This window comes from Macaca thibetana, chromosome 10 (assembly GCF_024542745.1).
Source record: "Macaca thibetana thibetana isolate TM-01 chromosome 10, ASM2454274v1, whole genome shotgun sequence".
NCBI lineage: Eukaryota > Metazoa > Chordata > Mammalia > Primates > Cercopithecidae > Macaca > Macaca thibetana.
The window spans coordinates 90,377,802-90,449,722 of NC_065587.1; the positions used below are offsets into that span (position 1 = coordinate 90,377,802).

General features: G+C 43.7%; 1 protein-coding gene across 2 annotated transcripts; it reads left to right on the forward strand.

Annotated features, from left to right (window-relative positions):
• Positions 1–19,026: 19,026 nt before the first annotated feature.
• Positions 19,027–31,916, forward strand: PAX1 (paired box 1). Of its 2 annotated transcripts, none has more exons than XM_050806955.1 (5): positions 19,027–19,312; positions 19,749–20,378; positions 21,886–22,028; positions 22,550–22,772; positions 27,796–31,916. In XM_050806955.1, the coding sequence occupies exons 1-5, from the start codon at positions 19,027–19,029 to the stop codon at positions 28,110–28,112; spliced, it is 1,599 nt and encodes a 532-aa protein (XP_050662912.1). In that variant the 3' UTR covers positions 28,113–31,916. The 2 variants fall into 2 exon arrangements, with proteins under 2 accessions (XP_050662912.1, XP_050662913.1); XM_050806956.1 differs by having other exon boundaries at positions 27,786–29,268.
• Positions 31,917–71,921: the final 40,005 nt, after the last annotated feature.

Sequence of the window (71,921 nt, forward strand, 5' to 3'; positions counted from 1 at the left end):
ATGTAAAGGACCTCTTCAAGGAGAACGACAAACCACTGCTCAGTGAAATCAAAGAGGACACAAACAAATGGAAGAACATACCATGCTCATGGATAGGAAGAATCAATATCGTAAAAATGGCCATACTGCCCAAGGTAATTTATAGATTCAATGCCATCCCCATCAAGCTACCAATGAGTTTCTTCACAGAATTGGAAAAAACTGCTTTAAAGTTCATATGGAACCCAAAAAGAGCCCACATCTCCAAGACAATCCTAAGTCAAAAGAACAAAGCTGGAGGCATCACGCTACCTGACTTCAAACTATACTACAAAGCTACAGTAACCAAAACAGCATGGTACTGGTACCAAAACAGAGATATAGACCAATGGAACAGAACAGAGTCCTCAGAAATAATACCACACATCTACAGCCATCTGATCTTTGACAAACCTGAGAGAAACAAGAAATGGGGAAAGGATTCCCTATTTAATAAATGGTGCTGGGAAAATTGGCTAGCCATAAGTAGAAAGCTGAAACTGGATCCTTTCCTTACTCCTTATATGAAAATTAATTCAAGATGGATTAGAGACTTAAATGTTAGACCTAATACCATAAAAATCCTAGAGGAAAACCTAGGTAGTACCATTCAGGACATAGGCATGGGCAAAGACTTCATGTCTAAAACACCAAAAGCAACGGCAACAAAAGCCAAAATTGACAAATGGGATCTAATTAAACTAAAGAGCTTCTGCACAGCAAAAGAAACTACCATCAGAGTGAACAGGCAACCTACAGAATGGGAGAAAATTTTTGCAATCTACTCATCTGACAAAGGGCTAATATCCAGAACCTACAAAGAACTCAAACAAATTTACAAGAAAAAAACAAACAACCCCATCAAAAAGTGGGCAAAGGATATGAACAGACATTTCTCAAAAGAAGACTTTCATACAGCCAACAGACACATGAAAAAATGCTCGTCATCACTGGCCATCAGAGAAATGCAAATCAAAACCACAATGAGATACCATCTTACACCAGTTAGAATGGCGATCATTAAAAAGTCAGGAAACAACAGGTGCTGGAGGGGATGTGGAGAAATAGGAACACTTTTACACTGTTGGTGGGATTGTAAACTAGTTCAAACATTATGGAAAACAGTATGGCAATTCCTCAAGGATCTAGAACTAGATGTACCATATGACCCAGCCATCCCATTACTGGGTATATACCCAAAGGATTATAAATTATGCTGCTATAAAGACACATGCACACGTATGTTTATTGCAGCACTATTCACAATAGCAAAGACTTGAAATCAACCCAAATGTCCATCAGTGACAGATTGGATTAAGAAAATGTGGCACATATACACCATGGAATACTATGCAGCCATAAAAAAGCATGAGTTCATGTCCTTTGTAGGGACATGGATGCAGCTGGAAACCATCATTCTGAGCAAACTATCACAAGAACAGAAAACCAAACACCACATGTTCTCACTCATAGGTGGGAACTGAACAATGAGATCACTTGGACTCAGGAAAGGGAACATCACACACCGGGGCCTATCATGGGGAGGGGGGAGGGGGGAGGGATTGCACTGAGAGTTATACCTGATGTAAATGACGAGTTGATGGGTGCTGACGAGTTGATGGGTGCAGCACACCAACATGGCACAAGTATACATATGTTACAAACCTGCACGTTATGCACATGTACCCTAGAACTTAAAGTATAATAATAATAAATTAAAAAAAAAAAGAAAAAGAAGAAGATTGATCATTTGGTTCAGATGTTGACAGCCTTATTGATGAACAGGATTTCATTAGTAAAAGACTTGAAGACAATTTTTTAACTCTAAAGTGTTCCGGGTATAGCTAATAAACTAATATCAAAAATAGAAACCTCATAGAGGGAAGCAAGGCAAGATGAAGCTAGAAATATGCACAACAATACTTTAAAAACACATATAACAGGCCATGTGCTAAGTGCTTTGTATACATATACTTAGAACAGTGTCTGGTGCATTGCAAGACTAAATAATATTATTGCCATTGTTAGTTTGAACCACTTTACTAATTCCCTAAGTCAGCCTGGTAGTCCAGAGGAAGTGAAGATTCCTCCCTAGGCAGAATGACCTGGTTGCTCAAAAGTGAGAAATGGGAATTCCTCTCTTTTCTGTTTTTGGTAACATTGAGCCTGGACTATTTGTGGAATGTTTGACCATAGGTGCTGCAGTGTAGGGATGGAGGAGTACTGAAAGTTGTAGGTTGGAGAATAACATTGTCAAAGGCATTTTAGAATGAAGAACTGGTCAATTACTGAACATAGAAGGAACGGCATAGAATGGCAGGATCAGAGGCCAAGAGAGCAGGTTCAGAGTTTTGGTAATGGTCAAGCTCAGACCTACAATTCTATGGGTTGTTCCTCTACTAGGTGGCCTGAAGAAAGACAGATCCATACCTCACACCACACACTTCGCTTAATCCCAGGCAGTTAAATGTGGAAAATGATGCCATGAAAGTACTAGACAGAAGCAGGGAACACTTTTTTATATCATGGAGGAAGGAAAGCTTTTCTAGTTGTAACACAAAATCCAGAATCCGTTAAAAAGAAGAGACTGCTCTGACTCCTAGGAGTCAAGAACTTGTACATCAAAAAAATCACCATAAGCAAAATCAAAAGACAATTGAAAAACTGGGAAAAATATTTTCATATTATATGACAGATAAGTGCAAATCTTTCTAATATTTGAAGATTTCCAAGAATCTGAGAAAAAGGCCAACAACCCAATATAAAAATAAACAAAAACATTTCACAAAACCACTACAAAAGGCCTTAAACATGTGAAAAGATGTTTAATCTCATTCTTAAGAAGAGAAATGCAGATGTAATAGTAATAACTGTGATGATGTGTAATAATAATTTACCATACATCCCTATTAGATTGGCTGAAAACAGTGACTGTTGGGGGCAGAAGATGGTGCAACCTTTGGAGAGGACCATTTGGGGATAGTTATCAAAATTACAAATGCATATATTATTTGCACAGAAATCCTACTTCTGGAATTTATCCCACAGATGCATACCTGTGTGCCCACAAAATAGCAAAGAACTAGACACAATTCAAAGGCCGAAAACACTTTGGTACCTCAGTCAGTTGAACACCACACAGCTATTAACAGAGACTGTGAGGCTTTCCATGTGCTGTTATGGAAAAATCACTGGAGTCAGTGAATACAGGCAAGTGCAGAAAGAGTACCTGGCATGCTGCCTTTTGGGTAAGAAAGGGAGAGAAAAGACCATGTACTCTTATTTGCATGCATTTGCATAAAAGGAAACAAAAGAAACAGAATAAAAACTGACCTCAGGGAGGACAGGGCAGGGTGTAAGAAGGCTTCTCAAGGTGGACTTTTATGTATCGTGTGGGTCCTCAAATCATGCAAATATTTTACATATTTACAAAAAATAAAATTTAAAAATGGTTGAGCACCATGGCTGTAATCCCAGCACTTTGGGAAGCTGAGGTGGGTGGATCACCTGAAGTCAGGAGTTCAAGACCAGCCTGGCCAAAATGGCGAAATCCCGTTTCTACTAAAAATACAAAAATTAAACGAGAGTGGTGGTAGGTGCCTGTAATCCCAACTACTCAGGAGGCTGAGGCAGGAAAATCGCTTGAACCCGGGAGGCAGAGTTTGCAGTGAACTGAGATCATGCTACTGCACTGCAGCCTGGGCAACAGAGCGAGACTCTGTCTCAACAGAAAAAAAAAATTTTAAACATGAATGGTCCTGGGTCTGAAAGGTATACAGCTTGTTTAGGAAGGAGAAGGCTGTGTACCAATATGTGTAACAGGAAGTCCCAGCAACAAGGTGCACCCTGCAAAAAGCATTCACTGGGGAACAGTGGCCCATGATTTTGAGGGGGCAATTTAAAAAATGTGTCATGGAAGGGGAAGCACTTGAGCTGGATCTTGGTTTCAACAGGTGCTGATTGAGGAGAAACTGACAGGCAGTGAATAGTAGGAGGAAAAGCTCAGAGGAGCAATGTCTGGGTGAGTGTGGGCAGCAGCTGAGAGCACTATGGGCCTGCTGGGAGCAGAGGGCACTGGAGGACAAAAATGGCCCTTGGGGTCAGCACTGGGGGAGGGGGGCACTTGTCCAGATGGGAGCCTGAACTTTATTCTGCAGGTGGTGGAGTGCCATTAAAAGGTTTTGAGCCCCTTTGAATCCATCAGAGCTGCAGTTCTATTTATCTGTTCATGCATTTCCTGTGTGCCTAAGACAGTGGGCACAGCTCCAGGTGCTGGGGCACTGAGATGAACACCACTCAGCACCCAGCCAGGAGCTGGCGATCTCCTGGGGAGACAGGTTTATAAAAAATGACTAGGGGCCACGTGCTGAGGGAGGCACTAGAAATCTGAACCAAGTAACAGGAAACAGGTTCAATTCATTCATTTTAGGGGAAGATGGAGGCCTGGGGGAGCCTCCAGAGAAGTTGGGATGCTTAAATAAAAAGTGAAAAGCCTCATCTGGTGGATGGTTAGTGTTGTAGAGATTCAGGAGGAGAGAATTGTTAGTGTTGTAGAGATTTGGGAGGAGAGAAGATGCTGGAGTCAGGAATCCAATCAGCAAAGCAGGTGAATCAAGGCATGTAGGAGAGGTTGCCTGGAGCTAGAATGAAGGGGGTTCCAACTGTAGGAAAAGTACCAGTGAAATAGGACAAGCAGGGCCCCGAAGGCCTGTGTCATGGGGCAGGAGTGCAGCTGGTGGCTGGAAATGAGAATCAGCGCTCTGGGAAGAGGTGGCAACTGGGGAGGGGGCTGTGATGTTGGAATTCCTGCGAGCATGGCTTGAAGCAGTGGATGCAGCAGAGGTCCTCCAGAGAGGAAAAAGTAAAACTAAAGAGATTGAGAATAGTTACATTTTAGGGTGCAGGGGCTGAAAGGAGTCATGAGTGAAGGAAGAGAAAAAAATCACAAGATTTGGGCGATCTTGGGGGAGATTAGAGCCTCGACAGCAGGAAGGCAGAAGGGATGGAGGGCAAGGCATGATGCAAAGACCACTCCAGAGAAGGCTGGAGCACGTTCTGATACAGCCAGCGGCAACGGAAGACCCCAGCAAGAGACGCTGGCTGAGCCAGCGGTGAGGAGAGTGAGGAAACAGCACTCTGTCGTTTCCATGGAGCTTGAAAGTGAGAGAAGACAGGAGGGTAGGCCAGGGGTCCGTGGGAAGCAGGGTCACGGTCCCACAGCAGGCTGAAGATGGGGTTCCTTGAACTGCAGTGCTGACCCTACAGTCACATAAGAAGCCTGAAGGCTGGGCCCAGCCCTTGGCTTTGGGGAACCCCCAGTTACTAGCAGCTGGGCAGAGACCTAGAAGACAGACAATGGCGGAGAAGTTGGTGTCTGAAAGTCAAAGTTAAAGGAAGCAAACAGAGGTGATTCTGCCCAGAGTCCTCCCCTACTGAAGCCCACGGGGGCCCTTGACTGGGCTCCCTGACTCCTGCCTTTGCTTCCCTCTGCGGTCTGGCCCCTTCAGGCCATCCTCCGAGGGCTGCTTTGATTTCCAGGGGTTGCTTCCAAGACTGAGTGCTTTAGGATGGGAGTACAGAGAGGAAGAACATTGTGAAAGTGCAACTCAACTCAGAAGAGATTTTAAAAATGAGGCTTTGCTGCTTTCCAGGGAGGAATATCTAGGATGCCAGCAGGCTACGGCTTGCAGAAATTCTGCCTTAGTGAATAGCTAAGATCATCTCACCGTTAGCCAAGCAAGGACGCCTGTCCGAGCATCTTTCCTCTCTTGGCATTCTGAACTCACAGCTCATCTGGCTTTCTCTTGATTTCTCAGTACTCTCATGGTTAGTCTTGAAAACCATGATAACAATTATGTATTATATGAAAATTGTCATCTATTATAGCTATATAATATTATTATAATAATCATTTATTGAGCACTTGCTATGTAGCTAACATTGTACGAAACACTGTATCTTTTTTTAAAATTTTTTTTATTACACTTTATGTTCTAGGGTACATGTGCACAACGTGCAGGTTTGTTACATATGTATACATGTGCCATGTTGGTGTACTGCACACATTAACTCGTCATTTACATTAGGTATATCTCCTAATGCTATCCCTCCCCTCTCCCCCCACCCCATGACAGGCCCCGGTGTGTGATGTTCCCCATGCTGTGTCCAAGTGTTCTCACTGTTCAGTTCCCACTTATGAGTGAGAACATGCGACCAAACACCTTATCTTTTTCATCTCATTTAATGGTTGGCCATCCTCACAAAATGGGTTCTGTTGTGACTTCATTTTCCAGATGGAAAAGCTGATGTTCAGAGGTTAGATGACTTGCCTGGGTCACAGGATGCAAGTGGGTAAGTCAGGAAGCCTCTTCAGGCTGAAGTCAATGTTCTACTTGGGCCTCTCCCCTCGGAGGACTCCCCCCTCAATTCAGTAACCGCACTCTAACCTGCCTTTTGGGCTCACGAGTACTCAACCTTAACCCTCTTTCCTGCTCTCTGCGCCACCACATCCCACACTGCCCAGCTCCTTTCCTGAGCCAAACTGTCTCAAGCCTGCTTTCCTGTGACTTTACCTCTGCCACCACTTTTGCTTTCCCAGGGAGATGTTTCCTGTCCTTCCTTTGGCCTCTGGACTTCCGCCTGTCAAAATCCACCCATTTGTCAAGGTCCATCTGAGATGCCAATTCCATCCTGAAATGCCCCGTGTTTTTTGGCGGCCCATGGCCTCCTCAGTCTCAGAACTGTGTGTTTACCTTGGGTTCCCTCTGCTTACAGTGGGGCTTAAACTATTCTGCCACAGCACCCCCTCCTGGTTCCCAGAGGCAAATGCCCTGCAACTCCGGAAAGGGACCTCAATCTGGGTTCTAGATAACCAGGGCAGCATTTTTTAATGTTTTCTATTCTGTCCTTCAAATGGACAAAAATTTCTATCTTGGGCCATGAAGAGTCTACACTTGTTTTGATATCAAAATAATGTTATTTTCCAAAATCATTAGGTGAGGTTGAGATTTCAGGAAGACGTGCTTTCCTGTGGCAGATGCGCTTTCCCGTGGCAGAGGCTCCCTCCATCCCACTGCTAAGTACTAACAGGAGAGGCACATCCACGTTTAAGAAGCAGGTGAGCAGAACACAAAGTCCTCAAAGGCAGAAACTGCTTCTCGCCCTACCTCACCAGCAGATGTCGACTGTAGAAAGAATGAACTTTATATTTGCTCAAATGGATTACATGTTAACACCACCTCCTAAAGGGTCTGAAAATAATTTATTTCTCAGTAGATGTAGGTTTTCCTTGTGATCAAAATGAGTTGATTAATTTGCTCAATGAAGCTATTTTTTAGAGCTGGTATGAGCCCACCAACATAGTTTATGTTCCTAAGTTCTAATTTGTGGGGTCCCTAGAAGGTTCTGTTGCTTTCAGAAATCTATATGTGCTCGAAACAGAGCCAGACCACATTCTTAAATTGCTGCATTTGTCCCAGAGCCCTCCCACCTCCATATTCATTGCCTTTCTCTTGCTGCTGAGATTCTAAGAGACCCGATGTTAATCTAACTCTGATGTGGCCCTGCTGCAGCTCAGCCTGACCCCTCCTTGCTCTTGGGGCACCACAGGCTAAATCATTTCCTTTTGGCAAGAACTCCCACCTTCTCAGAATAATTCCTTCTGCCAGGGCAGGAAGGCTGTGAGCTGGCTGGAGCCACTCTGGCTTCTATCTCTCTGTGATTGGTTATCAATGATTTTATCTCCATGCCCTCATCTTTGCAGCAAGGAAACTGTCATAACAAACCCACATGGTTGGCATGGCATGGGTTGGCTTTCCCGGCAGGCAGCTGGTGTACTGGGAAGAGTTCTCGGGATTGATACCTGTGAGGGATGAGAGGCAGGGCTGACCAGGAGAAAAGTCTGACCGTGACGCAGTAGCAAAACAGTCCCAAGCTGAACTTCCGTGGAGCTCTGGTGCTGGGATGGTCCTCAGACTTGTCCTCCATTGAAGCTTTTGTACCCCACAGTGAATGGTCCCCAGGAAGGGGGTGTTTGCTTGGGTTTTATGGTTCTCTTTAACCTAGGGCAGTGGGAAGGAGGCTCTGCTGTGAGCTACCAGCCTTGAGGGAATGAGTGTCTCAGTGCTGGTGGGGGGATCTGGGCAGCTGGGCAGTGTTTGCTACAATACACAGCTGCCCAGCCTCACGGTGAACAGAGGCCATGAGCTCCCTACAGCACTCCACTGCATTAATAAGGACGAATAACTAGGAGTCTGCTTATCCCAAGAGTACAACATTTTCATAATAGAAGATGTCACTTCACTAAAATCTTAGACATCAGGCACTTCAGGGAATGGGGAAAAGTTATAGATGGGGGGCAACTCAAGAGAGATGTGAATTTTTTGAAAAATGGTAACTTGGGATAAATGGAAGAGTCAAGTCTCACTGTTCCTTAGTCAGGAACCCTTGTCACAAGTAGGGGCCTGCTCAGAGAGCCAGTCCCTGAACCCCAAGCCCAGGCTTGATTTGTGAGGGACTGGGCCCATTCCCTGAGGGAGCTCCTGGTGAAAGAACATGTTCAGAAGGCAAACAAGGAAGGGGAAAAACCACACTCAGGACAAAAAAAGCATAAAAGTAAACACAGAAGTAAAATATCTTCTTTCTGACAAAGGAAGAGCTTGATGTTGCAGTAGATTTAACCAGAACGAGCCGGTGATTCCTGTATAGTGCAAGGCCCAGCATTTCAAGAGGACTGGACCTCAGGAAGAACCATAGTTCTCCCATGTTGCAGGAAAATACTGGGCCAGCTGTGGATTGCCGTCTTCCTCAGCTTTCTGAAACTGGAGAGCGTACAGCTGTCACTCACTACCTCCATCACTCATCTTCTATTGGCAACAGACGCTGCTGACCCTGTCTTCCTAGTGAGTGTCACTTCAGGGTCTTGAAACCAGCCCTGTGAAGTGCTTCTGAACCAGGGAAGAACATGGCAAGCAAATGGAAACTCAGAAAAATAGGGCTGTTTTCTTCTCGAGACTCAATTTAAGATGGCTTGGTTTATACATATTTCTATTGGCAAATCATCCACAGCATGTTTAACAGATGTCCTATAAAAGAGACATAAAGGCTGGGAGCGGTGGCTGACGCCTGTAATCTCAGCACTTTATGAGGCCGAGGTGGGCGGATCACCTGAGGTCGGGAGTTTGAGACCAGCCTGACCAACATAGAGAAACCCCGTCTCTATTAAAAATACAAAATTAGCCGGGCGTGATGGCGCATGTCTGTAATCCCAGCTACTTGGGAGATTGAGGCAGGAGAATCACTTGAACCTGGGAGGTGGAGGTTGTGATGAGCTGAGATCGTGCCATTGCACTCCAGCCTGGGCAACAAGAGAGAAACTTCGTCAGAAAAAAAAAAGACACAAATTAAACTGTATTAGTTTTTTTAAAAGTATAGAAAAATAAGTAGGGCATAGTGGTTTATGCCTGTAATTCCAGCACTTTGAGAGGCTGAGACAGGAGGATTTCTTGAGGCCAGGAGTTCAAGACCAGCCTGGGCAGCATAGTGAGGTAAAAAATTTAAAAAATTAGCCAGATGTGGTAGTGTGCACCAGTAGTCCCAGTTACTCAGGAGGCTGAGGTGGGATGATGGCTTGATCCCAGGAGGTCGAGGCTGTAGTGAGTTGTGTTTGTGCCACTGCACTTCATCCTGCCTGACAGAGCAAGACCTTGTCTCAAAAAAAGTATGGAAAAATAGTATAATGAGAATAATGGCCAGTGATTCAGCACCTCCTGTCATCAAGTGTTTTCTGTGGTTAGATCATTTGGCCCTGGCCATGACCCTATCCTATAGATGAGAACACTGAGGTCCATGAGATCCATGAGATTAAGCCTCAGGAGGTGGAATCCAGAACATGGATTTCAGCCTGAGGACTTTTGAGCTAAAAAATGCCTAGACTTGTCAATATTGTGCTTTTCTGTAACCAGGTGATTTTCTGAGTTTGAGGTACATACGTGTTTTTTGACCTCCAAATACTGAGCCTTAAAGGGAATGTGTAGACCCTCTGTGTGCTTACTCGACAATGAAATACACACACACACACACACACACACACACACACACACACACACACACACGCAGAGGCACTCGCCATGGGTAGTAGCTCTACTCGTGTCTAGTCACAAATTTCTTCAACCTTCCTAGCAGCCTAAATACCAGAGCTGCAAAGAGAAGCTCTGAAGGCACAATGAGAACAGAGGGTCATTAATTAAATCCTCACTCCCTCTGTAATGAAGGGCAGGTGAGTACAGCCTAAAATGGCAGAAGAACCCCAAGCCTGAGTTGTAACAAAATGCCATCAAACCCTGCCTGAAGCTATTCATCCAAATTAAAGTTCTCCTGAATGCCAAGCCCCAGCCAATTCCACAGCTCCTCTTCCACAGTTACCTACACCCCAGTTTAAAGAGAAAGTAAGACGAAAGTGCCTGATTCACTCTGCCCAAATCAGTTGGCTGACATCACAGACATGAACACATGTCCCGCACATGAAATGACAAGCCCCTTGCAAAACGAACTGGGTTATATTTTGGATAACAAAATTGCATAACAGAGATTAAACCACACAGAATTTGGGCTAAGCCAGAGGTGTTATTATGCAAAATGAAATGGACAGTACTGTTATAGGGTACCCATTACAGGGGAGCAAACCTCTTGCCTTGTTGGCCTGTCAAAAAGCGATATTCCAAATGTAGAGCATTTCCCAGTCTGACGGATGTTAATTCAATTATCTACTTTGCCAACGTTGAAATGCCTAGAAACCTTGTCAAAACTTATTTTCTCAGCATACTCGTTCATAAAATCTACAGTCCTGCACCCTCGTTTGGCATCTGTTACTGCATTTCCTGTAACCCTATAACCCTTAAGCTTCTGAGTATTGCTGAGAAATACCAAATATTAAATATTATTTTAATGACATTTTGGTTTCTGTTGTTGTTATTATTAATTTTCATGTACCTTTAAACTATTTTTAACATCATCGTATAACACACAGTTAATTTTATTAAAGTAGATGAATGTAAAGAATATTTTACAAGATACTTTAAAAAAAACTGATGAGGTTTCTAAAATATGCATTTCAAGATCTTCTCAAGAGGTGTCCACGTAAGATTTTAAAAGATAAACAAGACCCAAAGCCCCTCAAGAATTTGTGTGTTTGCTCTTTTAGTCTTAATAGTGACTTAGTAACAACATTTTATAGCGAAAAAGAATCTGAAAAACCATTGCTTACAATGCTGTACTTTTTTGTACATTTTGAGGACATAAAGGTCCTACAGTGATGCAGTTAGTTCCAGATTTTTTTGGAACTTGTTTAAAAAGTGAAATGCAGTTTGTATTTTAGGATAAGCTTACAAAACAATAAAAATCAAATCAACTAAAGCAGTTTAGATTTTAACATTTATTACCAAGTTGAGGCTAGTGAGAATAAAAAGGAGCTTTCTTTTCTTTGATTTCTGAGACTTGGAAGAGGATAAGTGAAGTGTTCTATCAGGACCACAAGTCTGGGTCTGGATAAAAGCAACGCTTAGATCTGCAATACAGTAGTCCCTAGCCAGTGTGCAAAAGTCACATCCGTTCTAAGCTGCGTGGCAATGAAATAATGTTAGCAATCCCACTAGTCATAAAGATACAAACTACACTGGGCCCTTCAGAAGATTCTGTATTTCTCAGATGGCATCAGAAGCTCAAGGGTTATGATTGCCCTGTGACTTTACATATCTAGAGAACTGTGCTATTTAAGTGTTATTTAACAGTGCTAAGAGTCGAGTTCAACTCTCACCTCCTCGGACAATGAAATCATTCTGATTCTCCCATTGGGTAGCATTTACGATTCATTGCCACCTCTCCCAAAGTTGATCTGCCAGCCCGAGTGGCTAGGTCAGTCACTGACTCTCTGCTGCTCCCCACCTCCTCCAGCTTACTGTACAGTGAAGCTGTACAGACGCTTACACCTAAACAGGAGGCTGGGGTCACCTGTGTGAGGGCAGGAAGACAAAGGAATCTTTAAAGATGACAAACCTCAGGCAGCCAACCCAGCCTGGGAAGGCAGTGTTCTCCCTTTTCAGCTGTTTCCAGGAGAAGTCAAAGTGACATAGTGTGAAAATGCCCCGGAAGCCTGTTTTAGACATGGATTTAAATAAGTTTTTGGGAGCCACTGTAAGGTGTTCCCAGAGGTGAGACCAGTGAGCCGCCAGCCTTTCCTCTGGCATCCAGGAAAACACTTGTGAAGCAAGAAGTATCATGTTACACCAGCCCTTCTCTTCCCAGTTTCTCCTAAAGAAAAGATTCTCAAACTTTAATGCGCATTAGAATCATCTGGGCAGCTCTTAAAAATCCCAGTGTCCAGGCCACAGCACAGAAAAATTCAACCGGAATCTCTGGGGATGGGGCCCAGGCATCAGGACCTTCTAAGTCTCCCTCTGGTGAATTAAATATGCAGCACCAGTTGAGATTCAGTGCTTCTTAAAGAACTCTTTGCGAAAGCAGGACTAGTTGAAGTGGTGTCTATTCAACGGCACAGAACAGAACATCAACTCTAGATGGCTGTTCGGTTGGCTTATTGCAGGACTGGGGAGAAGCACTCACCCACGGTGGTGATGCGGGTCTTTTCCTGCATGCAATCTACAGACCCTGTCTAATATTTTCCATGCCAGGCAATGAGATCACAAACTCCAAAACACTAAATCAAAACCGGAGGCATTACGGATCTTCAATAAAACTTCATAGCCCGTATACAAGGGGGAGGGAGAAGAAAATTAAAACCATCACCAAGCTGCGGACATATTATACGTGTGTGTGTGTATTTTTTTGTGTGTGCGTATGCATGTATGTATGTATGTATATATGTATATGTAGCAAGCATTGGGATGTCATAGCAATTAGAGACAAACATATGTAGAACAATAATTAGTTAAAAGTGATTGGCTAGGCAGACAGTAAAAAGTTACTCACAAGTAAAAATTATCCATTTGTGCCTTAAAGAAAGCTCATCATAAAAGACACTTGATTTCTAACAAGGAAAATGATTTATGCCGTGGTGGGTAGAAATAACAGTGACATACATATGAGAAATTAAATGAATGTGAAGGAGAACCTACTTTCATGAGAATATTCAATTATAGAGGACTTCAAGACTTCTGAGTTTACACAACCCTGTAACAAAGCCTGTATTCCAAAATAGCAGTGTTTCTAAATAGTATGCTGGATATAAAACATAAAAGCCTTGGCATCTAATTCTAATCATAATTTTAATAATGGAAGAAGTGGATAACTGAAGATGGGGGCAGTACTTTGGCTTTAACACCTGCAGGTGTTAGTGTTCCTTTGTGCAAACCTTCTACCTATCTCATTTTCAGGGCTTGAATTATGTTTTTGTGTGGGTGTGTGCTGAAGATTGGAGAGGACTGATCTTATTTAATAAGAAACTAGACAAATCCAGGCAAACAAGGACTGGCCTGAAGTTGTCTTTAATCAAGACAAAGGGCTCCACGTGGGTCCTTCAGCTTCCTTGTCCATTATTCAGGTTCTATACCATGTAGGAACAGAATTTCCAAAGCATTACCCTTGCATTCAAGGGCAACACAACTCAAACTGGTTCCAATTAGGCTGGGCCAGTGTGGATGTCTCACACGTGTCAATAATTGCAGCTGAGCTAGTCAGATCTGCAGGGGTATCCTCTAGACAGCAGGAGACCCTCCTTACTGCTGCCTTTGCGAGCAATCCTGCAGGCATTTACACCACCTCCCTCTCAGCTCCCTTCACAAATGCCATTTCTATCCTTTGTACCCCTGTGGCTACTCTTAGATCTCCCCTTTTCCAAATACCCAGGAGATATGACACATGGACATTTCAAGTTTCCCAAATAATTTCCATTTTATTAGTGACATTTAGACTTGATACTGTCACTTAAACATTTTTGAGCGCCCACGGCAAAGGTGGAATTTTGACCCGTGTCTGGAAATTTCTGCAGGCATTCATGTTGATGAAATGAAATTAAATAAGATCTAATTGCATGGTAGAAGTCATTTTATATAAGAGGAAATTGAGGCTTATTTGACATGCTCATTACCAGGGAAAGAGAGAGACATAATAGCAATCTGCAGAACTCGATTTGGGGCTAGTGAGGATATACACACAAGAATGGCAAGAATGCCAGATCCTCCTGAAGGCTCTAGAAACCGTTTCTTCCTACGAAGGGCACCAACTATCTGTAGTTTATTTTTATCAGCCAAATTCCAGGTTTAAAATGTTTCTACTCCAAAATAAATGTTATTAACGTAGTAGTCAGATCCCTGCATTGCAGGGTAGAAAGTATCTTAGATCTTTGTTGCCAATACTCAATTTCCCCCTATTTATTTCTAGTGCAGGTTTCACAGCAAATCAATTTTCTAATTTGCTTTTTTCTTACATCTCTGAACAAAATTGAGGAGCACTCCTCTTTCAGCGTTTTGTTAATCACGTTGAAAATGTCCACCTATTCTTGTTTATTCATTTCATTTTAGGAAAACGAAAAATTTTTCCTGGCTTCTCTCGCCATACATTTCCAAGGACATTACTCGTTCGTAGTGGCCAGTGTCAGCGGAAACGGTGCTCCATACACCACTGCCGACCCGACTCATTTTCGATAATAAACGTTTCCAGGGTAGTGAACATCATGCACACCTAGGCAAAGAACCAACTTTAGGACCGCCTTGGTCAGCTGCAGGCCAAATGAAAATAAGCTGCGGGAATGGGTCTGCGAAGCCAAGGACGTTATTTTTCGCTCTTAGGGGTTCTGTTTCATTGCCAGCTGGTAGGGTCCTCAACACCTTCCATTTGGGGTCTGGAGAGTCTGTGTGTCCCAGTCAGGAGAGGCAGGTTCTGTGCAAAACGCACTCCCCACCTCGTCCTTGAGGATCCACAACGTAGGGAGGACGCGCTGACCTCGCGCTCCGAGGCAGCGCTCACAGGCGCCAATTCAGAATCCAGTCTTCCTCTCCCTTCCTCGCCCCGCTTCTTCCATCGCCGCAGTCACTCCCCGCGGAGTTTCGTTGCTTTGTCGCACAAGCCAACTTTTGGTTTGTTAGCTGTTCGCGTTTCCCGAGGGTTTGCAGCTCCCCGATCTGGCTCAGCTTTTCTTCCCATAGTTTCTTTGCAGCTAGCAGCTCCTCATTTCTCTTTTCGTCAATTTTCTTCTTCTTATTTTTAAGTATGGTGTGGCAGATCTTTTTGCAAAACGGTGAGCATGTGTACGTGTGGAGTTTGGTACATGATGCATAAAGTGTGTTTGTAACCCGAGCTGCTTTTTTTTTTTTTCTCTTCAAAAGTAAATTTAAGAAGAAAATTAAGAGACTCAATTTGACTTTGATTTTGAACCACAGGACTCACGGCTCAGTGCTCTTAAAAACACAGTAAAAGCGCAGGTCCTAAGCAGAGCCAGGACTCATGCAGGAGGGAAAGCAGGCCTATTAAGGCCTGAGGCTAGGGCATCGTGAGGAAGATCCGGGATCCCGGCCCTGCGGCCCCTGCGGGCTGCTGCTGGTGGGTACCAGCGTTCGTTGTTAGGCCCAAGCCTGGCCGGGGCCCTCGGGGAGTGCCACCTGTGTTTTCTGTTCTCTGTTACTTCCCACAAGAACCGAAATGCGCACCCGTATGCCCAAGTTGGACTTAAATCAGCTTTTTAAGGTTTCTCCTGGAGACCTTGAAATGCATGGACCCCGGGAACATCCTGGCCTGTTGCTTGTTTTAACTCCCCGAAACCCACCAAAAATCAAAGCGACATAGGAGACCTGAAGTGGGGGCGACTGTAGCTCCAAGAGCAGCCCTGTCACCGAATCCCTGGGTGGTTAGCAGTCTGAAGTTTCAGGTGCTGAGTTCACGGCTCAGGTGGCCTGCAGCAAGGGAGTACTCACCAGTAACCCCCCTTGCCGCCAACCCCAGTCCCCAGAAGGACAGGCACCCCTTCGCGCCTCCTTTTTGACTCCCGATTTTGGCACAGAATTTACCTCTCTTTCTTTCCCTGCCTTGGGAAAAACTGGGCGAGGGCCCGAGGCCACTGGGGTACCCTCACATCCATCCTCTGACCTGGTAGGAGTCCAGCCCCAGGCGGAAGAGTTTTGCCCCAGGTTTCTGAGTGCGCCCTCAGCTAACAGGCTCCCGCGACCCTGGAAGCGACACTTTGTTGCACTCCGCGCCCAGAGCAAGTTGAAATACGGTGCCAAACCCAGCCAACTAAAAACGCAGAATCCGCGAGCTCTTTACCTCTGTGCGCTCAGCGCTCACTAGTAGCTGTCCCCGGGCCATGGAGAGGGCTAAGCTGCCTCCTTGGGAGGTGGGAGAGACGTTTCTTTTCCTTCTGCAATCTCATCTTAGGGCCACCTCTCCCCAAGCCTAGCCTGCCGCTCGGGAACCCGCGAAGCCCAGCCGGGGGACGACAGGGGGCGACAAACTGTAAGGTTTTCCCTATGCCCGATCGTGCAGAAGGCTGCAGCGAGGACTGTGTGGTCCCAATCGCGCACAGCTGGCTGCGGGAAAGGGGCTGGGATTGAGACGAGGGCCCGCGGACTCCGCTACCCCAGAGAACCACCCCCTCTCATCGTGCGCAATCCCCAGACTCACTCCTCTACAGTCGCCCCCAGCCAAGGGCTGCCTTCACGGGGGCAGGGGCGGAGTTTTGTCCCGGACTGCGACTCCTCGCCAGTTTTCCAAGCTCGGCAGCAGAGGTGGGGTGGACGTTCCCCTGAAAGGGTAGTTGGGCTAACCAGCCCTCACGGTGTCACAACCGGCTTTATTTCCTCCTCTTTGAGTGTGCTTATTGCCTCCTCACCTACTGGGGGGAAGAAGCGGCTTTAGTTGCTTTTCCGGATCACGAGTATGCAAGGGATTGAGGCAGGGATGTGGCGTTCCTTTATCTCAGAGACTCCAAGGTCTGGAAATCAACCTTTCTTGGTATCTCGCGCCCGACGAAGGTCTAGATCAGAGGCTAGCAGATTCCGCAATGGAGAGCACTGGGCAGGGTGCGTCCCCACTACCCGCACCCCCGGAGTCCTGGGCATACTGTGCAAGCTTAGTCCTCTCTTAGCTGCCTTCCCATAACTCCTGGCTTTGGCGTGCCCACTTTAATCCAAACCATTCCCTTTCCCCGTTCCTTACTCCAAACCTACGCTGTCATGGACAGGCCTGATCTTCTACATAGGTTCCTCTGCTCCCACTCTCGCATCCTCCTGCCAGTGCGCTGACCCTCAAACCTCCTCCAGGTCTCCAGGACTTCCCAGAGACAGAGACTGTACTGTGTTCACGCCGCTGGAGAGGAAGAGTTCACTTCTTTTAAACCTGATTTCTCTTTTTCCGGAGGTAATTCTTGCCTGTGGCCCCACCGCGTGCTCTCTCTAGAGAGCCTGAGTCAGTCTCTCTTAACAGATACATTTAGACGGGTGGATTAGGAGCCAGGGATGCTCTCTGGCCCCGCAGTGGAGGGAAAGGGGTCGGGGCCTCCGCAGCCATGGCTCCCCAGGCTGGGCTGATAGGGTCCATGTGCTCCTCAGCCACTGTCACCGCGCTGGCGCCATATTCAACTCTGGGTGGCTAAAGAGAGCTAGACCCTTGGGGTGGGCGGGAGGGAGGGGAAGAGGGTTCTCCCCTCCAGGGGAGAGCTGGGAGTCTCAGAAATCTCTGCTGTTCGTCCTCTCTCCCCTATGCCCTCTTCCTGATCTAGCACATTCGGCCCAATGCCTTTGGTGCTTACTGGGCTCAACCTCAGAACTCTCAGGTCCTGACCCCCTCAAATCAGTTCAGGTTCAAAACCACGAGTTTTCTCCTCCTGGGCCTCACTGCATGGCTACCGGATACGGTTAGCTGCGCAGGTTGGGGAGTTCAGAACTGCTCTGGTGCAGGGTAGAAACAGAGAAATTGTTGATACTCAATTTCAGGGGCAAATAATTCAGGACTGCGCAAAACCTCATTTAAATGAAGGGGAAATGACCATTTTGTGGTTTAACCGAGACTTCCTGAAGCTGCAGATGCTGGGAGAAAGACGAGACCAGGCCACCCGGGATAGAGTGGTGCTGGATTCCACCGCCAAGGAGAAAGGAACTTGTCCTTCAGGCCTAGAGCTGGAGCTATGCATTTGGCCTCCCCTCGGTCGCGCTTGGGGACCGGAGGGCGCCGGATCTATGCGCCTAGTAGCAGCAGGCCGGAATCCTTTTGCCTCCTGCCCCTTCTGTCGCCTCTTGGAGAGGAATGAGTTCTGGTGGCTGGGCCTGGCTGTAGGAGACAGGATTTGGACCGTGCCCCTCTGGCATCACCGAAATCACCCCCACTATTCCTACAGTGGTCGGCTATTAAACGTTGTGAGGATTTCCTGAGAGAAGGATTGAGGACCTGGCCAAGAACAGGACACGCAGGAATCAGTTCCGCCTTGTGTCTTCCTGCCAGGAGCCCTGCACCGCGCTGGACGCTCACCTTGACACTCCCAGCCAGCTGGGGTATTGATCCCACTCTTCCCCGGCCGCTGCCCAGGGAGTGGGGAGGTAGAGACAGCCACACCCTAAACACCTTGCCACGATAAACTTTTATTCTCTATCTTATTATTAATGGTGGCGGAAATAAAAATAAAACCAAAACGAAAACGAGTACTAGTACTAGCACACTAATCAATTTGAGATGACTTCCCCATCATTCCCAAAGCCAGAGGAGGGAAGGGGCTGCAAGGGGCTCAGAGTAGTGCAAGGTCCCAGGCCCAAATGGTGTGTGTGTGTGTGTGTGTGTGTGTGTGTAAGAGGGGTGGGTTGGAAGGGGTGGAGGAGGGCCGAGGCGGGAGGATAGAAGGAGGGGGTAGAGTTTCAGGGCTGGGAGGGGGACGCTGGGGAGCAGTGACGGGAACCAATGAGCTGCCAACTCGCGCGTCTTCGGCGTGACTGCCGAGATTGACGTGGAGGACACGTCAAATTGATTCCCGCACGCTGCAGCCTCCCGGTCAGACGAATTTCTCCCAATCGGATGAAGTTCACCCTGGGCCTGGGGTCGCGGGCGTGGAGAGTGTCCTGGGAGGGGGCAGCAGCGGCGGCGGCAGGCCCTGGAGCGGGCGGCAGCGCGCTCGGCGGCCGCTCACAGCGCGTCTCCAGCCCGCGGCTGGGCCGCCGCGGCTCTCGGCTCTCGCGCGCCCTCCCTCTATGCCTCTCCCGCGGCGGCGGCGGCGCCCAAGCTCTCCCGGACTGCGCCGGGCCCAGCCCCGGCCACCCCGGCCACCCCGGCGCCAGGCAGCTGACCGGCCCGCGCGCTATGGGTAAGGGGCGGGCGACAGGCAGGGCGCGGGCGGGCTGATGAGGTGGGTCGGGTCCGTGTGCCTCCGTTCCCTCTAGTCCGCTTTCCCTGGGCGACCCAGTCCTGGGTCCTGGAGGAGCTACATTCTCCTCTGGTCCCCAGGAGGGGACAGTTCAGCAAGTCTGGGAAGGGCGTGTTCCAAGTAGACGCGCTAAAAGTTGCGAAAGGGCACGGAGGGCTACAATGCGCGACGCTCCACTCCGCGGCTCCTCTGTGCCCTTGCCCACTCCAAGCCGGACCCAGGCGGTTTGCCCTTGGACTCCGAGCTGTCTGGGGACCCACAGGTCACCCTTTGGAAGTGCGCCTGGGTGCAGTCCCTCGCTCCGCGTGGGGACCCTGGGCTAACCCGCCCGGTGTTTTCTTCCCTGCCTGCTCACTGTTGTCTGGCGCATCCGCAGAGCAGACGTATGGCGAGGTGAACCAGCTGGGCGGTGTGTTCGTCAACGGCCGCCCCCTGCCCAACGCCATCCGCTTGCGCATTGTGGAGCTGGCGCAGCTGGGCATCAGACCCTGTGACATCAGTAGGCAGCTCCGCGTATCCCACGGCTGCGTGAGCAAGATCCTGGCGCGCTACAACGAGACCGGCTCCATTCTGCCCGGGGCCATCGGGGGCAGCAAGCCCCGCGTCACCACTCCCAACGTGGTCAAGCACATCCGGGACTACAAGCAGGGAGACCCTGGCATCTTTGCCTGGGAGATCCGCGACCGGCTGCTGGCCGACGGCGTCTGTGACAAGTACAATGTGCCCTCGGTGAGCTCCATCAGCCGCATCCTGCGCAACAAGATCGGCAGCCTGGCGCAGCCCGGACCGTACGAGGCAAGTAAGCAGCCGCCGTCGCAGCCTACGCTGCCCTACAACCACATCTACCAGTACCCCTACCCCAGTCCCGTGTCGCCCACCGGCGCCAAGATGGGCAGCCACCCCGGGGTCCCGGGCACGGCGGGCCACGTCAGCATCCCGCGCTCATGGCCCTCGGCACACTCGGTCAGCAACATCCTGGGCATCCGGACGTTTATGGAGCAAACAGGTCAGTCGTGGCGGCCTTCGTAGCCTTCTATTAAGGGGCAGAACCTGGGGCGGGCAGGCTTGCAGGAGAGGACTCACACTCGCTCTCCTCCCGGGACAGGTTCTGGCTCAGGGGAGAGCTCCACACTGGCCAGGGAGGCTGGGGGTCCTGGGCCTTTCGTCAGAGACCTCGGACATCTTGAACTTTTTATGACAAATATGGAAAATATTTCCCAAATGGAAGAGCAATCGCCAACCACAAATTTGGAGGCCTGAAATTGCGCTTTTTCATTCTTGCAAAAAGTATGCAAACCCCTATTGCCAAATCTAAGGGGGGAAAAACGCTCAGGCAATTTTGAGACGCTTTCTTTAGCTCTCAGAATCCGTCACAATTTCCCAAGGGTTCTGGCCCCCCACTCCCAGGCCCAGTGGCTCTTCTGAGTTAAAGGAAAAGGGATCTTGTGGTCGGTTGAGTGGCCTACCTCTCTAAGGCCCTGTGGCCTTGCAGGTCCTGGAGTTTGGGGTGATGGCTGCTGGGGCTGCAGCCACCTTCACAAGGATTTGTCGTTTATCTGCAATTAAAGCTCAACAAACTGTTGGTCAAATGGGTGACGAGGAAGATGGGGAAGGCAGGGAAGTTTGGGGCAACTTTGATGCCTGAGGGGGAAAGAATCTGGCCAGAATCAGTCTGGATTTCTTTGCCCTGTCCCTGGCTGCCAGCAGCTGGCCAGGGGATGGCACACTCTTAGGAGAGCAGACTCAGGAGGAGGGTAAGAAGCAAAATTCAAGGTAGCCTAGGAGGAAAGAGTGGTGGCTGGAAAGAAACTGTGAGTGCTCAGCTCCAGCAGTAGCAGCGCCTCTGTGGCCCTGCGCTCCCTTTGTGTCTCCCAGTGGCTCTAACCCAGTCTGAGGCTAAAGCTTCCCATGGAATGTCAGTGGGCAGGTGGTCGGGAGGTGACCCCACCAAGCCTGCATGCAGATCTGGAGCTTTCCCTTGGTTCCTGGCACACACAAGGGCCCGGGGAGCAGCTGTCTGCTTCTATCTGACCCGCGGGGACCACAATGTTGATACTTCTTTTGGGAAACCCTGGGTGTTTCTGGAGGCAGTTCTGGTAGAATCATCTCCCTGCCCTCCAGATGATTGTGCAGATGTTGAGAAATCAATACAATTTTCTTGAGGTTGCTGTAGATTTGAACTGGGAAGTTCCTGGGAGCTGTGTCTAGACAATGGAGCAGCCGCTTTGGCTGAGTCTGCCCAGGCTTTGACTCAGCAGCAGCCTGGCGTTCGTGGGAAGCGGGCTAAAGGCTAGGAGGACCGGTCAGCAGGCCTGGCTGCCTTTCCTCTGCCCCACCCGGAGTGGTGAACATCCCAGTCCCTGTCGCCCTCTGTCTACTGGTGGAGTGTCAGGCCACCTACAAATTTTGTGGGAACCCTGGCCCTGCCTTCAGATACAAGCTGGGTGGTTGGCCACACATGTGCCCAGGGCAGATTCAGAGGCACCTTCTAATCTGTCCTCTGTCCCCTGCAGGGGCCCTGGCTGGGAGCGAAGGCACCACTTACTCTCCCAAGATGGAAGACTGGGCCGGTGTGAACCGCACGGCCTTCCCCGCCACCCCCGCAGTGAATGGGCTGGAGAAACCTGCCTTAGAGGCAGACATTAAATACACTCAGGTAACCAGGAGGCCCGTGCGGGAGGTGACCTTAAGTAGGGAAGCAGAAGGTTTGGGGAAGTGGGGAAAAAGAGAGAGAAAGAAAAGACAAAATTTCCAGGCAGAGAGATGGTTGTATCTGGAGGTCAGCCAGCAAGCATCCTTTTTGTCCTTTCCTCAAGCGTACTAGTTTGGGGGAGTCTGACTTTCGAGGGGTTGACTTGCCTTTGCCAAGATACCTTAGCTAAAAAAGCAGGAACTCCAGATCACAGGTCCACAGTCAAGGACCTTCTTTCTCTAAATCCCGATATGAACACTATAACCCCTTCAAATCATTATTTGTAACAGTTTGAGTGAATTCTTAGAAATCACTTTGCCAAGGAGTCCTTACTAGGAAATTTAGAGGCCAGGCCTCTCATGGGGCTGATGGATGGGGACAGGGCGTGGGGGAGGGATAATGGGTGAGAACCCCCGTCTCAGTGATGGCGTGGGCTAGAGAAGGCAGGATTTTCTGCTGCTGACGGTCCCCCTCTATCCCCACAGTCGGCCTCTACCCTCTCTGCCGTGGGCGGCTTCCTCCCCGCCTGCGCCTACCCGGCCTCCAACCAGCACGGCGTGTACAGCGCCCCGGGAGGCGGCTACCTCGCCCCAGGCCCGCCGTGGCCGCCGGCGCAAGGCCCTCCGCTGGCGCCCCCCGGGGCCGGCGTAGCTGTGCACGGCGGGGAACTCGCGGCAGCAATGACCTTCAAGCATCCCAACCGAGAAGGTGAGGAGCGCAGGGAGGGGGTCGGGTGGATACTGGAAGGGTTAGGAAAGGTACTGGGGAGGGGCTGTGAGCCTGGGAAAAGGGAGAGCGGGTGGGGAAGAGGTGGGTCCTGGGCATAAACCCTTCCTCTGGGTTAACCGTTATGCCTGTAGCTTCTTGGAGCAGATTCGTTCTGACAGGTGTCCCTATAAAGGTACTCGAGGTTGAGAGAGACTGGCCCCAAGACTGTCCCCTCCACTTATGAGGGGAGAGGAGAAAGGGGGTCCTTCTGGCACACAGGACACGTGGGTTTGGATCCGGTTCTGGCGCCTTCGACCAAATTCCTGCTTCTTTCTGGGTTTCTGTTTCTCCATCCAGGGACACGTCTAGCAGGCACCCTCCAGGCTCACCTTTCTGTAGACCTGCCCTAGCACCTGAGCCCTTTAGGTGGGGCTGGACTTGCTAGTGGCACCTGACCTCCATCCCAGGACCCTTCCCATCTCTGCCCCACTGCCCATCTGTTGTTCCCAGGTTCCTTAAAGAAAAAAAAAGAGCCTTTGGATTCTTTTTCTTAAATACACACTGTGGGAAAGTAGAGGCCATGTGAATCATTGTCCTTTACTCCAGGTTCAGGAGCTTCCTGTGGTTGTTGTTGTTGGTGGTGGTGGTGGGTGGCGGGTGAGGGGGGGTTTCTCTCTTTCTGTGGAAAATGTGCCTGGTAGTCTTGCCTCCTTTTCTGCTTCCTCCTCCTCTTCCTCGTCCATAAGTCCGCTTCCTGAAAAGTCAAGGAAGAGATTTTAGGTATTTCACTGACAGTCAGCAGTGTGAGGGGCATCTTCTCACACTGCCCGGAAGGGGTCCAGTTTTTCCTTTAACTTGGGAAAAGCTCACCAGCCCTTGAGTCTCATGCTCTTTGTCGTTAAAAGGAATGGCTTGATTTGCTAATTTCAAACTTGCCAGTGCTTAGGTTCTGAGCACCAGAAATTTGCAACTTCAACCAACCTCGGAAAGGAAAGGGTCACCCCAGGGCCTCCCAGCCCCAGCAGAGAAAGGGACAAGGCACAAACCTGGGGGACAGCGTGGTGTTCTCAGATTATAAAAGGATTTTTACTAGCTGCTTTGCCTCCACCTGTCCAGGTCTGGAAGCCAGGTGGATGTAGTGGTAGGTGGCAGTGGGCAGGCAGGGGACAGGAGGGCCATCCTCCTTGGTGCTGTCCAGGCAAAAAGTGCTATTTCCAAGTAGTCTTGATAAGATAGGAGGGCATGCCCTGGGGAGTGGGGGTGGGGGTGGGGGCAGGAAGAAAATAAAGATGCCATCCACAACAGTGAAACGAAGGGAGAAAAATACTTTTCTATTTCCACCTTTCCTAGAGCACAGACATCCTGGGATATTAGGATAATGTTCACTTGCTTAGTTACAGACAGATCCAAGTAAGGAAAATTTATAAAAATTGGGATTTAGAGCTCTTTTAAACTTTAGGTTTAATTTAAATGGAATACTATCACTTGCTCATTTATACAAAAATCCAAGTGAAGGAAATGTTAAAAGTTGAGAGTGAGAATGCCTTTAAGCTTTACATTTAAGGATAGCTAAGGGGTCGCTGATGAGCACTTCACTCATCCTCAGCCTCCAATCAACCTGTTTTCTCAACAACTGAAGTTATCTGCCAAAATCGAAATCAAAATGAAATGTACCACATTACACAAGTTGCTTAAATAAGCAGGTTCTTTTGAATTTAAAAAGTATAACCACAGATTTGAAATGTTTCCCTGGGTTCATCTTACGGAGAAGGAAGACTTAGAAAAAAGACCCACAGTCTTCAGAGGAATGCATTTGTTTTCCAATAGAGCCACTTTGCCCTGGAGGCATTTTAAGCTCCACATTAGACACAAATTATAAAGTGCAGATAATAACCCAAAGGTAGCACACACAGTTCCTAATTCTAAACTACTTCTCATTTAATTTGAGGTGGAAGTCGTGGGGAAGCTGATTTTAACATTTAGCCTCACTGGTGATTGATTTTCTTTAGAAGACACTTTCCTTTTCAGAAATACAGAGCCATTGAATGGTGCTGGCATTTAAGTCCCTTTTACCATTATATTGGCTTGCTATTATGTAATATCCTACCTGTTTTCAAAAACTGCAGCAATAATTTGTTACTCTAGTTATTAAGTTAATTTAATTTTGTGGTCCTCCAAGTTCTTTAAAGGTTCTAATAAAAGATAATCGGATAACTCGGGGACACCATTAGTAATGATTTCTCAAGCTGGCATGCAATTGTTTGTGTTCGAACAGGAATGTAGAAATAATCATTCATTATCTATCTATATTCATAGCCTGAGAATTACATACATACTTGCGTTATGGACTTTTACTCCTTACTGGTAGAACAGCGGACTTCAAAGATCTATTTCCTCAACACAACTAGTCTTTGAAAAGACAGAAAAATAATAAAAATCACTGCCTTTTATTTTCTGACCAGTTCTTAAGAAATTAATATTTTCAAAGAAACCTGTCCCACAGGACAATTTACTATCACCAATTGTTCAATTCATAAGAATAGTGAGAATAGCATTTACTGAATTTCTTTTCAGTAAGATAAAATTCTTCTGTATAATGAAAAGCAATTTAATATAATAAATGCTCAGTAAAAGCAAATACCTTTGATCACCTAACACATACACACAACACACACATACAGTGCAATATATATCAACATGTCCTCCAAATTAGTGCAAATGAACAGCTTAACACTTACCCTAAGTGAAACTTAATCAAATATCAAAATGAAAATTTAGCAATAAATTAGATATTAATTGATTAATTGTGTTATTTAATTAATACTATAATTAATTTTTTTCTTTTTTCTTTTAAGGTAGTGAATCTGGGTTTCCTATTGTGTAGGCAAAAAGTATAATTTACATTCCCCATCCCCTGAAAGGAAACTTTAATTTTTGGGAATTGAGAAGAATAGGAAAAGTTTCGCTTAATCTTCACTTGGAGAGGCTGACATTCTAGGAATCTCCAACCACATCCAAATGCTTTTTCACAGCCAGGGGACGACCATCTCCCCTTCCCCACTCTTAGGTGGCAGACACCACCAGATGTTCCCTCAAGACAGCTGGTATTTACAGGGTGTATCCAGAGACCCTAGAAACCTTAGGGTTTTAAGTCCCTCCCTGTGGGGCTCTGGAATGACTCAAGATTTGGAAATCAAATCTATAAGATATTGCATACTCACAAAGAAAATGTATTGCTTATATTTGTTAAAGATAACTTGCAGCTTTGCTCTAGTTACCTCTGCCTGGGGATGGGTTCTTGGAGGATCCTAGAAGTAAACTTTGTCAGGGAGCACTAGGGCGCTGGCATTGTCGAAGGCACCCGGATGCTCCCAACCGCAGCCTCATTTGACCCAACCCCGGGGGTCCCTTACCCTCAACGGTGGTCCCAGAGTGCCCTGCAATTGCAGTTGAATATTACAAAAATGCCTCTCCCCCTTCTTAGCCCCTGAATTAAATGAGCCTGACCCAGGCCCTGGCCTCCGAGGGCCCAGAAGTACCCACCCATTTGTCCTGTGGAGGGAATGGAGGGCAGGAGGGGCCCTATGAGGAAGGATGGTCTGGACTGGGCTAAAAACACAGCAGGATTCGCCCCTGTAGGGTGGGATGCAGTCGTCCTGGGTGTTTATTTTTCATGAGTTCAGTTTCTTGCTTGTCTCTAAGGTAACCGTCCCTTGGCTGAGAAACCTCCTCCTCCTCAGATGTTTTCTAAACAGGTCCTCACTTTGAAGTGTGTGTCCAGGGTAGAAAGAAAAGGTCTGAATACTTGGCTGGGCGGCCACAACTATGTTTAGAAAAAAGAGCTGAGAGCCAGGGAAAAGCAGAGGGGCCACTGTCCGGGGAAGGTCTTTAGACCTCTTTAAAATCTCAGCCAAACCGTGTGTTTGTGTGTGTTTGTGTGTTGGGTGTGAGTGTCTTGCACAGAGGTGGTTGGCCCAGCTCTGCGCAGCCACAGCAAGTTGCGCCTGAGGCTGAGGCGAGGGAAGTTGCAGGAGAAAAAAAAATCCAGAGTTCCCCTCACGCAAATTGAAGCGCTCCAAGCTCCCCCTTTAAAGGAGGACTTGGGGAAAAAAGAAAATTGAAAATAGGCCCCTGTAGGTATAAACAAACTGTGGATTCTGGTTGTAGGAGAAGCAGAGTGGCCCAAGGGTGGGAAAGGAAAAACAGGCTTGGGCAATCGTGGCGTCACTTTCTGGCTTCCAGTAGCAAAACTTGGGCCCCTTCCCAAACCCCCAAATAATAGAGTAAAGCGCAGAATACCACCCGATCTGGCCATCCCACTGTCACTTAATCCGGAGGCCCACAGGTCCCAGGACGTGCTGTGCCCACAGTGGTGAGCGCATCTCGATCCCCGGACCTCGTGAGCACAACGAAGTCTGCCGCTCACTTAAAGCCCAACTGCCTCCTGCGTCGGAGGAATCCAGGCCGCTCCAGGGGAATCTCTGGTGGCTCATTTCCCGCACGATTTCCCCCTGCCCACAGCGAGTTCCGAGCCACGGGTGTCAGCTGACTCGACGCTTTGGCTGCCCTTCGCACTTGTGCGCGCGCCTGGGGTTTGGAAAGGGTGAGGGTCCGCGCAACGTTAAGAGTACCGCTCCCTTCTGCGGAAGTCTCCATCAGACCTGAAACCCTCCCAGCCCTCTGCGCCCTTCACTTCCTTTACTGAGCAGGTGGTGAGGGGGTTGGAAGGCAACGGGAATTGCACCCCGCCAGCGGTCAGTGTTTGCAAATGGCCTTGCAAGGAGTCCCGCTTGCCAAGGCTGTCCTTGCAAGTGGCTACCCTAGCGGGAGAGGGAGGGCTGGTCGCCCACGGAAGCTTGGGGTCTCTGGAGAGTGCGAGTCTCTGCTTCCCTCTTCCAGAGTCTTCAAGGGTTGAGCGCGCACGACTTCGCTCTGCCGGCGTCGAGTCCCAGTGCCGCTCGCCCTGCAGCGGCGTTAGGCAGTGATCTGACGCCCCTGTGCTTCCTCCCGCAGTGGCTGACAGGAAGCCTCCCAGCCCCGGCAGCAAGGCCCCGGACGCCCTCAGTAGCTTACACGGACTGCCCATCCCGGCCTCGACCTCCTAGGGGCAGCTCTCCCCGGACCCGAGCTTGGAGGGAACGGCAGGCGGACCCGGGCGCACAGGTCTGCGCAGCGGCCCCGGCAAGCTGCGCGGGCAGGACCGGAGGACACGCGGCGGAGGCGGAGGAAGCCAGCGCCGGCCCCCGGGGTGCACGCCCAGCCAGCCCCCAGGCCCAGCCCTGCCTCTGTCCGGACCTACCACACTTCCTTTATTGGCCTGGGTTTTTAGGCTTCTCTTAACTTTGGCTTTAGACTGTTGCACCCTCCTCACAATCCTTGCTCTGACGTGGCCTCCCTCGCTCTGCCAGCCTCAAATTTCTTTTTTGTCACTCTCTTGTCCGTCTCCGTCTAGCCTCTCTCCCTCTTTCCTTCCTTTCTCTTTCTTTCTCACTCTCCCTCCCTTCCCTTTCTCTTTTCTTTCCTCCCTCCCTTCCACCCCCGGCTTTCCCCGACCTTCCATGGCTCCCTCTGCCCTTCCACTCTCTTCTCCTTGCTCCGACCTCTGCTCCAGTCCCGCTCCTTCCCCTTCTCCTCTATCTACTCCTCTATATGCTCTCAGCCCTTTTTCCTGGTCCATGCCCGTCTTTCCCTCTCTCTCTCTTACTCTACTGTCAAGGGCCCCAATTCCCTTTGTTTTACTGCTTCCCCAACCCTCCCTCAGTCCCTGAGAGCCCTACAGCCATCTCGGTGACAGTCCCTTCTTTGGCACCTGGGACTTTGTAGCCTTCACTCCTCTGAGACCCCCAGCCCTAATGGAGGGGAGCTCAAACCTAGGAAGTGGACAGAAAAGCCACAGCCTTTATTTTATATATATTTTTTGTAATAACAAACCCTAAAAAATCCTCCATGAACTGTCCTCTGCCTTCGATCCCCGCAGTATATTGTCTGGAAATCTGTTTTCTCAGAGCCCAGTGGCCGCCGGGCTTCTCTTCCCTTCTGAGATGATGTCACCCCAAAGAAGACTGGGATAGGAGTAGGGAGCACAGGGGTTGTTGGCGTTTTCTGTGCTTAGAAAACTGGATGTCCTGCAGGTGTCTCCTCCCATCCCTCCACTCAAAACACTTGCCAGGGAATCAAACAAATGGTAAACACATCACTTTTTGGTGTTCAGGGGTCAGCACATTTGTTAATTTAAACCACAAACGGCTTCCAGGTACAAAGGTTCATTTGGACTTCTGGTTTGCAAGGGATGAGGGTTAAAAACAAAACAAAACAACCCAGAAAGCGTCTTCTAGAGCCAGCTGCAAGAGCTGTGAACTGCTTCCAAGTTAGGTGAGCTGGTGGTGGGACCCTGGACATAATGCAATTCTGTAGTCACAGCAATATCCCTGGCGAGAGCCTGACATCGCCTGTTAAAGGTGGCTGCCTCTGAATAAAGGAAAGCGTCTGAAAGGTGTGTGGTGAGGTGAGCAAGTCTGTTTCTGAGTGCAGAGTGTTGAATTCTTACTCCGCAGCTACTCTCTCCCCTGAGTTTCCAGGATGAACACTATCAAGGGAAATTATTTTCTTGGTTTCCTCAGGAGCACCTGCATTCCAGGGTGGTCAAGAAGTGGAAGAGAAAGCGAAATGGAAATGGGGAAGGCATTTGCCAATGGGGTGGGGAGCCTCTTCTTCCCTCGCAAGGGATGGGCCCTGAGAAGCTGAGCTAGAGAGGAAATAGGCAGAAATCATCTTAAAATGCAGTTAATTCTGAAAAGAGTAAAATGGGCAAAAGGCAATAAGCCAGAATGGAGGATTTCTTCAGAACATTTCTAGTATTCTAAAAGCTAAAGAAGACAATCCCAGGCTACCAAGTAATCTAGGGGGTTTGCACTACAAAGGGGCTTCTGGCTAATTTTTTTTTTCCCTCTCTCTGTTTGACTTTCTAAAACTGTTGGAAAAGATTTTTGAATGGAAGTTGCTGTTTGTGAGTGGAGCTGCCTGCTTGTTGTGTGCACTGGACCCACCTAGGGGACCAGTGGTAAACTGTTTTTATTGCATCTCTTTGCGATAGTACCTAGTGAAGGTATCAATTATAAAACAGTACTTACTTTTTTCCTAGAGAGACTCTTCTTCTCAGATTCAAAGTCTCTAGTCTTTTTTAAAGTTTCATTTTGTAGACAGTGTTAGTGATGGCTAGAGATTTGATTTATTTTCTCTAGACCACATAGCAAGGTATGAATTAGTGGGCTTGTCCTTGGAAACTGGGTGACACTATCTCATCAGAGAGGCAGGATTGAGACTTGGACTTTGAGACTGAGGTCCTCAGCCTTCCATGGCAGCATATCCTCTAGAAGAGCTAGTCATACTGATAATAGGAAAAAAGTATGACAAAGAAGTATGTTCCCAAGTCCCCCATCCTCTCAGCGTGTCTCCTTGTGCTTATATGAGCATTGCATGCTCAGTTGTGACATCCTGGACAGAATTTTCATGCACCCATTTGTGATGCCTGGAGAAGGACTGGTTTTCTCAGGCCAGGAGGAAGACATCACATCCTTTTCTGAAGGAATGAGAAGAATCTATATGACAACTTCTACCTTTGAGTTGTCACCATCCTCATTTCCCTGCTATGGCCCACTTCTGTGTTTGAGCTGATCAGGGTTCTGGGGGAGAAGAGCTGGGAAATGCGCCCCAGGATGGATGCAAAGCACCGGTGTTTTAAGTGCCACCTGCAAAGGAAGGCATTTTTCAAATCTGCCTCTTGTTCCCTGTATCCTGTGGCTGGAGGCGGGTCTTTGAGTTCCCTGGCTCTGGGGCGAGCATTCACAGAGGATAGGCAGCCTTCGTCCCAGAGCCAGCAGGCTCTGGCATTTCATGTGGGGTGTGGAGGGACATACCCCCTCTCTCGTGGCTGGGGGTCACAGAATGTCTCAGTGAACTTGGCTTAAATCTCTGCTCCACTGTATGTGTCAGGGGACTGGCACCTCTCTGAGCCTGTCTGTGAAATGTAGCCTTCAATGCAGTAATGCACACGGTGACCTGCCCTGTAGGAAGACTGGCACTGGTGTGGCTTCACCTCTTTGGAGACAATTTTGCTTATCTTTTAACAAAAGTTAGAGGAATCACTTGTAAGGTTGGTGGGAGACCCAGAATTTAAATATTTTCCAAAAGATCCCATTGGAATATTGCACTTTTGCTCTTTGTTCATATGGATCTGTGGAGGCATTGAGAGCTCATAATAAAATTATGCAGCACCACGTCAGGTAGAATAATTTGAGAAGCAATCACTCCCTAAACACAGTTTGTCTTTGCCTTTTATTTTTTTAATTTGAGAATAAGTTTGTTTTTGAAGAAAAATATAGAGATGTAACCCCCCAAAATAAAGACATAATCACTCAATAGCCCTCTGATTTTTTGAAAGAATAGAAATAATATATGTGTATCACTAAAAAACTCAAGCAGTACAGAAACATTAAAATGAAAAGTGGAAGTTCTTCCTACTCTTATCTTTTTTCTTAAAGGTGAATGCTGTTACAGTGTTTTGTGAATCTTTCCAGGAAAAACATGCATGCGGGAAAGTATCTGTTTCTGTCCATGTGTTATTTAAAGGCGCACCCTAATGAGTTGTGCTGTGCACACACACAGACATGAGCTGAAGATTTGCTCTGTGTACCACCAGCTTCAGCTCCAATGTATCCACTTTATTCTCGTAAATGGATGTCTATTACCAAGGATTTATTAAAAACAGGGTATTTGTAAAGAGGGCCAGCTTCGTGCTTTAAATGAATAAAGACAGGATTTTGTTGTGTTCATTATTGGAGGAAGTACTTGCAATGGATTGTAGTAACTTCCCTGCCAAGGTAGCTGCTTTTTGGCAAGAAGTAAGGAAAACAAACCAAAGGAAAGGAGGATTGAGGAACAAGAGGCATGAAGTTTTGCCCTTCTTGAATATGCCCTGAGTTGTTCTACAGATCACTGAAAGGCATTCGAAGATGTGAGGGGAAGGTTTCCTCTCCTTTGGAGGGAGTCAGTCTCTCTGGGCCAGGAAAGAGACATGGAGGCAGAGGGGTGCGGCAAAACCTTGTCTGAAGAAATACCGGCTACAAATAAAGTTTAGATTTTCAATACTGGTACAAGTATTTTTTTTAACCTATCCCAAATTCAATTTACTAAAATCCATGTGGAATTAACCTCCTGACGAGTGAACCCCACTCACTGACAACTGTATTTCTGCCATTTGTGTGTTTCTTGACTCCTGGTAAGAAGGATGGAATTTATTTAATTGAACTGTGGTTTCGGTAAAGCACACTGTAGATTTCCTGGCATCAGCTTCCCTAGCTAGGATTACATTGGCCTGGGTTTCTTTTCAAAAGAAACTCTACCTGCCCCATGTAGTGCTGGATGATATGAATTTAGAATCTTGCTAGAATGTGCCTGAGGAACTCAGTTGAAAGGATCGTGCATCCAGACAGTCTATATAATAAGAAACATTTGAGTCCCTTCTTTTAATGAGCAAGATTTATGCGCAAAGTGGTATTTGGTTTTCACCTTGACCTTGCTGTCTGAACCACAGCCTGACTCACTGAAGAAATGTCCAATGGTTGAGATATTTCTAGCCAAACCTTTGTATCTCAACCTTAAATTTTTCTTTTTTTCTTTTTTAACAGAACAAGGAAGAATCACACTGTCTTCTTTTTCAAGGCCATAAAATGAGAACCACACATTTAGCCCCAGTCCAACTTGGGAATTCTAAACACTTGGAACAATTATACTCAGTTTAGTCTAGTCCTTTCTTTGGAGTTAAAACCAGTTGAAACTCCTGCTGCACTCTAAAGAGCTCTTGTCCAGGAGATGCAGCCTGTGATTCTTGTTGGAACACACATCTGTTTCTGGCCGGCCAAATCCAAAAGTGGAATCCCAATTGCAGTTTTCATGGGTGATGGAATTTCGACTGCATTATAATGTAACCACCTGGGTTGCCTTCACTTTCCTATTCCTTCTTAAGGATGAAATAGGCAGATAAGTATTCATTCAGCTATTAAATTACATTTCCATACTGTAACGTCTTATTTCCTTTTTCTCTGGTGAAATATATTGACCTGATGGATTATCTGCGTGTCATTTCTTTTTTTTTTGAGGCGGAGTCTCCCTCTGTCGCCCAGGCTGGAGTGCAGTGGCCGGATCTCAGCTCACTGCAAGCTCCGCCTCCCAGGTTTACGACATTCTCCTGCCTCAGCCTCCCGAGTAGCTGGGACTACAGGCGCCCGCCACCTCGCCCGGCTAGATTTTTGTATTTTTTAGTAGAGACGGGGTTTCACCGTGTTAGCCAGGATGGTCTTGATCTCCTGACCTTGTGATCCGCCCATCTCGGCCTCCCAAAGTGCTGGGATTACAGGCTTGAGCCACCGCGCCCGGCTGCGTGTCATTTCTTATATAGACCTCACAATTTTAACTTTCAGGGTCTCTTTCAGTCATTTGTGGATGTGGTTTTAGCTTTGTAAGATTTTATTTTACTCCAAGCAACAAACAACAAAACAAAAATTACTAGATTTAACAACAATCTCTTGGATGAAAAGTAAGCAAGATATTTAAATGAATGGAAATAAACTGACTTCTTAAAAAGTTGAATTGGAGCCTGAAACTTGTGAAACATAAAAAATAAAACGCTTCTTTGGCAAACAAGTTGGAATATGATTAGCTTGAACTGGGAAGCTGAAAGTATTATTCTGGCCACCAGGGGGAGCACACATTGTTCCAGGAGAGAAAGACAAGCATGCAGATAAATAATACAATGTAAAAGATTTGTCGTTTTGTTAAAGTGGGAACTTTCCTGTTGTTAACGTCCGCTTACAAGAGAAGGGCTCTTGTTGTTGTTGTTATTATTGTTATTGTTAGCCAGATGCTCGCACATGTGGTAAAAAATGGACTTTCTAGGCTCATCAACACATGACTTAGCAAACAAGTTGGCTTAGACATCAATAGCACCTTGAAAATAAGTTTCACTTCCAACTTTGACTGTAAGATATACATATATTGAAGTCTTTGAATTTAAAATAAACATATGTGAATTTTAAAAGCAACTAACCAAGCACAGTGGCTCAGGCCTGTAATCCCAGCACTTTGGGAGGCTGAGGAGGAAGGATTGCTTGAGCCCAGGAGTTTGAGACCATCCTGGGTGACCTAGTGAGATCCCAATGCTACCAAAAAAAAAAAATAGTTGGATGTGGTGTGTATGCCCATAGTTCTAGCTACTTGGGAGGCTGAGGCAAGAGGATTCCTCGAGCCTAGGAGAGGGAGGCTGCAGTGAGCTGTGATTGTACCACTGCACTCCAGCCTGGGTGACAGAGTACGACTCTGTCTCAAAAAAGAGAGAGAGTAAAAAATCCAACCTAATCTAAACTGATATTTCTGGGAAATAAAATTATTTCATTTATATTTGTGAAATTTTAGTTTTTTTGATTCATTTGAGTTTGTCTCTCATTTTAAGCAACTTATCTATATTTAATGATCTTTTTGAAAGTTTTAATCATTTAAAGTTATAACACAATATTTATCTGTAAGGACCAACATATTACAGAGGCAACAAACAGCAAGGAAAATGATTATCTTCCCACTTTCTATTTACTGTAGGATAAAATCCAGAAAGATCACCATGGGTGAGGCAACGATAATTTATTTCTTAGATTTAAAAAATGGAGCCTCTCTTACCATCTGTAATGTGGTCTTTTGCACATAGTTAACTCAGAATACCAGCTGTGGAACATCTTTATGCAGGAAGCAGTTTAGGAAAAGATAAGGGATGTGTAGCTAGAAGTTGGCAGAGCTGTCCAGGTTCAAAGTCTCAGTTTTACCACTTACCAGTTGTGTTGCTTTGGGTAAATTTAGGTAAAACCTTTCAGCCTTAGTTTTCTCATCCGTTTAATGGAAATTATACCTCTCTCCCTGGGCTGTTGTGAGAATTAAATGTAGTAATATACATAAAGAGTAGAGACTTGCTTTGGGTCACAGTCAGCTTTTATTAGTGTTGTTATTGTTGTTGCTGTTTTCTTCTTTTTCTTTGTACATCAACATTTTATGGCGAATTAAATCGTGTTTTAAGCTTGTAGACCACATTGGTTATTTTACACACACACACACACACACACACACACACATATATATATATATATATATATATGAATTGTTTCTTGAGACAGAATCTCACTCTGTCGCCCAGGCTGGAGTATAACGGTTTGATCATAGTTCACTGCAGCCTTGAATTCCTCCTAGACTCAGGTAATCCTCCCACCTCAACCTCCTGAGTAGCTAGGACTACAGCTGTGTACCAACCCACCTGGTTAATTTTTTTATTTTTAATTTTTTGTAGAGATGCAGTCTTGCTATGTTGCCCAGAACTCCTGGGCTCAAGCCATCCTCCCACCTTGACCTCGGCCTCCCAAAGTGTTGGGGTTACAGGCATGAGCCACCACACCTGGCCTTGGCTGTATATTAGATTTGTTAATGGTCCAGAGCCCATCAAGACTGCTAACACAAGTCTCTGAATTTACTGGAGCACTCGACAGCATCAGAGGGAAGAGCCACTGTCAGCTACTAATCCAATCTGATGGCTCTGGGACATTCACAAAGACCTTAAGACTACTTGATGATTTCATGGCTAGACCTGTGAGGATTAACAGCCAACAGGTCACTGCCATTACTGCATTGAAGTAGAGTTTGTGTAGCAAGTCCACTTAGATCAATTTTATGTGATCATGCTTTGTGTCATGTCCACAGATCCAGAACTGGTGTGCAGAGACCTCGTCCTACTTGGAAAACGCATTCACCTCAAGGGGGCTGAAAAGCCTGTTGCATCTGCTGCTGACTTTAGTGCGAATAAGGAAGGAGACCACCCCTCATATTGTCTTATGCCCAATTTCTGCCTCCAAAGAAAAAAAAAAGTAGAAACTAAAAGGCAGAAATGAAATCAAAAGCAGACAGCCCAGCACCACACCCTTCGCCTGGTAGTTAAAGATCGACCCCTGACCTAATTGGCTATGTTATCTATAGATTACAGACATTGTACAGAAAAGCATTGTGAAAATCCCTATCCTGTTTTGTTCTGATCTAATTACCAGTGCATGCAGCCCCCAGTCAACCCCCTGCTTGCTCAATCGATCAGGACCCCTTCATGCGCACCCCCTTAGAGTTGCGAGCCCTTAAAAGAGACAGGAATTGCTCCCTCAGGGAGCTTGGCTCTTGAGACAGGAGTCTTGCTGATGCCCCCAGCTGAATAAACCGCTTTCTTTTTTAACTTGGTGTCTGAGGAGTTTTGTCTGTGGCTAGTCCTGCTACGTTTCTTGGTTCTCTGACCGGGAAGCGAGGCGATTGGCGGATGGTCGAGGCAGCTTCTTAGGCAACTTAAGCCTGCCCTATGGAACATTGCTGGGGGAGACTTCGACCAGCCCCAGCGATGCAGGTCCTGAGAGTGCTCCCGGGTAGGCATTTGCCCCAGTGGGGCGCCTCGCCATAGCAGTGTGTGGCAGGTCCCCGTGGAGGATCAACGCAGTGGCTGAACACCGGGAAGGAATGGGCACTTGGAGTCTGGACATCTAAAACTTCGTAAGACTAGTCTTTGAAACTTGCCCACTCTGTCTCAGTGGAAGCATGGCCTGATCACCCATGGCATGCCTTTATCGGCACTTTGGTTTTGATTTTGGTTTTGACTTGGTTTGAAATGCTTGACAGGACTGGTCTTGGGAACTTGCCCATTCCATTTGAGTGGAAGCATGGCCTGATCACCCACGGCATGCCTTTATTGGCACTTTGGTTTTGGTTTTGATTTGGTTTGAATTGCTTGACAGGACTGGTCTTGGGAACTTGCCTACTCCATTTGAGTGGAAGTGTGGCCTGATCACCCATGGTGTGCCTGTACTGGCACTTTGGTTTTGTTTTTTACTTGACTTGGATTGCTTGCTACTTTGGTTTTGGTTTTGACCTGGCTTGGATTTCTGGATACTTTGATTTTGATTTTGGTTTTGATTTTGGTTTGGTGCAAACTGCAGAAGTGTGTGTGTGCCCTTTTTAACCCGTTCTTTGTGTTGTGGTATGCCTGTGGTGTGAGCGTGGTGTTTTGTCTCAAAGAAGCATAGGTCAGGCACAAATAAGCCCACCCTTCTAGGAACTATGTTGAAAAATTTCAAAAAAGAACTTAAAGGAGACTATAGAGTACTATGACACTAGGAAAACTTAAAACTTTGTGTAAGATAGACTGGCCAGCATTAGAGGTAGGTTAGCCATTAGAAGGAAGCCTGGACAGGTCCTTTTTTCAAAGGTATGGCACAAGGTAACCTGTAAGCCAGGGAACCCAGACCAGTTTCCATACATAGACACTTGGTTACAGCTGATTTTAGATCCCCTGCCCCCAACACACAGTGGTTGAGAGAACAGCAGCGTAAGTGGCTGGTAGAGACAAGGAAAGACAAGCAGAGAGAGAAAAAGGAAAGCAACAGAGAGGAAAAGAGGCAAAGAGAGAGAGGGAGAGACAGAGAGGAAGAGACAGACAAAGAGGGAGTCAAGGAGAGAGAGAGAGAAAGAAAGAGGCAGAGAGAGAGAGGAAGAGACAGAGGCAAAAGGAAAGTCTAAGAGAGACAAAGTCAAACAGAGAAAGAAAGAGAGAAAGAGAGAGAGGTATACAAGTAGTTAAGAAAAAAAAAAGTAAAAAAATAACTTTTACAGGAAACCTCATTGTGAGCACACCTCACCAGTTCAGAAGTATCCTAAGGGGGGGAAAAAGGTGTGGGGGGGGTGGAATTTATATCAAAAGATAATTATATAGTAAATTCTTGTCCTGAAATAAATTAACTGGTTGTTTAAAGAAAGAAATATTTGTAATAAGTCAGAAAGTTGAGGCATGTCGAAGAATTGTCTGTGAAAGTCATGAGAGAGAAAAATATTATAAAAAAGAAATTATGCAAAAAATGTTGTATAATTTAAATGTAACTAGGCCTCCTGAATGTAAAACTATTGAGAAAAAAATTAGTTTATGTGCAGGTGTATAAGAAAAGTGAAATATACCTTTGGTAAAAGGATTATAAGGAAGGATAAAAATGCACATTTTCACCTACGTTAAAAAGTTAAAAAAATTATTGTTTTGAAGGTTTAAGCAAGTTTTAAAATGATAATTGTAAAGAAAATTCTGTGTGTAAATATATTAGCTAAAGTTAAAGAAGTATCATCCAGTTTTTCTGTGAACTGAACATTAAAGTAAAAGCATAACAGGTTTTTCTTAAAGCACCAACCTGCTTTTTAGCAAAAGTTATAAAAGGTTAAAAAGAGTCTATAAAATCTTACCTTATGGTCAAACATTAAAAATTAGACAAATATGTCTACAAGGTTTTATTAAAATTAGGTTTAACAGTAATAACACACTAATATAAAGATGAAATTTAGCTTATCTGGTATAAAAATCATACAAGAAGCATTGTTAAATGTAAAATGATATTTGGCTTTCTTTAGTTTAAAAACTAAGATGGTCTTCCAGTCGACCAGGTGTGGGCTGCATGGTAGCTCTTTTCCAGAATTCTACAGCCTGGAGTAATAAGTCATGCCAAGCTTTCTCTGCTATATCCTAAAGTCCGGCACCCTGCAGGTCAGCCCCCGAGGGCCATCCAGCCTCCGTCTCCCAACGCTAAGTTCACTTCATGTCTCTCATGACAAGGAAGAAACTTAGCGTTCCTTGGAGACCTGAAAGGATGCAGTGAGCTTAAGAATTTTCAAGAGCTTATCAATCAGTCAGCCCTTGTTCATCCCTGAGCGGATGTGTGGTGGTATTGTGGTGGACCTTTTCTGGGCACTCTGCTGAATAACTGGAGTGGCACTTGTACTTTAGTCCATTTGGCTATCCCTTTCACCTTGGCATTTCATCAACCAGAAGAAAAAAAATAAGACATCGTAAAGCGAGAGAAGCCCCTTACGGGTCTTTCAACTCTCATGTCTATTTATGCAATTGGAGTCCCATGAGGAATACCAGATCAATTTAAAGCTTGAAATCAAATAGCTGCAGGATTTGAGTCAGTATTTTGGTAGGTGACAGTTAATAAAAATGTAGATTAGATAAACTACATCTATTACAACCAACAGCAATGAGCTTTTCATGAGTTAAAAGAAAAACTCATGTCAGCCCCAACCCTGGGGCTACCTGACCTGACAAAACTCTTTACACTCTATGTGTCAGAAAGAGAAAAAATGGCAGTTGGAGTTTTAACCCAGACTGTGGGGCCCTGGCCAAGGCCTATCTCTCAAAGGCCTCAAAACAACTAGACAGGGTTTCCAAAGGCTGGCCTAAGGGCCCTAGCAGCAATGGCCCTGTTAGCACAAGAAGCAGATAAACTAACCCTTAGGCAAAACCTGAATATAAAGGCCCCCCATGCTGTGGTAACTTTAATGACCACCAAAGGACATCATTGGCTAGCAAATGCTAGATTAACCAAGTACCAAAGTTTGCTCTGTGAAAATCCCCACATAACCACTGAAGTTTGCAACACCCTAAACCCCACCATTTTGCTCCCGGTATCAGAGAGCCCAGTCAAACATAACTGTGTAGAGGTGTTGGACTCAGTTTATTCTAGCAGGCCGAGACCATCCTTAAACATCAGTAGACTGTGAGCGGCACGTGGACGGGAGCAGCTTTGCCAATCCCTCAAAGTGATTCTGAAGAAGACGACAAGCCCTGCTCCAGTCACACCTGGAAACTGACTGGTCCATGCACGGCCGAAGCATGAGAAAACTCATCGCGAGACTCATTTTCCTTAAAATTTGGACTTTTACAGTAAGGACTTCAACTGACCTTCCTCAGACTGAGGGCTGTTCCCAGTGTATACATCAAGTCACTGAGGTAGGACAAAATGTTGCTACAGTCCTATTATTTTATAGTTACTATAAGTGTACTGGAGCTCTAAAAAGAACTTGTTTGTATAATGTTATTCTATACAAGGTATGTAGCCCAGGAAATGACCAACCTGATGTGTGTTATGACCCATCTGAGCCTCCCATGACCACAGTTTTTAAAATAAGATTAAGGACTGAGGACTGCTAAGGGCTCATAAATGATACGAATAAAGTGTTAGCCAAAACAGAAGAAGAAGGAGTGCCCAAAAAAGTCACCTTAAAATTTGATGCCTGTGCTGTCATTAATAAAAATAAGTTAGGAATCAGGTGTGGTTCTCTTAATTAAAAAACAGGTGATATGGCAGAAAATCAGTACATCTGTCATAAATTAAGACTGTGTGAAAATAAATGTATTTTAAATACTGGTCTTGTGTCATTTAGGCCACTTGAATTAAAAAAAAAAAAAGAAATGATCTAGTCCACCTTCAGAAAGGAAAAAATGGCCCTTCCTATACTAAAGGACAATGTAACCCCTTAGAGCTAGTAATAACCAATCCCCTTGATCCTCGCTAGAAAAAAGAGGAGCATGTGACCTTAGGAATCGATGGTACTAGACTGGATCCTCGAGTAAATATCTTGGTTCGAGGAGAAGTGTACAAATGCTTTCCTGAGCCAGTGTTTCAAACTTTCTATGATGAACTAAATGTGCCAGTACCAGAAATTCCAGGAAAAACAAGAAATTTGTTTTTGCAATTAGCCGAGCATGTAGCCCAGTCTCTCAATGTCACTTCATGTTATGTATGTGGAGGAACTGTAATAGGAGATCAATGACCATAGGAAGCCTGAGAATTAGTACCTACAGACTCAGTTCCCAATGAATTCCCAGCTCAAAAAAAATCACCCTGATAATTTCTAGGTCCTAAAAGCCTCAATTATTGGACAATATTGCATAGCTAGAGAAGGAAAAGAATTCACTCACTCTGCAGGACAACTTAGTTGTCTGAAACAGAAACTGTATAATGGTACCACAAAAACAGTCACTTGGTGGAGTTCAAATCACACAGAGAGAAATCCATTTAGTAAATTCCCAAAGTTACAAACCATGTAGACCCACCCAGAGTCCCACCGAGACTGGATGGCCCCCACTGGATTATACTGGATATGTGGGCATAGAGCTCATGCCAAATTACCTGACCAGTAGGCAGGTAGTTGTGTTATTGGCACTATTAAACCATTTTTCTTTCTACTGCCCTTAAAAACAGGTGAACTCCTGGGCTTACCCGTCTATGCTTCCCACGAAAAGAGAAACATAGCTATAAGAAATTGAAAAAATGATAAATGGCCTCAATAAGAGAATCATACAATATTATTGGCTTGCTACTTAGGCACAAGACAGCTCATGGGGATACCAGACCCCCATTTAAGTGACCAACCGAATCATACGGTTACAAGCTGTCTTAAAAATAATCACTAATAAAACTGGCAGAGCCTTGACTATTCTGAAACTCAGATGAGAAATGCTATCTATCAAAATAGATTAGCTCTTGACTATTGCTAGCAGCTGAAGGAGAGGTCTGTAGGAAATTTAACCTTCCTAGTTGCTGCCTACACATGGACAATCAAGGGCAAGTAATTGAAGACACAGTTAGAGATATGACAAAACTGGCACATGTGCCCATGCAAATGTGGCATGGATTTGATCCTGGGGCCATGTTTAGAAAATGGTTCCCAGCACTAAGATTAATTTAAAACTCTTATAATAAGAGTTATAATAGTAATAGGAACCTGCTTAATGCTCCCTTGTTTGCTACCTGTACTTCTTCAAATGATAAAAAGCTTCATCACTACCTTAGTTCACCAAAATGCTTCAGCACAAGTGTACTACATGAATCACTATCGATCTGTCTTGCAAGAAGACATAGGTAGTAAAAATGAAAGTGGGAACTCCCACTATTGAGTGAGTCTCAAAGGAGGGGAATAAAGGAGGAGATCACCCCTCATATTGTCTTATGCCCAATTTCTGCCCCCAAAGAAAAAAAAATAAAAACTAAAAGGCAGAAATGAAATCCACACGCAGACAGCCCAGCACCACACCCTGCGCCTGGTAGTTAAAGATCAATCCCTGACCTAATCGGCTATGTTATCTATAGATTACACACATTGTAGAGAAAAGCACTGTGAAAATCCCTATCCTGTTTTATTCCGATCTAATTACCAGTGCATGCAGCCCCCCCAGTCATGTACCCCCTGCTTGCTCAATTTATCACAACCCCCTCATGTGCACCCCCTTAGAGTTGTGAGCCCCTAAAAGAGACAGGAATTACTCACTCAGGACGCTCAGCTCTTGAGACAAGAGTCTTGCCAATGCCCCCAGCTGAATAAACCTCTTCCTTTTTTAACTTGGTGTCTGAGGAGTTTTGTCTGAGGCTCATCCTGCTACACAATGATTATGGGCAGCCATGTTGAGCTTCAGTTTGTGTCTCTTTGATGAGTAAATGACTTTCGTTAAGACAAACTATGTGTTCTAGCTGCTACTGGAGACACCACAAGATAGCACAAAAGCCTTTAACTGATCATCTTCAGGAAGAGTTACATTTTAAATCTTCCCTGTTTGAAAGATCCTATCAGATTTTTATGGCCATTGGGAGAGGAAACGTCCTGTCCTTCTCAGGTGTCCATTTGAAATTCAAAATGTAGGTGAGATCTTCATATATTGCTGAACTTTAACTAGAGGAAATCTACAAATTCTCAAAGCCTTCCAAGGCACACACACCAAATTAGTGACAAAAGATGACTTAAAAGGTAGCAGTAGAGTTTACTGTTACAGTAACATTCACAAGCATTCATCAGGCCTTCTTACTTAACAGTGCCTCTTAGTTTTAGAGAGTGTCCACGAGTTTGTTCCAGATGTCTACAGCCCTATTAGTCATCTGTGAAGGGTGCATGCTAATTGAATATGGCAGCTGGGTTCTGATTCCAAATTATTTGGAGTTTGTTCTCACAAACTGGATGCTTGCAAAAGTAAACAAAGACATTAAAAGATTTATGAAAAGACTCTGTCACATATTTTGAAGTGCAAAGTGTAAATGAATTTTTACAAGCATATGGATTTCATTTCTCTGATAATATGCATGAATTTAAAAATTAAAAGAAAATGTGCTGGCTACAATATGTTTTACATTCTTGTTGAAACTTTGAAAATAATCAAAGGTGCCTAACATATTCAAAACCGCGCAGACTCCTCTATCCTATGATGTCATTTGAACCATCGGAGAATGATTAATATTACCCCAAAAGGATGCTTTTCTGAAAGAAGCTCCAGAGAGGCACTTGCAATTTGAATTTCTATTTTTAAGCACATTCTACAGTTTATGCAGAGATTCATTTCTTTCTGTATAAACTTCCAGGTTGCTATGCTCAGCACACTATCACTCTCTTAAATTTGGATAACACCATAGTCAAATCTAACAATTGAGGCTTCATGATAATATTTATGTTGAGGCATAAGAGGACTGAGAGAGGAAAAAAAGTACAGGGAAAGCATGTTCAGCTCCTTGTGGTCACATGGAATGGATTCTATCGAGAATGTAAAATAAAGTTTGTATCTGAGTCGTGCTTGGAATCAATTAAAGATCTACCAGTTCAGTCAAGAATGCAAACAATATTTTATTTTTAATTGTCTTGATAACAATTAAAGCCTTAGAGAATTATTCAGGTTACACTAGGCTCAGCATCAGAAGGAATTTTGGCTGCAAGAATTTCATTTTGTTAAGTTAAGTAAAAACAAATTAGCACATATTTTTTTTTCTTGCAAGTTCCACTTTTAGCTGTGATGTTATCAATCGGTAATGGTGGTAAGTATTAGTCCAGTAAAAGTTTTATTTTGAGAGTTTAATACAAATGAAAATAATAAATGGTCTAGTTCACTTCCATCTGTTTTTATCCATGTAAAGCCTTTAAACTTGTGATTCCCTTGGATAAAAATAAATTTCTCATACCCTCACATGTGTAAAGTATTCAAAAGAAGTATTATGACTTACAAAAGAGAGAATAGTAGGGGAAAAAAGTTAAAAGCTTGAAAGAGTCATATTTTTCATGAACCTCTCTTGTATAGGTATAAATGTGGAGTCCCTTGTTTTCCCCAAACTTTTCTGGAAAGAAAGACGTGACATTAATGGGATCCAGTGTGAAGGCTACAGTTTTAAAAGTCAGAGTACAGGAAAGCCAGCTGCACAAACGGAGGCTGTCATCTTCTGATATTAAATTTGCTTTTATGAATTACATAGGCTTTCTGTACCTCCAATGATAAAGGCCAATATTTATTACACTCTTACTAGGTACTATGTATGTTTCAAAATATGAACACTTCCCCTGAAGACTTCAGGGGAAGTACTGCTTCTATCCCTGCATCCCAGATGAAGAAGTTGAGGTAACATGACCTGATTGAGGTTACCCACCTAATAATGGCAGGGACAGAGCTTGAATTTATACAGTTTGGCCTCAGAGCCCTGCTTAATCCCTGCAAAACCAGGAGATACTTATAAGTCCCTCAGTGGCTTCATCCTCTTCTCTCCCTGCCCACAAGTGAAGAGTCTACCCTCGAGATCTTACTTATTTCTGATGTCTGTATAATGTCACAATTGGAGAGTCCCTACATTTGCAATAGCCTCCAATGCAATGCAGAGTTATTTGTACATGATATTTGCAACAGTACTGTGTATGTATCAGCCATCTATTGCTGTGTAACAAACAATGCCAACATGTGGTAGCTTAAAGCAACAACAATTTATTATTTATCATGATTCTGTGTGTTGGCTGATTGGTTCCTTAGCAGGTTTCCCCTGGGCTCACTCATGCAGCTTCCTTCAGCTGGAGGTTGGCTGGGCTGGAAGGCCCAAGGTGACCTCACTCATGTGGCTGGCAGTGGCTGCTGACTGTTGACTGGGGCTCTCAGCTCTGCTCTGCATGACTTCTTTTCATCCAGGAAGCTAGACCAACTTTGTTACCTAGCAGTCCCAGGGAAGCAGTCTAAGAGGGTGACAGTGGAAGCCGCAAGGTCTCTTAAGAGCCAGCCTTGAAAGTTGGATATTATCACTTCTACAGCATTCTAATGGTCAAAGCAAATCACCAGGCCAATTCAGATTCAAGAGATGATAAAGTACACTCTACCTCTTTATGGAAGAACAGCAAGGTCACATTACAAAGGGACATGCATACCTGGATGGGAGAAACTTATGGCCAAGTTAGGCGATATACCAGAGTAGACACCACTAAAAAGATAAAGAATTGATATATTTTTATTTATTTATTTATTTATTTATTTATTTATTTATTTATTTACTTTAAGTTCTAGGGTACATGTGCACAACGTGCAGGTTTGTTACATATGTATACATGTGCCATGTTGGTGTGCTGCACCCATTAAGTTGTCATTTACATTAGATATATCTCCTAATGCTATCCCTCTCCCTCCTCCTGCAATAGGACCTGGTGTGTGATGTTCCCCTTCCTGTGTCCAAGTGATCTCATTGTTCAATTACCACCTATGAGTGAGAACATGCGGTATTTGGTTTTCTGTTCTTGTGATAGTTTGCTCAGAATGATGATTTCCAGCTGTATCCATGTCCCTACAAAGGACATGAACTCATCCTTTTTTATGGCTGCATAGTATTCCATGGTGTATATGTGCCACATTTTCTTAATCCAGTCTGTCACTGATGGACATTTGGGTTGATTCCAAGTCTTTGCTATTGTGAATAGTGCCACAATAAACATATGTGTGCATGTGTCTTTATAGCAGCATGACTTATAATCCTTTGGGTATATCCCCAGTAATGGGATGGCTGGGTAAAATGGTATTTCTACTTCTAGATCCTTGAGGAATCACCACACTGTTTTCCACAATGTTTGAACTAGTTTACAGTCCCACCAACAGCGTAAAAGTGTTCCTATTTCTCCACATCCTCTCCAGCACCTGTTGTTTCCTGATTTTTTAATGATTGCCTTTCTAACTGGTGTGAGATGGTATCTCATTGTGGTTTCGATTTGCATTTCTCTGATGGCCAGTGATGATGAGCATTTTTTCATGTATCTGTTGGCTGTATGAATACCTTCTTTTGAGAAGTGTCTGTTCATATCCTTTGCCCACTTTTTGATGGGGCTGTTTGTTTTTTTCTTGTAAATTTGTTTGAGTTCTTTATAGGTTCTGGATATTAGCCCTTTGTCAGATGAGTAGATTGCAAAAATTTTCTAACATTCTGTAGGTTGCCTGTTCACTCTGATGGTAGTTTCTTTTGCTGTTCAGAAGCTCTTTAGTTTAATTAGATCCCATTTGTCAATTTTGGCTTTTGTTGCCATTGCTTTTCGTGTTTTAGACATGAAGTCCTTGCCCATGCCTATGTCCTGAATGGTATTACCTAGGTTTTCTTCTAGGGTTTTTAATGGTTTTAGATCTAACATTTAAGTCTCTAATCCATCTTGAATTAATTTTCCTATAAGGAGTAAGGAAAGGATCCAGTTTCAGCTTTCTACATATGGCTAGCCAATTTTCCCAGCACCATTTATTAAATAGGGAACCCTTTCCCCATTTCTTGTTTTTGTCAGGTTTGTCAAAGATCAGATGGCTGTAGATGTGTGGTATTATTTCTGAGGGCTCTGTTCTGTTCCATTGGTCTCTATCTCTGTTTTGGTACCAGTACCATGCTGTTTTGGTTACCGTAGCCTTGTAGTATAGTTTGAAGTCAGGTAGCATGATGCCTCCCGCTTTGTTCTTTTGGCTTAGGATTGTCTTGGCAATGCGGGGTCTTTTTTGGTTCCATATGAACTTTAAAGCAGTTTTTTTCCAATTCTGTGAAGAAAGGCATTGGTAGCTTAATGGGGATGGCATTGAATCTATAAATTACCTTGGGCAGTATGGCCATTTTCACAATATTGATTCTTCCTATCCATAAACATGGTATGTTCTTCCATTTGTTTGTGTCCTCTTTTATTTCACTGAGCAGTGGTTTGTAGTTCTCCTTGAAGAGGTCCTTCACATCCCTTGTAAGTTGGATTCCTAGGATTTTATTCTCTTTGAAGCTATTGTGAATGGGAGTTCATTCATGATTTGGCTCTCTGTCTGTTACTGGTGTATAAGAATGCTTGTGATTTTTGCACATTGATTTTGTATCCTGAGACTTTGCTGAAGTTACTTATCAGCTTAAGGAGATTTTGGGCTATGACAATGGGGTTTTCTAAATATACAATCATGTCATCTGCAAACAGGGACAATTTGACTTCCTCTTTTCCTAACTGAATACCCTTGATTTCTTTCTCTTGCCTGATTGCCCTGGCCAGAACTTCCAACACTATGTTGAATAAGAGTGGTGAGAGAGGGCATCCCTATCTTGTGCCAGTTTTCAAAGGGAATGCTTCCAGTTTTTGCCCATTCAGTATGATATTGGCTGTGGGTTTGTCATAAATAGCTCTTGTTATTTTGAGATATGTTCCATCAATACGTAGTTTATTGAGAGTTTTTAGCATGAAGGGCTGTTGAATTTTGTCAAAGGCCTTTTCTGCGTCTATTGAGACAATCATGTGGTTTTTGTCTTTGGTTCTGTTTATATGCTGGATTACATTTATTGATTTACCTTGCATCCCACGGATGAAGCCCACTTGTTCATGGTGGATAAGCTTTTTGATGTGCTGCTGGATTCGGTTTGCCAGTATTTTATTGAGGATTTTTGCATTCATGTTCATCAGGGATATTGGTCTAAAATTCTCTTTTTTTGTTGTGTCTCTGCCAGGCTTTGGTATCAGGATGATATTGGCCTTGTAAAATGAGTTAGGGAGGATTCCCTGTTTTTCTATTGATTGGAATAGTTTCAGAAGGAATGGTACCAACTCCTCCTTGTACCTCTGGTAGAATTCGGCTGTGAATCCATCTGGTCCTGGACTTTTTTTGGTTGGTAGGCTATTAATTATTGCCTCAATTTCAGAGCCTGCTATTGGTCTATTCAGGGATTCAACTTCTTCCTGGTTTAGTCTTGGGAGAGTGTAAGTGTCCAGGAAATTAACAATTTCTTCTAGGTTTTCTAGTTTATTTGTGTAGAGCTGTTTATAGTATTCTCTGATGGTAGTTTCTATTTCTGTGGAGTCGGTGGTGATATCCCCTTTATCATTTTTTATTGCGTCTATTTGAATCTTCTCTCTTTTCTTCTTTATTAGTATTGCTAGTGGTCTATCAATTTTGTTGATCTTTTCAAAAAACCAGCTCCTGGATTCATTGATTTTTTGAAGGGTTTTTTGTGTCTCTATTTCCTTCAGTTCTGCTCTGATCTTAGTTATTTCTTGCCTTCTGCTAGCTTTTGAATGTGTTTGCTCTTCCTTCTCTAGTTCTTTTAATTATGATGTTAGGGTGTCAATTTTAGATCTTTCTTGCTTTCTCTTGTGTGCATTTAGTGCTATAAATTTCCCTCTACACATTGCTTTAAATGTGTCCCAGAGATTCTGGTATGTTGTATCTTTGTTCTCACTGGTTTGAAAGAACATCTTTATTTCTGCCTTCATTTCGTTATGTACCCAGTGGTCATTCAGGAGCAGGTTGTTCAGTTTCCATGTAGTTGAGCGGTTTTGATTGAGTTTCTTAGTTCTGTGTTCTAGTTTGATTGCACTCTGGTCTGAGAGACAGTTTGTTATAATTTCTGTTCTTTTACATTTGCCGAGGACTGATTTACTTCCAACTATGTGATCAATTTTGGAATAAGTGCAATGTGGTGCTGAGAAGAATGTATATTCTGTTGATTTGGGGTGGAGAGTTCTGTAGATGTCTATTAGGCCCGCTTGGTGCAGAGTTGAGTTCAATTCCTGGATATCCTTGTTAACTTTCTGTCTTGTTGATTTGTCTAATGTTGACAGTGGGGTGTTAAAGTCTCCCATTATTATTGTATGGGAGTCTAAGTCTCTTTGTAAGTCTCTAAGGACTTGCTTTATGAATCTGGGTGCTCCTGTATTGGGTGCATATGTATTTAGGATAGTTAGCTCTTTCTGATGAATTGATCCCTTTACTATTATGTAATGGCCTTCTTTGACTCTTTTGATCTTTGATGGTTTAACATCTGTTTTATCAGAGACTAGGATTGCAACCCCTGCTTTTTTTGTTTTCCATTTGCTTGGTAGATCTTCCTCCATCCCTTTATTTTGAGTCTATGTGTGTCTCTCTGCATGTGAGATGGGTCTCCTGAATACAGCAAGCTGATGGATCTTGACTCTTTATCCAATTTGCCAGTCTGTGTCTTTCAATTGGACCATTTAGTGCATTTACATTTAAGGTTAATATTGTTATGTGTGAACTTGATCCTGTCATTATGATACTATCTGGTTATTTTGCTTGCTAGTTGATGCAGTTTTTTCCTAGCATTGATGGACTTTACATTTTGACATGTTTTTGCAATGACTGGTACCTGTTGTTCCTTTCCACGTTTAGTGCTTCCTTCAGGATCTCTTGTAGGGCAGGCCTGGTGGTGTCAAAATCTCTAAACATTTGCTTGTCTGTAAAGGATTTTATTTCTCCTTCACTTATGAAATTTAGTTTGGCTGGATATGAAATTCTGGGTTGAAAATTCTTTTCTTTAAGAATGTTGAATATCAGCCCCCACTCTCTTCTGGCTTGGAGAATTTCTGCCAAGAGATCTGCTGTTAGTCTGATGGGCATCCCTTTGTGTGTAACCTGACCTTTCTCTCTGGCTGCCCTTAACATTTTTTCCTTCATTTCAACTTTGGTGAATCTGACAATTATGTGTCTTGGAGTTGCTCTTCTCAAGGAGTATCTTTGTGGCATTCTCTGTAGTTCCTGAATTTGAATGTTGGCCTGCCTTACTAGGTTGGGGAAGTTCTCCTGGATGATATCCTGTAGAGTGTTTTCCAACTTGGTTCCATTTTCCCCGTCACTTTCAGGCACACCAATCAGACGTAGATTTGGTCTTTTCACATAATCCCATATTTCTTGGGGGCTTTGTTAGTTTCTTTTTACTGTTTTTTCTCTACACTTCTTGCTTCATTTCATTCATTTGATCTTCAATTACTGATACTCTTTCTTCTAGTTGATAGAGCTGGTTATTGAAGCTTGTGCATTTGTCACGTAGTTCTTGTGTCATGGTTTTCATCTCTATCAGTTCTTTTAAGGTCTTCTCTGCATTGATTATTTTAGTTATGCATTCATCCATTCTTTTTTCAAGGTTTTTAGTTTCTTTCCACTGGTTATATAGTTCCTCCTTTAGCTCTGAGAAGTTTGATTGACTGAAGTCTTCTTCTCTCAACTCGTCAAAGTCATTCTCCATCCTGCTTTGTTCTGTTGCTGGCGATGAGCTGTGTTCCTTTGGAGGGGGAGATGCATTCTGATTTTTTGAATTTCCAGCTTTTCTGCACTGCTTTTTCCCCATCTTTGTGGTTCTATCTGCCTTTGGTCTTTGATGGTGGTGACGTACTGATGGGGTTTTGGTGTGGGCGTCCTTTCTGTTTGTTAGTTTTCCTTCTAACAGCCAGGACCCTCAGCTGCAGGTCTGTTGGAGTTTGCTTGAGGTCCACTCCAGACCCTGTTTGCCTGGGTATCAGCAGCGGAGGCTGCAGAAGATAGAATATTGCTGAACAGCAAGTGTTGCTGTCTGATTCTTGCTCTGGAAGCTTTGTCTCAGGGGTGTACCCTGCCGTGTGAGGTGTGAGGTGTCAGTCTGCACCTAGTGGGGGATTTCTCCCAGTTAGGCTACTCAGGAGTCAGGGACCCATTTGAACAGGCAGTCTGTCCGTTCTCAGATCTCAACCTCTGTGCTGGGATATCCACTGCTCTCTTTCAAGCTGTCAGACAGGGGCATTTACCTCTGCCAAGGTTTCTGCTGCTTTTTGTTTAGCTATGGCCTGTCCCAGAGGAGGAGTCCACAGAGGCAGGCTGGCCTTCTTGAGCTGTGGTGGGCTCAACCCAATTCGAGCTTCCCGGTGGCTTTGTTTACCTACTTAAGCCTCATCAATGGCGGGTGCCCCTTCCCCAGTCTCGCTGCCACCTTGCAGTTAGATCTCAGACTGCTGTGCTAGCAATGAGGGAGGCTCCGTGGGCATGGGACCCTCTGGACCAGGTGTGGGATATAATCTCCTGGTGTGCCGTTTGCTAAGACTCTGGGTAAAGCGCAGTATTAGGGTGGGAGTTACCCAATTTTCCAGGTGTTGTGTGTCTTAATTTCCTTTGGCTAGGAAAAGGAATTCCCTTCCCACTTGTGCTTCCCAGGTGAGGTGATGCCTCACCCTGCTTCTGCTCTCGCTGGTAGGGCTGCACCCACGAACCAGCACCAACTGTCTGACATGCCCCAGTGAGATGAACCCAGTACCTCAGTTGAAAATGCAGAAATCGCCCATCTTCTGTGTTGCTCATACTGGGAGCTGGAGGCCGGAGCTGTTCCTATTTGGCCATCTTGGGTGCACCCCCAAGAATTGATATTAAAAGGGTTTTTCAATTTCTAAAATATTATAAATACAGTTTTTGCAACATTATATTTACAATATTATTTTTAATAGTTGGGAGTCATTTCTGCATCTTATTTCAGGGTTCTCATTAAAAGCACTGGCTATCACTATGCTAAACAAACATTGGGTATGAAATTGGGGGACCTCTGTATTCTTATCAAATTAGATATGAGTGAGAAAAACAAATAAATGTCTTTTGAAAACTTCAGTCTAGTTGTCTGCATCCTGAAGGGACTGTGGGAAATATTTAAAGGTAAAGATGTTTGATATTTTATTTTGATGTTTATATGCAGAAAATAAACTGGAAAACTGAAGAAGTTCCATATATACATGGAATATATTTTAAAAATATGTATTTTCTTCCCTGATTTTGGCTTAAATCATGCAGATGGCTCAATTCTTGTTTTCAGTTTTGTTTTGGGTCTGTAGGCAGCCACACAAGCAGATAAGTAACACGGTACTATGAACAGGTCATTTTGATGCTACTGTTTTTGGTAGGATCAAAGGCAGAAGGTTAATTTAGTGCAAATGCTTGTAACTGTTGGCTTTTAAACCCTGTTGGGTGAGGGCAAGGTTTAAGTAAGCACCTGAGATGCTCGCCACTTACATGGAACCTGAACACTTGTGTTTTTGAGATGCAATTGCCCAATCCTTAATATTCTATGCACAAAAAATTTTTTTTTTAACTGAAGCTTGGCATTCAGTTTAGAAGTAGGAAAACAACCTGCTGTTTACACAGAGGAGAAGAAAATTCCTTGTCTTTATATGAAAACAGAGTAGCTCCACCTCCTTCAGCCCTGAAATGCGGGCATACAAATTCAGTGGCATCCAGGAGCTTTGGCTCTTTTACAAGTGTGAGGACCATCTTAAGAATGCATGACGTGCAATATCACCAGGTGAGCCTCCCTACTTCCTTCTTGTATTGGTCCATTTTCTGTTGCTTACAGTAGAATACTTGAAACTTGGTAATTTATGAAGAAAAAAATTTATTTCTTGGAGTTCATGGAGGCTGAGAAATCCAGGATAGAGGGGTTGCATCTGTTAAGTGCCTTCCTGCTGGTGGTGACTCTGGAGTCCGAGGTGGTACATGCCATCACATGGCAAAGGGCTATCTGTGCTGGCTCTTGTCTCTCTTCCTCTTATAGGGCCACTAGTCCTAATCTCCTGATAACCCATTAATTCATTAACTAATCAATAAACCATTCATTCATTAACTCATTAATCTTTTAATCCGTGAATGGCTTAATCCATTCGTGAAGGCAGAACCTTCCTGACTCAATCACCTGTTAAAGGTCTGACCTCTCAACATTGTCACATTGAGAATTAAGTTTCAACACAAGTTTAAGAGGGGGCAAATATTCAAACCATAGCACTTTCCAAATCCAGATTTTCACTTGTGTTTGTAGAAGGTGGGACCTGTGATCATGATGTCACAACAACACGGAGGCCAAGAGTGAGGCTCTGAATTCAGACTCGAATCTGAGCCCTTGTTCTGCTGCTGACTGGCAGTGTTAACTGGGGAAGTTACTTGCTCTCCTTCAAGCCTCAAGTTCTGCATCTGTATAATCGATGAGCCATCCATGTGTGAACCATCGGTAAAATGGGTGACTCCTTGACCCATGGGATTGCCATGAGGGTTTCCCTGTAAACACTCTTAGCCCAGGATCTTGGCCAAAGATCATTATTGGCAGTTATTATCTAATTATGCAATTATACTTTGGGATCTTCAAAGATAATATATCTCAGATTTTAACTTCAAATATTGCCCCCAAATTGTTTGCAGAACTTTCAGCCTAATGACTTCCTCACTTTTCCCCCCATCCTAATAGATCCACCTAATTCAGTCAAAAAGAATTCAATCACATCTTTTTAGGAACTAATCAAGTGAAAAACTCATGAAATACATTTTTGACTGACTTGACTAATCTAATTGGTAACAGAAATTGATCTAGAAGGTTTGTTCTCTGTGTTCTGAGCAGGGCAATTTCATGGGTGTGAGACCCCTATGCAACCTCATGCTTAGTTTAATGGTTTGTTGTTACCCTCTTGACATTCTTAATACTTTTTCCTTTCACACTGGGCCCTGCAATTATGTTGCTGGTCCTGGTCCCAGGAAATATAGTTTAAAAGACAATAAATGCCAAGATAGTCCTGGAGAAGACTGCACCAGGACACCTGGTTGGCCTGTGAAAATGAATGATTTCAGATTTTGCAAGAGGGAGGGCACAAGCCTTTCTGAATGTCATAGTGGTTGATTTTTATCTTCTACCTTGACAAAGTAAGAGTTTTTTAAACATTGACAAAACAAATAACAGTTTTTCCAATGTATAGACAACTTCATAATGTTCATTGAAATAATTATAGCCATCTTTTCCCTCTGGTGAATATTCATATAATCCTGGAGGGACCGAGAATTTTGTATGTATGATATTAAAAACACTAAGTCACAAACGAAAAGACTGAGACATTTGGCTAAGTAGAAACAAAAACTTCAGCTTATCTCAAAACATAAATAGAATTAGACAATAAAAAATACATCTAGGAATAGAATTGTAATGTATAGCAAAGCTTTAACAATTCATGTAAGAAGCTCTTACCAATCAGTAGGAGAAAGTGGTTGAGTGAATATAATATGATTTATATAACAGTCACAAATTGCAAGTGAAAATGCCCAGTAAGCAAGAGAAACAAATGTCCACTTCAGTAGTAATCAAAGAAAGGCAAAATAAAATCAGCTACCATTTTTTAGTTTTGTTTTATTTTGTTTTGAGACGGAGTCTCCCTTTGTTCCCCGGGCTGGAGTGCAGTGGCGCAATCTCAGCTCACTGCAAGCTCTGCCTCTGGGCTTCACGCCATTCTCCTGCCTCAGCCTCCCGAGTAGCTGGGACTACAGGTGCCCGCCACCACGCCCGCTGATTATTTTTGTATTTTTAGTAGAGACGGGGTTTCACAGTGTTAGCCATGATGGTCTGGATCTCCTGACCTCGTGATCCGCCTGCCTCGGCCTCCCAAAGTGCTGGAATTAAAGGCATAAGCCACTTCGCCCAGCCCCATTTTTTTTTTTTTTAAACTGAATGTGCAAAGATGTGTTAAAATGTTGCGGTGCCAGGGGAGCCTGCTGGTCTTCAGAGGGAGGAAAAATCGGTGCTGCTGTTTCTGGAATCCCATCTACCAGTGCATGACTGGGGTCCCCAGTGAGCTGACTTAGATGGAGACGAGCGCTAGGATGCCTGTTGATGAGAGGTGAGGCCAGTTGAACCTCCTGGATCAAGTGGGGACTTGGGGAACTTTCTGGTCTTATAAAAGGATTATAAAACGCACCAATCAGGAACTTTCCTGCTTTACAAGAGGATTGTAAAATGCACCAATCAGCGCTCTGTAAAGTGCACCAGTTAGCAGGATTCTAAAAGTAGCCAGTTGCAGGGAGGATTGAAAAAAGGGCACTCTGATAGGACAGAAATGGAACATGGGAGGGGACAATAAGGGAATAAAAGCTGACCACCCCAGCCAGCAACGGCAACCCGCCTGGGTCGTCTTTCAGGCTGTGGGAGCTTTGTCCTTTTGCTCTTCACAATAAACTTTGCTACAGCTCACTCTTTGGGTCTGTGCTATCTTTAAGAGCTGTAACACTCACCCCAAAGGTCTGCGGCTTCATACCTGAAATTAGCCAGACCATGAACCCACTGGCAGGAACGAACTCTGGACATGGTGGGAGCTGTTCCTGGGATCCTCACCTAGAGGGCAAGGGGAGAGAAAGAAGCAGGAGTGGGCAAGGGAAAACTGTCTGCCATGCTGTAAGGGGCAGCTCTGAAGATGAGTGGCCCTCCAGAGTGGTCCCAACTTCGGGCGAGAGAGTCGGAACTTTAGATCCTGAAAGTGGGCCAGGTTGGGCATGGTTTGGGGGTGACTCTGCAGCTGAGGCCACCCCTCAGGGTTGGCTGCTGTGGCCTGGGCGCTGTGGCACTCTCAGCAGCTGCTCTATGGGTCCTGCATTCCAGCGCATTCCACACCATCAGAGGCGGAGCACAGAGGACCTAGGATGTGAGTACTGGGGTGGTGGGGAGGAGCGGGGAGGAGGTGGGTAGATATGACTCCCTTAGCTTTTTGAGGGCCAGTATGGGGTTCCACGGATGCAGCTGACCGCATGTCTGGGCCAGGTGCGGGGAGCCCAGAAGCGGAGTGCGTGTCCACGGGTGCGCTGGGGACACAGCTGCTTCCTCTCCACGGTGCGCCCCAGGGACAACCACAGACCCACTCGCTGCTGCCAGTTGTAGATTTCCCTGTAATTTCACTAGGTCTATCCACAAATATCAGTTTACGGTATGCTTACATTTTGATAAAATCTATTTACATAGGAAAGATCTGAAAGTATATACAGTACATCAAAGTATTGAAAGTGCTGTCCAAAGTGGTCATTCAGGAGTTAAAAAAAAAATTAAATCTATCTGTATTTCGAAAAATTTTCAATAAAGATGTTTAATATGACAAAGTATATTTTTAATTTTTGCTAAAAGTGGTGTAAGAGTAATAAAAAATGCCAAATAGAATTCAAGTGTATTAAAATATGTGACTATAAAATTAGAAATAAAGAAGTTTAGAAAAATAAAGAAATGAAAAACTGTGGAAGTGTAAGCATAGTAGAAAAGAACAGTAAAGGAATAAAGTAGGGAGGATGTAAAGACAGTGAGGTAAAAAAAAAAGAAGGTATGGCAAGAGGAAGGTAGAAAACTAACTTTATTCATACAATTTTTCTTCTGTGAGTCAAGAAATTATTTAGAAGGTGTATGTGTATTGAGAAAAGATTAAAAATGCAAAGAAAAAAGTGATCTGAAATTTTCATACATCAGTGGTGATAACATTTAAATCAATACTGGAATTTGAATTTTAAAAGAGAATTCATTGATTTTTTTTTTTAAGGAAAAATTCTTTGAATTATTGTCAGAAAAATTGAGGAAAAATATTTTAGCTTTCCACTATTTAAACATTTTTACTATTAGCAGGGACCTAGGACGACAGCATTTTATTAGTACAGGGGCAGAAAAACAATGGTTTGGAAAATATAATTGAAACTGGAAAATAAATTGACCAGCCTAATTTTATTAAGAAGACAAAGGAAAGGAAAACATCGCCACAGGAATAAAATGTGCTGTGTTTAACTTATAAGTGGGAACTAAATAATGAGTACACAGGATCATAAGAACAGAATTAAGAGTCTCTGGGGACTCCAAAAGCGGGGAGAATGAAAAGGGGGTGAGGGTTGGAAAATTATCTACTGGGTACTGTGTCCACTATTTGGGTGATGGGCTCATTAGAAGCTCAAACCCCAACATTACACTATACCAACATAATAAACCTGCACATGTACCCTCTCAATCTATGTATAAAAAAAATTCCCAGAAATCTAAGCCATTGATTTTCAAATGTTTTAAGTTAGGAATCTGTTTTGCTTTGTTTGTTTTCTAGAGGGGATCTTTGCGCAGGAGCCCGGTGTACATAGCAGGTAAGGCGGTAATGATGGCCGTTCTGGCTGGAGGTGGGATCCAGCTGCCTCTACCCTGACAGTTAGGCGCTTTCCTTTCCCCTCTCCTCTCTGCATCCCCTGTTCCCAGCCCAAAGTACAGGTTTTTAATATTTATGTAATAATGGATAATACAGGTTTAATATTTATGTAATAACGGATCAGAGTGGCCTTGAGACTTCATACCTAGCGTTACGCTTGAACTGACCCTTTCACCCACATATCTAACTAACCAAGTATTACATTAAAACTTTCTCCTCAGGCCCAGAAAGATGCCCTTCACATTGTGGAGAGTCATTTATAGTATTTTGGAAAACAAGGCTAAAACACGAATTTGTTTTTTCCTTAGGAAGATTTAAGTTCCCTGAGGTGAAGAACAAATTCATTTATTAAAATGTGCTTGTAGGAGTTGAACTGTTGAATTGTTGAAAGATGTGTTGAAGCCTCAACCCCCATTACCTGGGAATGTGATTTTATTTGGAGACAGGATCTTCGCAGATGCAACTAATTTAAGATGAAGTCATTAATGTGGGCCCTAATCCAGTATAACTGGTGTCCTTATAAGAAGAGGAAAATGCCATGTGGAGATAGACACACTGGGAGGATACTGTGTCACAACAGGGCAGAGGTTGGAGGTGATGCAGCTACAAGCCACAGAATGTCAAGGACTGACAGCTACCCTCAGATTCTGGGAAGAGGCAAGGAAGGGTTCTGTCCAGAGTCTCAGAGGGAGCCTGGCTCTCCTCACACCTTGGTTTTGGGCTTTTGTTGTTGTTTTTATGAATGGCAACCCTGGGAAACTAAGGCAGTACACAAGATTTTAATGCCAAATAATTCCTATTTTTAATAATAATTTTAAGAATAAAGGGAAAACATTTATTCTCAATATCTTAGGTAAAGGCAAGCCCCTCAAAGACAGTTTCTATGTCTTATTTATTTTTGCACTCATGTAGTTCACAGAACTGTGCCTGGCATACATTGGACCCTCAATAATTGCTGGCTGAACAAATAAGGAGAGAACCATGTGGAAGAGTTGAGTCAAATCCCAATTGAGGGAGGTTAGAACCTGAACCTACACAATGCTGAAATAATCATCTTTGTAGGGGAAATGTGTCACCTTAATTTTGGGGATTGTATGACTGTCACATAATGTTTTCAGAGGTAAAACACAGGAGAACTGAGTCACGTGAAATTTTATACTATGACTTTCATTTTAAATATAGATCCAGGCAGCGCCAGCAACATTTTAATAAGGGTTCATGCTCTTGAAATTTTAGTTTTAATCAGAATTTGAGCCAAAGCTCTGGGAACAGTTGAGGAACCCAAGATAAAGGTCTTTGAGCAAATCACCCACTCACCCCTATTTTAAAGGGCCACTCTGCCAATTAATTTGATTCCTAGACAGTATAAGTTTAGACACATTTTGCCTTTGGTTTCAACTTACTGTATCAATAATTCCTAGTTACATAAATATGCAAGAATGAGCAAATGAATATCCTTGATTTTCTCAGCTACTGTGGATGCTAGATGTGTTCAGGCACTCACACACACAATTTTTTTTTGAATTACAGAGCTTTTAAAGTATTTTCTCTTCTGTAACTTTTTTTTAAATTTTGAAAGAATTCTAGACTTAGAGAAAAGTTGCAAAAATGATACAAGGACTCTTCACCAAGATTCCCCAGATTTCTATTTATGTCTAAATCCTTCAGTGAAAATTTCCAAAAGACAAGGACATTTCCTACAAACCACAGCACGATTATTAAAATCAGAAATTAACATTCATATGATGTTATTATCCAACTGATAGACTTTCTTCAAATTTCATCAATTGTTTCCTTCGTCTGGGCCAGGAGCCAGTCCGGGATCACACATTGCATTTAATTTGTGTCTGTTTAGCTTCCTTTCATCTGGAACAGTTCCTTAACCATTGTTTTCATAACCTTGAGACTTTTGAGCACAGGTTATTTTGTAGAATGTTCCTCACTTGTTTTATGTTTTTATGACTTTTTTTTTTTTTAAATGATGAGATGCAGGTTTGGGATTTCTGGCAAGAAAGTCACAAAAATGATGCTGTGATCATTGCAGTTTCTTCTATCTTGAGGCCCATGGTGCCCAGTTGTTCCGTGACTGGTACACATTGTTATGGGCTGAGTCATGTCCCCTAAAATTCAGATGTTGAAGCCCTAACCCCTAGTTTCTCAGAATGTGGTAGTATTTGGGGACAAGTTCTTTAAAGAGGTGATTCAGTTAAAACGAAGTCATTAGGGTGAGCCCTAATCCAACATGATTGGTGTTTTCATATGAAGAGGAAATCTGCTGGGTGCGGTGGCTTGTGCCTGTAACTAGCACTTTGGGAGGCCGAGGTAGGTGGATCACTTGAGGTCAGGAGTTTGAGACCAGCCTGACCAAAATGGTGAAACCCCTGTCTCTACTAAAAATACAAAAATTACCTGGGTGCGGGGCACACCTCTGTAGTTTCAGCTACTTGGGAGGCCAAGGCATGAGAATTGCTTGAACCTGGGAGGCAGAGATTGCAGTGAGCTGAGATTGCACCACTGCACTCCAGCATGGGTGACAGAGTGAAAGTGTCCCCCACCCCTGAAAAAAAGAGAAAATTTGGACAGACATGTACAAATGGAGGATGCTATGAAGACTCAGGGAGAGAGTGGCTGTCTGCAAGCCAAGAAGAGAGGTCTGGAAGAACAGTCCCTTCCCTCATGGCCCCCAGAAGGAAACAGCCCTCCTGATGCCTCGATCTTGAACTTCCAGCCTCCAGAAGTATGGAAAAATAAGTTTCTGTGATTTAAGCCACCCAGTCTGTGGTACTGTGGTAGCCCTTGCAAACTAACACACATGTTAATGTTGATAGGTTGATTACTTGGTTAGATGGTGTCCTCAATTCCATTTATTGTAAAATTACTATTTTTTTCTTTGCGAGTGATAAGTGTGTTCTGGGGAGAGAGTGAGACAACAGATCTCCTGTTCTCCATCATGCCTTCAGGCCACACAGTTCAACATCCACTGATGATTCTGGTTTTTTTTCCCCTCTGTGGGGCTTTGCTTTACATTTATTTATTTATTTATTTATTTATTTCTATTTCAGTAGGTTTTGGGAAAACAGGTGGTGTTTGGTTACATGAATATCTTCTTTAGTGGTGATTTCTGAGATTTTGGTGCACCCATCACCTGAGCAATGTACACTGTACCAAATGTATAGTCTTTTATCCCTCATCCCACCCTTTCCCCTGTGTCCCCAAAGTCCATCATATCATTCTTATGCCTTTACATCCTCATAGCTTAGCTCCCACTTATAAGTGAGAACATACGATGTTTGGTTTTCCATTCCTGGGTTACTTCACTTAGAATAATGGTCTCCAGCTCTATCCAGGTTGTTGCAAATGCCATTATTTCATTCCTTTTTATGATTGAGTAGTATTCCACATTTTATATATATGTATACACACACACACACATATACATATATTCACTCATTGATTGATGGGCATTTGGGGTAGTTCCATATTTTTGCAATTGCAAATTGTGCTGCTCTAAACATGCGTGTGTAAGTATCTTTTTCATATAATAACTTCTTTTCCTCTGGGTAGATACCCAGGAGTGGGATTGCTGGATCAAATGGTAGATCTACTTTTAGTTCTTTAAAGAATCTCCACACTGTTTTCCATAGTGGTTGTATCAGGTTACATTCCCACCAATGGTGTAAAAGTGTTCCCTTTTCACCACATCCATGCCATCATCTATTATTTTTTGATTTTTGATTAGGGCCATTCTTGCAGGAGTAAGGTGTTGTCTCATTGTGGTTGTGATTTGCATTTCCCTGATAATTAGTGATGTTGAGCATTTTTTCATATGTTTGTTGGCCGTTTGTATATCTTCTTTTGAGAATTGTCTATTCATGTCCTTAGCCTGCTCTCTGATGGGATTGTTTTTTTTTTTTTTTTTCTTGCCAATTTGTTTGATTTCTTCTAGATTCTGGATATTTGTCCTTTGTCAGATGAATAAATTGCAAAGATTTTCTCCCACTCTGTGGGTTGTGTGTTTACTCTGCTGATTATTTCTTTTGCTGTGCAAAAGCTTTTTAGCTTAATTAAGTCCCATCTATTAAGCTTTGCTTGTGTTGCATTTGCTTTTGAGTTCTTGGGCATGAAGTCTTTGCCTAAGCCAATATCTAGAATGGGTTTTCCAATGTTATCTTCTAAATTTTTTATGGTTTCATGTCTCAGATATGTCTTTGATCCATCTTGAATTGATTTTTATATAAGGTGAGAGATGAAGATTCAGTTTCATTCTTCTATGTGTGGCTTGCTAATTTCCCAGCACCATTTGTTGAATAGGGTGTCCTTTCCCCAGTTTATGTTTTAATTTTCTTTGTTTAAGATCCGTTGACTCTAGGTATTTGGGCTTATTCTTGGTTCTCTATTCTGTTCTGTTGGTCTATATGCCTGTTTTTATACCAGTACCATGCTGTTTTGGTGAGTATGGCCTTATAGTGTAGTTTGAAGACAGGTAATGTAAAGCTTCCCAATTTGTTCTTTTTGCTTAGTCTTGCTTTGGCTATGCAGGCTCTTTCTTGGTTCCATATGAATTTTAGGATTTTTTTTTTCTAGTTTTGTGAAGAATGATGGTGGTATAATATTTTGATGGGAATTCCACTGAATTTGTAGATTGCTTTTGGCAGTGTGGTCATTTTCACAATATTGATTCTACCCATCCATGAGAATGGGATGTGTTTCCATTTGTTTGTGTCATTGATGATTTCTTTCTTTTTTTTTTTTTTTTTTTTTTTTTTTTTGAGACGGAGTCTCGCGCTGTTGCCCAGGTTGGAGTGCAGTGGCCGGATCTCAGCTCACTGCAAGCTCCGCCTCCCGGGTTTACGCCATTCTCCTGCCTCAGCCTCCCGAGTAACTGGGATTACAGGCGCCCGCCAACTCACCCGGCTAGTTTTTTGTATTTTTTTAGTAGAGACGGGGTTTCACCGTGTTAGCCAGGATGGTCTCGATCTCCTGACCTCGTGATCCACCCGCCTCGGCCTCCCAAAGTGCTGGGATTACAGGCTTGAGCCACCGCGCCCGGCCGATGATTTCTTTCAGTAGTGTTTTGTAGTTTTCCTTGCAGGGGTCTTTCACCTCCTTGGTTAAGTATATTCCTAAGTGTTTTATTTTATTTGCAGCTATGTAAAAAGGGGTTGAGTTCTGGATTTTATTCTCAGCTTTGTTGCTGTTGTTGTATGGCAGGGCTACTGATTTGTGTACATTCAGTTTGTATCCTGAAACTTTGCTGAATTTATTTACTAGTTCTAGGAGTTTTTTGGATGAGTCTTTAGGGTTTTCTAGGTATGCAATCATGTCATCAGCAAACAGTGACTGTTTGGCGCCCTCTTTACTGATTTAAATGCCCTTTATTTCTTTCTCTTGTCTGATTGCTCTGGCTAGGACTTCCAGTACTATACTGAGTAGAAGTGGTGAAAGTGGGCATCCTTGTCTTGTTCCAGTTGTTAGTGGGAATGCTTTCAAATTTTCCCTGTTCAGTATAATGTTGGCTGTGGGTTTGTCATAGATGGCTTTTATTACCTTAAGGTATGTCCCTTCTATGCCAAGTTTGCTGAGAGTTTTAATCATAAAGGGACACTGGATTTTATCAAATAATTTTTCTATTGAGATTTTCTGGTCTATTGAGATGATCATATGATTTTTGTTTTAAATTTTGTTTATGTGATATATCACATTAATTGACTTGTGGATGTTAATCCATCCCTGCATTGCCTAATATGAAACCCACTTGATCATGGTGGATTATCTTTTTGATATACTATTGGATTTGGTTAGCTAATATTTTGTTGAGGATTTTGCATCTATGTTAATCAGGGATATTGTTCTGTAGTTTTCTTTTTTGTTACATCCTTTCCTGGTTTTGTTGTTAGGGTGATGCTGGTTTCACAGGAGGGTTTAGAAAAGATTCCCTCTTTCTCAATCTTTTGGAATAGGGCCAATAGGATTAGAACCAATTCTTTGAATGTCTGCTAGAATTCAGCTGTTAATCCATCTAGCCTTGGACTTTACTTCGTTGGTAACTTTTTAATTACCATTTCAATCTCACTGCTTGTTATTGGTCTGTTTAGAGTTTCTGTTTCTTCCTGGTTTAATCTAGGTAGGTTGTATATTTCTGGGAATTTATCCATCTCCTGTAGGTTTTCTAGTTTATGTGTGTAAAGGTGTTCATAGTAGCCTTGGATGATCTTTTGTATTTCTGTGGTGTCGGTTGGAATATCTCCCATTTCATTTCTAATTGAGCTTATTTGGATCTTCTCTCTTCTTTTCTTGGTGAATCTCACTAATGGTCTATCAATTTTATTATCTTTTCAAAGAACCAGCTTAATGTTTCACTTATCTCTTGTATTTTTTTGGTTTCAATTTCATGTAGTTCTGCTCTGATCTTTGTTATTCCTTTTCTTCTTCTGAGTCTGGGTTTGGTTTGCTCTGGTTTCTCTAGCTCCTTGAGGAGTGACCTTAGATTATCTATTTGTGCTCTTTCAGACTTTTAAATATAGGCATTTAATCCTGTGAACTTTCCTCTTAGTACACCTTTGCTGTATCCCAAAGGATTTGATGTGTCATGTCACTATTATCATTCAGTTCAAAGAGTTTTTAAACTTCCATCTTGATTTCATTGTTGACCCAAAGATCATTCAGGGGCAGGTTATTTAATTTCCATGTATTTGCATGGTTTTGAGTGTTCCTTTTTGAGTTGATTTCCAATTTTATTCCACTGTGGTCTAAGAGAGTACTTGCTATTATTTCAGTTTTCTTAAATTTGTCGAGATTTGTTTTGTGTCCTATCATATGGTCTATCTTGGAGAATGTTCCATGTGCCGATGAATAGAATGTATATTCTGCAGTTGTTGGGTAGAATGTTCTGTAAATATATGTTAAGACCATTTGTTCTAGGGTATAGTTTAAGTCCATTGTTTCTTTGTTGACTTTTTGTCTTGATGACCTGTGTAGTGCTATCAGTTGAGTGTTGAAGTCCTCCACTATTAATGTGTTGCTGTCTGTCTCATTTCTTAGGTCTAGTAGTAACTGTTTTATAAATTTCAAAGATCCAGTTTTAGGTGCATATGTATTTAGCATTGTGATATTTTCCTCTTGGACTAGTCTTTTTATCATTATATAATGTTCCTCTTTGTCTCTTTTAACTGCTGCTGCTTTAAAGTTTGTTTTGTCTGATATAAGAATAGCTACTCCTGCTCACTTTTGGTGTCTATTTGCATGGAATATCTTTTTCCATTCCTTTACCTTAAGTTTATGTGAATCCTTATGTGTCAGATTAGCCTCTTGAAGACAGAAGACATGGTTGGTGAATTCTTACCCATTCTGCCATTCTGTGTCTTTTAAGTGGAGCATTTAAGCCATTTACATTCATCATTAGTTTTGAGATATGAGGTGCTATTCTATTCATCATGCTATTGGTTGCCTGCCTGAAAACCTTCATTTTTTTTTTTTTTTTCATTGTGTTGTTGTTTTACAGGTCCTGTGGGATTTATGCTTCAGGACATTCTATTTGGTGTATTTTGAGTATTTGTTTCAAGATTTAGAGGTCCTTTAAGCAGTTCTTGTGGTGCTGGCTTGGTAATGGCAAGTTTTCTCAGCATTTGTTTGTCTTTTCAAGACTGTATCTTTCCTTCATTTATGCAGCTTAGTTTCACCAGATACAAAGTTCTTGGCAGGTAATTTTTTTTTTAAGGAGGGCAAAGATAGGACCCTAATCTCTTCTAGCTTGTAGAGTTTCTGCTGAGAAAATCTGCTGTTAATCTGATAGGTTTTCCTTTATAGGTTACCTGATGCTTTTGCCTCACAGCAAAGATTTTTTCCTTTGTCTTGACTTAAGATAACCTGATGACTATATGCCTAGGTGATAAATTTTTTTTTTTTTTTTTTGTGACGAATTTTCTGGGTGCTCTTTGAGCTTCTTGTGTTTGGATGTTTAGATCTCTAGCAAGGCCAGGGAAGTTTTCCTCCATTATTTCCTCAGATATGTTTTCCAAAATTTTTATTTCTCTTTTGCCTTGAAACACCAATTATTCTTAGGTTTGGTGGTTTAACATAATCCCAATTTCTTGGAGGCTTTGTTCTTTTTTTATTCTTTTTTTTTTGTGCCATTGTTGGGTTAACTTGAAAGCCTTGTCTTTGAGCTCTGAAATTCTTTCTTCTACTTGTTTGATTCTATTGCTGAGACTTACCAGTGCATTTTGCAATTCTCTAAGTGTGTCCTTACTTTCCAGAAGTTGTGTTTGATTTTTATTTATACTATCACTGAAGATTTTCCCATTCATATCCTGTATAATTTTTTTTTAATTTGTTTAAGTTGGACTTCACCTTCCTTTTGTGCTTTCTTGATTGGCTTAATAGTAAACCTCTTGAATTCTTTTTCTGGCAGTTCAGAAATTTCATCTTGTTTTGGATCCATTGCTGGTGAGCTAGTGTGATATTTTGGGGGGGATGTTAAAGAACCTTGTTTTTTCATGTTGCCAGAATTGGTTTTTTTTGGTTCCCTCTCATTTGGGTAGACTATGTCAGAGAGAAGATCTGGGACTCAAGAGCTGCTATTCAGATTCTTTCTGTCCCACAGGGTGCTCCCTTGATGTAGTGCTCTCCACCTTTCCCTAGAGATGTGGCTTCCTGAGAGTTGAAATGCAGTGATTGTTATTTCTCTTCTGGATCTAGCCACTCAACAGAGCTACCGGGCTCTGGGCTTGTAATGGGGAGTGTCTGCAAAGAGTCCTGTGATGTAATGTGTCTTCAGTTCTCTCAGCTGTGGATAACAGCACCTGCTGTGGTGGAGGCAGCAGGGAAGTGAAGTGAACTCAGTGAGGGTTCTTGGTTGTATTTTTGTTTAGTGCACTGGTTTTGTGCTGGTTGGCCTCCAGCCAGGAGGTGGCACTTGCAAGAGTGCATCAGCTGCAGTAATATAGGGAGGATCAGGTGGTGGGTGGTAGAGCTCCCAAGAGAATATGTCCTTTGGCTACCAGGGCAGGTGAGGAAGACCATCAGGTGGGGCAAAGTTAGGTGTATCTGAGCTCAGCCTCTCCTTGGGCAGGGCTTACTGCAGCTGCTGAGGGGGATGGCGATGTGGAAGCCAATGGAGTTATGTTTCCAGGAGGATTATGGCCAGGCCGTCTCTGTTGTGTCATACAGGTTACCAGGGAAGTGGGAGAAAGCCAGCCGCCACAGGCCTCCCCCAGCTCCCATGCAGCCCAAAAGGCTAATCTCTCTCCCAGCATGCCTCCCTCTCCCCGCCACACCCCAACAGCACTGAGTTTTCTTCTAGGCAGCCAGTGAGCAGGGCTGTGAACTTGCCCCATGCTACAAGCCTCCCAGCTGAGAAAGCAAGCCGACTCACAGTTCCTCAGCTGTGCCACAGAGCCTGCAGGGGCAATTCACCTCCTTCAAAGGGATTCTCTCAGCTTTCCTGGTATGTTCCTGCAGTAGTTCTTGGAGCAAGAGTTCACAATGTGGGTCTCTGCATGCGGCTCTGTCTGTCTGAGTGGGGGCTGCAGCTTAGACCTGCCTCCAGTCAGCCATTTCCCCCAACTGATGATTCTTGTTTGAAACAATGATTATTGTGATGGCAGCCAAACATATTTTTAAAGTAAACTATTTTATTAAAGTAAAGCATATACAGAAAAGTGTACAAATTAGAAGTTCACATCTTGATTAATTTTCAGACGGTGAACACATCCTTGTGGCCTCTGACTTGCTCAAGAAGAGAATAATATCTGCACCCAGAAACTTCTTTTTGTCCCTCTCAGTCTCCATATCCCACTTTCCCTCAATGCTAACTGCTTTCATGATTTCTTATCCCAAATAAATATTAATTTTTCCTAATTTGTCCTAATTTCCATTAGTGGAATAATTCATTATGGATTATTTTTGTGTATGTTTTTTTTTCAGTTAGCATTCCTTTTATGACTGTATAGTATTCCATTGTGTAGAATATATCACTGTTTATTCTAATGGGGATATATATTTGGGTGGTTTCCAGATTGGGGCTGGTATGCATAAAGCTACTGTGAATATTTTAAAAGTATTTTTGTTGGCATGTTTTTGTTTCTCTTCAATAAATATCTAGGAGTGGGATTTCTGGGTCATAGAGTGTGTATATGCTTCTAGAAACTACCAAACACTTTTCCAAAATTGTTGACTTCAACATACTCGTCCCAGCAGCAATGAGTTACTCCAGTTACTCCAGATGCTCACCCACACTAAGAATGTTTTTTGTTTTTCATTATGTCTATTCTAGTGGGTGTATAGTGGTATCACATATTGGTGTAAATCGTATTTTTTTGATGACTAATTATGCAAATGTTTTATTGACTTGCTGGACATTTGTATACTTTCTTTTGTAAATCGTCTGCATAGATGTATGCATACAGTCCCAGAGAGAAGATCTGGGACTCAAGAGCTGCTATTCAGAATCTTCTGTCCCACAGGTGTTCCCTTGATATAGTGCTCTCCCCCTTTCCCTAGAGATGTGGCTTCCTGAGAGCTGAACTCCACCTCACTCTGCTTCATGTACCCCCTGGATTTCCCAGAACCTCCTGGGAGCCGACTTTGGGAAATCAGGCACAGTGCATGAGTTCAAAGACCTGGGAGCCTGGCTGGTGAGGATCACAAAGTCCAATGGACCCAGGGCCTGCCAGGGCCTCAGCATCTCATGCAAGGCATCCTCATCTACCCAGAAGCCTCCTTCCGCTAGTAGAATATAGCTGAGGGCATGCTCCCCAGCCCCAAGAACATGCACACTCAGTGTTCTCTGTATGCATACATATATGCAGAAAATTTAGAAAAATATTTTGGGGGATAGAGATAGAGAGAAAGAATAAGAGGCAGAGTCTTGCTCTGCCACCCAGGCTGGAGTGCAGTGGCATGATCACAACTCATAACTCACTGCAACCTGGACCTCCTGGGCTCAAGCAATCCTCCAGTCTCAGCCTCCCAAGTAGCTGGGACTACAGGTGTGCACCACCGTGCCTGACTAACTTTTGTAATTTTTGTTGAGATGGAGTTTCACCATGTTGCCCAGGCTGGCCTCAAACTCCTGGGCTCAAGTGATCTGCCTGCCTTGGCCTCTCAAACTACTGGGATTACAGGCATGAACCATCCTGCAAGGCCCTTTTGCTTATATTTTAATTGGGTTGTTTGCCACCTGTTTATTGGGTTTTAAGACTATATTTCCTGTATTGGTTTCCTAGAAATATCGCTTTTAATTTAATTTTTAAGTGGTTGCTCTGTGGCTAACAATATGCATCTTTCAATTATCAAAGCTTACTTAAAGTCAGCCTTGTACCATTTCCCAGTTTGTACTTCACACCTGGTCTGAAATGTCTCACTTCCTACTTTACAAATGTAATAACATTGCAAGAGTAAACTCCCTTGAACCTGTTCCCCTGACATATACTTCAATATACATTGTAAGTCTCACCTTACAATGTTATATTTTTCTCTGTATAATCAGTTGTGTTTTAAGACAATTATGAGAAGGAAAGAAACTCCATGTTATTTTATATTTTCCTACTCACTTATCATTTCTCATGCTTTTCCTTCTTTCCTGTAGATAGACATTCCTATCTGGAATCAATTGCCTTTGGCCTGAGAAACATTCTTTACTATTTGTTGTAGTACAGATCTGCTGATGATTTTTTTTTTCAGTTTTTATTTTCCATGAAAATGTATTTACCCTTATTTTTTGAGGTTCTCAGTGTTCTCTTTTTATTGTTTTGCAGCAGAATGACCACATAGAACATAATTGCAAATATTTGGCAGTGCAAATGAGGAGCTAGTGCTTAAGTACAAATGGGACACATGTTTCTTTTGTCTTACATAAATACTTATACACAACTCAGATCCTACAAACAGCTAGACGCTAGGTCTGAGCAGCAGAGAAAATGCCTGTGGGCCTGCAAGGACATCATGATTCCTTCCCCCAGCGATCAATTCATAGAATTGATCATGGTCATTGATTGTGATGCTGATGGTCGAACGTGATCACAACGCACCCCTTTTCCAGAGCCTTCCCCCTCTCCACAGACATGTCTGGCCAGGACAGACAATTGGAGTTTCTTGAAGGTTAGTGGTCTTCAGCTTTTGAGTACTCACCGTGATTCTGTTGTTTCCCATTTCTGTGGAGGAGACAAATGCACTTCACGACTCTCTTCAACTCCTCTTACAGGACCAGCACCAAGTGCCCCCGACACCTCCAAGGACATTGGACCTCGCCCTTGAAGAAGGCTTTGCCCTTTTCATCTTTAAAGATCTTCCTCCAACAATCTAGGGTCCCCGTATACCTGATGTGGGCTCATTTGAACTTCATGTGGGAGGATAGGAGATCGTGTTGGCCATGGCCCTCATAGTCTTTGCAGTAACTCAGCTTGCCAGGATGTGCATGTTCTTGGGGCTGGGGAGCATGCCCTCAGCTGTATCCTACTAGCGGAAGGAGGCTGCTGGGTAGATGATGATGCCTTGCATGAGATGCTGAGGCCCTGGCAGGCCCTGGGTCCGTTGGACTTGGTGATCCTCACCAGCCAGGCTCCCAGGTCTTTGAACTCGTGCACTGTGCCTGATTTCCCAAAGTCGGCTCCCAGGAGGTTCTGGGAAATCCAGGGGGTACATGAAGCAGAGTGAGGTGGTGCCAGCCATGCCACCCAAGGCCGAGTGGCCAGCAAAGCACCGCCAGAACTGCATGCACTTGTCTTCACCCCCAGGAAGAACTGCTTGTACTTATCCTTGAAGGCAAAGTTAAGGGCTTGCATGGGAAGTAATGGATGGCACTGGCAAGGTTGCCCTTCTAGGAGGACAGCCCCATGCTCCTTGGAGATGCAGAGGATGCAGTCCATCCACCACGTTTTGTGCTACTTTTGGGCTGTGATCTGCTACTGGCATGTTGCACCTGCAGCAGCAGCAGCTTGACCTGCTGGATCTGAGTCACGGCCATCTGGGAGTCCTTGGTGAAGGAGTCAGACTGTTCCATCATGGTGGCAGGCAGGACAATGGAGTGTGGAGAGCTGGGGAGCAGAGGCAGGTGCTGCTCGCTCAGCCCTGCCACCTTGGACCAAAAGCTACCCTCACTGTTGAAGGGTATTGTCACCGAATATTAAACTCTGGGTTGACAATCTTTCTCTGCCTTTCAGCTGGCACTATAAATACAGTGTTCTATTATCCTTTAGTTTCTGTTGTTTAGGACATGAAGTCAGCTGTTGTATTAGTCTGTTATTTTCATACTTCTATGAAGAAATACCTGATACTGGGTAATTTATAAAGAAAAAGGTTTAATGGGCTCACAGTTTCACATGGCTGAGGAGGCAAAGGAGAGCAAAGCACATCTTATATAGTGGCAGGCAAGAGAGCATATGTAGGCAACCGCCCTTTATGAAACCATCAGATCTCATGAGACTTACTATCATGAGAACAGCAAGGGAAAATCTGGTCCCCATGATTCAATTACCTCCCACTGGGGGGGTTTATGGGATTATGAGAACTAGAATTCAAGATGCGATTTGGGTGGGGACATAGCCTAACCATATCAGCTGGCATTTGTACTTTTTTTAAAATTTTTTAAATTTTATGTAATACATCTTTTCTCTCCATTTTCTGTTTTTGAGATTTTTCTCTTCACTTTTAGCAGTTTTACTCTGATATATCTAGATGTGCTTTCTTTGTATTGTTTGGGGTTTGCTGAATGTCTGGAATCTAAAATTGGTGTTTTCCGTTGTATTTAGTTATATTTTAGCAATTATTTCTTCATATATATATATATATATTTGGTCCCATTCTCACTCTTTTTTGCTGTTGGGCTCCAGTTACACATATGTTACATTGTTCGATACCATCCCATGATCTCTGAAACCATCTTTTTTCTTTCTACACTTTAGATTAGATAATTTCTTTAAGTATCTTTAGAAAAAAGAGGTCCAGATACTATTAATATATGATCATGTACATTTTCCAACTTTTTCTTTAAGATTGTTTTGACCACATTGGCTCTTTGCATTTACATATAAATTCACAGCTTTCTACATAGAAAAAGTCTGTCAAAGTGTTGATTTGGATTGCTTCAGATCTATAAAGTAAATTGGAGATAATTGATATAAATACAAAATTGAGTCTTCTAATTCCTGAAGATGGTGTACCCCTCTATTTATAGTTATGTGTCACTTAAAGATAGGGATACATTCTGACAACTGTGTCAGGTGATTTTGTCATTGTGTGAACATCACCGAGCATACTTATACAAACTGAGATGGCCTAGCCTACTACACACCGAAGCTATGTGGTATAGCCTATTGCTCTGAGGCTACAAATCTGTACAACATGTTACTTTACTGAATACTGTAGGCAACTGTAACATAATGGTAAGTGTTTGTGAGTGTAAGCATATCTAACAGAAAAGGTACAGTAAAAATATGATATAAAAGATAAAAAATGATATACTTTGTATTAGCTTATTCTTGTATTGCTATGAAGAAATATCTGAAGCTGGGAGAATAGAGGTTTAATTGGCACAGGAAGCGTGGTGCTGGCATCTGCCTCTGGTGACACCTAGGACGCTTACAATCATGGTAGAGGGCAATGGGGAGCCAACATGTTACATGGTGAGAGCAGGAACAAGAGAGAGCCAAGGAGGAGGTGCCAACTTTAAACAACTACATGCTCATGTGATCTCAGAGCAAGACTCACTGATTGTTTTGAAGACAGCACCAAGAGAATGGTGTCAAGCCATTAATGAGGAATCAACACCCCAATCCAGTCACCTCCCACCAGGCTCCACCTCCAACATTGGGAATCACATTTCAACATGAGATTTGGTGGGGGACAAATATCCAAACCATATCACACCTGTATAGGGCACCTACCATGAATAGAGACTGCAGGAATGGAAGTTGATCTGGGTGAGTCAGTGAGTAAGTGGTGAGTGAATGTAAAGGCCTAAGAGGTTACTGTACACTACCGTAGACTTTATAAACACTTTATACACTTTATACAGAGTATATCATTCTATAAACTATACACTTAGGGCACACTACATTTATAAAAGTATTTTTTTCTTTCTTCAATAATAAATTAACCATGGCTTACTATAACATTTTTACTTTTTAAAACTTCAAGTTTTTAAAAAAGTCTTGACTTCTGTAATAATACTTAGCTTAAAACATGAAAACACTGGATAACTGTATAGCTATTTTCATT

Bases quoted from the DNA above. Each gene is read 5' to 3' on its own strand.
- PAX1 (XM_050806955.1), top strand. From the start codon at position 19,027: ATGAAGTTCACCCTGGGCCTGGGGTCGCGGGCGTGGAGAGTGTCCTGG. The intron at 19,313-19,748 runs GTAAGGGGCGGG...GCGCATCCGCAG, and splicing joins GACCGGCCCGCGCGCTATGG to AGCAGACGTATGGCGAGGTG. The intron at 20,379-21,885 runs GTCAGTCGTGGC...TGTCCCCTGCAG, and splicing joins GACGTTTATGGAGCAAACAG to GGGCCCTGGCTGGGAGCGAA.